Below are 72089 nucleotides of genomic sequence, written 5' to 3' on the forward strand. Positions count from 1 at the left end.
AAAAAATATTGAGTGAAGTGATAACCTATATTACATTTTAAAAAGAGAATGTATGTTTAAATTTTGAAGGTAATATTATTGAAAGAGACAAATACAAACTTCAAATATAATATTATATTAACAGTAAATTTGACAAGAAAAATATAAAAAAATCATAAAAACTTTGAGTTTTAAACCAAAAGAGGAAGGGAAATGTTAAGTTGAAATTAGAAACCTGTTGATTGTTTACCCGGGGGGGCCTCTGAGTAGGAACTATGTTTGTACTTTGCATTTCGTGTTTAAATGGTTTAAATTTTCATATAAATTACAAGAGAAATAATTTGCTTTTTTTCACAAGGTACATCCACTATCTTGTTTTTAACGTTAGTAACAATTGTGGTTGTTTTGAGACCTCATGATTAATTAAAACTAATAAGTAAAAAACCATCAATAATTGAGGTTTTTTATATGATAGAAGATATTTTTTATGCTGTTATATCATTCATAAAAGTTAATTTTTTTCTATGTTAATTTTATATGTTAACTTTGAAGTACATTTGTCCGATTCTCAATGCATTTTCTTATATATTTGCTACCCAACATCCATTCTTTGGTCACAAAATGATTAAAATATATATGATTAAAATCATAGGCTTCTTTTGATATTTTTGTCTTATATATGATTAAAATATATATGATCTAAAAGCAAGAGAGAAGGAACTTAAAGCAAAAGAGGCTGAACTGAATAAGCGTGAACAAGTAATTTGTTCTTATATGTTCGGATGCAATATGTAACTGTGTGTATGTAAGGTGATTTTGCTATTCATTTTGCTCTTAGATTAATTTTTCCTTGTAGTAACTGAATGTTAACTTTATATTTTGCAGGAGTTGAGAAGGAAAGAGGATGCAATAGCACGAGGTAGGTTCTTTTTTATTTTTTTATCTTGATGAGTCTCGAGTTTATCCATTACCAGTTTTATTTTGACATGAGTTCTTGACATGAGTCCCTTAAACATCTTTTGCTTTTTTCTTCCAAAAGTTTAACATCTTTCCATTAGTGTTTCATCGTCAAGTTTATCTCCTCTTCCTTTTGATCGACATTTTCAAGACTTTGGGTTCAAGATCCCCTATATGCTAGAGGTATAGAGTTCAAACTTTGGCATGAGCTTGTTTTTCAGCAACTATGGCATTTTGCGCTCATCTTCAATGATTAGACATTTCAAAGTGACTAAAGATAATACCAAATTTGTTTGAATGAAAAATAATTACTTTATCAATGCTATTGGACATAGAAATTAAGATTATGATAACTAAAAACCTGTGATATTTGTGAGCTTAATAAAAAAAGTGAAACATGTTATGAGTCGCATGAAATCGAGAAAGGAGATAGACATTAAACACGTGAGGTTCGTCATGATATCTCATTTAACCTTCATTTAACCCTTTTTGTCTTTTTCATATATGCTACCTATTTTCTTTTTGAGGCCTTTACAAGTCCATCAACATGAAACTAGACTTATGCCTGTCACTTATTTATAGCGACATTAGCATTTATGATTAGCCTAGCATCAGTTTTTTTTATTATGGGTTTACTTTTTACTAATTTCACTTTCATTACAGTAAATGGTATAGCTAATTTCCTTGTTTTGCTCAATCAAGTGACCGAGATTCCGTTTAACAATTTTCTTTATTGCTGGAAAAGTCTTAACCAAGATCAAGATCAAAGTACTTCACTAAGTTATATATGCAGGCATTGCAATACTTTGGCTTCATCTAAGCTTGAACCAGCCCTCTGTTGTATATTGTTTCTTCTTCTTTTCTGATCTTTTTCCTTTTATTAAAGAGAGGTGATGACGATTTGGCATTATTTTCTCACTAGGATGAATTTTGTTTTAGAAATTGTAATACTTTGTGTGCTTTTTTATGTATTAAATTACATATTGAATCAATGCTTATGTATTAAATTTAAATTCATTAATTTTTATATTTAGTTTTGAAGTATAAATTTTAATGGAAAATTTAATTTAATTAATATTTTTTATTTATCCTTAAAAATATATAGTTTAAAGTTCAAATTTCAAAAATTAAACATAATATAATATTTAACATAGAAATAAATATTATTTAATTAAAATAAAATAATTTTTTTCAAGGTCATGATTTTTAGCGGCGTTTTTGAGAAAAGAGCTGCTAAAGGTCATGATCTTTAGTGGCGTTTGTGGGAAAAGCGCCGCTAAAGGTCATGATCTTTAGCGGCGTTGGTGGGAAAGCGCCGCTAAAGGTACTGATCTTTAGCAGCATTTGTGGGAAAAGCGCCGCTAAAGGTCATGTTCTTTAGCGGCGTTTTTCAAATAAATGCCGCAAACTTTAGCGGCGTTTTTTGCAGCGCTTGCAAAAACGCCTAAAGACCTTAAAAGACACCGCTAAAAGTCAATTTTGCTGCAGTGGCTCAGATTGACCATCCATCTGCGGGTAAAAAGCAATATTGAAATGTAATTTTGTAGCTAAAGTCTCTTGCAATTTCTTCCAAAATTGCAAATCGAATCTCTATCTGATACAATAGACAATGGCACACCGTGCAATCTCATAATATCAGAAATGTATAACTCAGCTAACTTATCAAACGAGTAATCAGATCGTATCGGAATAAAATGAGCTAATTTCGTCAATCGATCAACCACAACCCAGATCGCATCTTTGTTTCTTGGAGATAGGGGCAAACCTGAAACAAAATCCATTGTCACTCTATCCCACTTTCACTCCGAAATCATAATCGGTTGTAACAAATTGGATGGCACCTGATGTTCAGCTTTAACTTGCTGACAGATTAAACATTTCAAACAAAATCAGAGATATCCCTTTTCATTCCAGACCACCAATAATGTTGTTTCAAATCACTATACATTTTCGTCCTACCTGGATGTACAGATAATCGACTGTTGTGAGCTTTGTTCAAAATCATCTGAATCAACTCTGGATTTCTCGAAACACAAATTCGATCTCAGAATCTCAGACAATCATCTTTATCAATTCGATATTTAGAATCAGAATTCAATTCACATTGAGTTTGTTTTGCTATTAACTCATTATCAACTTTCTGAACATCAATAATATGTTTTAAAAACAACAGTCTCGCTTTCAATTCGGCTAAAAACGAACCATCATCAAATAGAACCAAATGAGTATTCATCGCACGTAATGCAAAAAATGACTTTCGAATCAAAGTATCAACAACAATATTTACTTTTCCCGGATGATAATCAATAACAAGCTCGTAGTCTTTTAGCAGTTTTAGCCATCTTCTCTTTCTTAGATTCAAATCTTTCTGAGTCATCTGATATTTCAAACTCTTATAATCAGAATATACATGACATTTCTCACCAAACAAATAGTGGCACCAAATCTTCAAAGCAAAAACAATAGCCTCCAATTCCAGATCGTGTGTCGGATAATTCTTTTCATGCGGTTTTAACTGTCTCGAAGCACAGGCTATGACTTTGCCTTCTTGCATCAAAACGCAGCCCAGACCGTTCAATGAAGCACCACTATAGATCACAAATTCTTTACCCGATTCTAGTTGTACTAACACCAGAGCTTCAGTCAATAGGGCTTTCACCTGATCAAAACTTTTCTGACATTTTTCAGACCATTCAAATTTCACATATTTCTCAAGTAGTTTCGTCAACGAAGTTGCAATCATAGAAAGGCCTTTTACGAATCTTCGGTAATAACCAACAAGTCCTAGAAAACTGCGGACTTCAAAAACATTTCTTGGAGGCTTCCAATCCAAAATAGTAGAAATCTTGCTCGGATCAACTCGGATACTTGATGCTGATACTATATGACCCAGAAAACCAACTTCGCATAACCAGAACTCACATTTACTGAACTTTGCAAATAATTGCTTATCACGTAGAGTCTGTAACACTATTCTCAAATGATTAGCATGTTCAGTTTCATCACGCAAATAAATCAAAATGTCATCAATGAATACGAAAATAAATCGATCTAAATACAGTCTGAAAATTTTGTTCATCAAATCCATAAAAATAGCAGGTGTATTCGTTAATCTGAAAGGCATAACTAAAAACTCATAGTGGTCGTGCCTCGTTCGGAAAATATTTTTCAGAATGTCTGAATCTTTACTCTCAACTGATAATATCCTGATCTCAAATATATCTTTGAAAACACAATAGCTCCTTTCAACTGATCAAACAAATCATCAATTTTGGACAGAGGATATTTATTCTTAATAGTCACTTTGTTCAACTGACGATAATCAATACATATTCTCATTGTACCATCTTTCTTTTTCACAAATAGAACAGGAGCACCCCAAGGTGAGAAACTTGGTCTTGCGAATCCTCTATCTATCAACTCTTGCAACTGGGACTTTAATTCTTTTAACTCGGTCAGAGCCATTCTATACGGAGCTATCAAAATCGAAGTAGTTCCTGGTACTAAATCTATTCCAAATTCATCTTCTCGGATCGCAGGTAATCCCAGAAGTTCTTTAGGAAATACATAAGGGAATTCACAGACAACAGGCACTGATTCAACTTTCTTTTCTATCACTTTCGCGTCAATCACATAAGAAAAATAGGCTTCACAACCCTTTCTCACAAAACTCATAGCTTTCATCAAAGATATTACAGCCGGCAACCCATTTAAGTCACTAGATTCAATTCGGACTACTTCATCATTCTTGCATCTCAAATCAATAGCTTTCCATTTGCAATTCACAATAGCATCATGCAAAGTTAACCAATCCATACCCAGAATTATATCAAACTCATCAAAAAGTAATAACATCAGATTAGCCAGAAAACAAATGTCTCAAAACATTAACGGACAATTCTTGCAAACTTTGTCAACTAGGACACTTTTACCTAGGGGGTTCGATACTCTAGTCACAAATTTAGTAGACTCTATAGGCAAAGCTTACTGGATACTAAATTTATGCATATATACGAATGCGTCGATCTTGGATCTATCAATGCAATAACAGAAGTGTCATAAAGAGTAAAAGTACCCGTAATCACATCTGGAGATGAAGCTTCCTCACGAGCTAGGATGGCGTAGGCTCTGACAGGTGCGCAAGCTTCAGATCAAACAGCGGTATCTTTAGTCCCTCTTTGACTACCACTCACATTTCCTGTATTTCTAAGAAGTCTACCATGAGCTGAATTTCTACTTGGCATCGGATTCTGCACAATTTCTTGTTCAACAGACTCAAGACAATCATGAATAAAATGATCTAAAGATCCACATTTGAAACAAGCCCGATCATATAGTCTACAATTGTCGGGATGTCTTTTACCACAGTGTTTACGCTCGGGTCAGGCCGATTACACTTGCAACAGAAGTAACTGGAGTTCTAAAGCTTGAACGCGATCTAACACAATCTCTACTCGAATGGCCCACATTAGCCTTTGAACGGCTATAATCATCTCGAAATTTCTTTAACTCAAACTAAAATGATTTACTTGCGGATCTCTTTCTCACATCTCTAGCTTCTAAGTCGACTTTTCTTTTCTCTTTCCCGAGTTCTTTAGCTTTACATGCTCGTTCAGCAAACACAACAAACTCTTTTATTTCCAGAATCCTGACTAACAATTTGATGTCTTCATTTAAGCCATCCTCGAATCTCTTGCACATAATTGCTTCAGTCGAGACACATTCTCGAGCGTATTGACTCAATCTCACAAATTCTTGCTCGTATTCTGTAACACACATACGGCCTTGTTTCAATTCAAGAAACTCTTTATGTTTCTGATCGATGAATCTCTGACTGAAATATTTCTTCCAGAATTTAACTTGAAAGAAATCCCAAGTAACTCGTTCTCTCGGATTTACGAATATCAACGTCTTCCACCAATGATACCTCGTATCTCTCAAAAGTGAAATGGCACATTTTAGGCATTCGTCTAGAGTTAATAACAATTTATCAAACACTCGTATCGTATTCTCTAACCAGAATTTAGCTTTCTCGCCATCATCATTAGTAGTGGCACGGAACATTTTGACCCCATATTTTCTAATTTTATCCACGGAGGCTTATTCAACTGAATCGAATTCGCTTGTGGCATGACAGGGACTTACAGAGGATTAGGCGGGGGTGAAGGTTGTGGCACAGCAGGATTAGCTCGAATATATTAGGTGAATCAATCATTCATCATTTGGTAAAAGGCTTGTCTAACCTCTCCCTCGTGGCTACTCATAGCAGGTTTAGAATTGGATGGCACTATCCCTTGAGCGGAAGCAGGCGCATTACTCTAGACATCATCAGCTACGGCTCGTTCAGGATCCACTTGCCATATAAAAGCACACTTTCGATGTTAAGAATCATCACGCTATCGCAGTTTACAATTATGGCATGTATATCTAGACTCGTATATGCTACGTTAGTTCTAGAATCGACTAAATCGTAACTCTGATACCAACTAAATGTAACACCCCTAACGCATATCCGTCGCCGGACTAGCGTTAAGAGGCATTACCGGACATATCGAAACATTTAACATTCATTTCACAATCATCATAACATCATAGCCATACATCAATACAGAGTCTCCTACATAGGTTAACAATACCTTAAACAGTTTTAGAAAGGGGTCATGACTAAACCTAACGTATACAAAATTTTTCAAAACTTAAACATTTTTCAAAGTTATAAAGGTCACACGCCCGTGTGAACAGGCAGTGTGCCTCACACGGCATTAGACACGCTCATGTGTCTAAGCCATGGAAAAACAGGGCATACATACTGACTTGTCCACATGGCTACAAGACACGCCCGTGTGCCAAGCCGTGTGAAAATTAGGGAGGCTACTGACTTGATCACACGGCCAATCACACGCTCGTGTGTCTAACACGTGCACAAAACTGACTTGGCCACACGGCCTAGCGCATGCCCGTGTGTGTGCGACTGTATGGTCTACTCAGGCTCATTTCGAAATGATCATTAAGCAACATGGCTGAGACACACACTCGTGTCCTTCCTCGTGTGGGAAAAAATAGGCCATTTACAAGGCCAAAATGTCCCCATTAAGGGTCCTCCCTACAAGCATCAAAACCAAACATTTACAACATATTTCCAACCAATTTCAATCACAAAACATTCACCATTCATAACATATATTCGTCAACCTATTTCATCCTTATTATACAAACCAAACATACCAAATCACGAGCTAATGTCATACCTAAACATATGCTTCATAATCTCAATTCATTTTATTCAATCTCATGCCATAAACTTATCAATTCCTCAAATAAGCACATATCATAAACTTACCAAATTGACCATTACCATTGGCCATCCAAAAACACATCATATTGGCAATATTTCATCACAAAGTTATTACTCAAAAATCATACATAAACACAACCAAAACCAAGCCACAACACATGGCTAATATTCACAACTCAAAAACATATAGACATATTTCTAGCCTGTACATGCCATAATCCAATATACACATTTTCAAAAGGTACCAAAATATAGTTCAATAGTATGGTGATGATCCTCGATGACCCTCGAGCTTTCGATAGCTTCGGTATCTATAAAACAGTTGAAAACACACACAAAGTAAGCTTTCCAAAAGCTTAGTAAGCCATATACAAATAAACTCATATTTTAACACATATAAGCATCATAACTTACATTTATTCCATAGTCAAATACTATTACAAACCACATAGTTCATATACATTTCACATATTCCCAATTCATTTGCACATATAGCATATTTTCTTATACTTATATCACTTATCATCACTTGCACATATACTTACCTTTCATTCTCAATTGATGATAAATATTTCAAATGTACCTGAATCGAATACACATCCACATAGTTATTCATTTCTCGAAATGCCCGTTGAACCGTTTAGAATTACTAAGGATACTCGGATAGCTCGGAAAGCTCGTACAATGCCAAAGTCCCAGACGTGGTCTTACATGTAATCGAATATTGATGCCACTGTCCCAGACAGGGTCTTACACAAAATCAAATACGATGCCAATATCCTAGACATGGTCTTACACATAAATCATAAGTCGATGCCAACGTCCCAGACGTGGTCTTACACGAAAACACATATTAGATCCTATGTCATGACATATGTATCCTAACTATTCCTATGGTTCGTACGGGGCTTTTCGGACGTCGTCACATTATCGGAACTTTCTTGGATTTTCTCATATTCAACTTATATTGCAATTCATCAATGTTCAATAGCATATAAACATTAATATTCCAATTCAAATCACATTTATTTGTATATATACTTACCTCGTACGGATTCGAACGAACGGAGTCGACTACTCGATGACTTTCGACTTCCCCCGATCTAATTCCGTTTTCTTTTGTTCTTAATCTAAATAAATTCAAATTTGACTTATTCAAACTCACATTCATTCAAATCAATTCAAAAACACATATTTAGGTCATTTTACAAATTAACCCTCACATTTTCACATTTTGATATTTTAGTCCCTAATTCATAAAATCACAAAATATACAAAATTTCCTTTTACACATGCTTAGCCAAATTTTCATGGAGTTCATACAAGTCCATATATTTCATTTATTTCATATTTTAATCCCTCAAAATCTCATTTTTACAATTTAGCCCAAGTTACTCAAATTCATCAAAAATTCAAATACAAAAATCTATCATATATCTTTCATTTTTCATCATTTAACAACACAAATCTTACAACTTCATCAATGGCATAACTAAAATCATCAACAAAATCAGAAATTGAGACATGGGCTTGATAGAATACTAAGCAACAATCACAAAAACGTAGAAATTATCAAAAACCGATCAAAAACACATTCCTAATTGATGCTTGAACTAGCTGAACCGTAACTATCTCGTTTTCTTTTCTTTTCCTTTGATTTTTGGCAAGGATGAATGAAAATGGCCTAATTTCATGCTTTTCTTTTACTTTAATTAATAATTATTAACTAAATACCAATTTTGCCCTTAATGAAAACATTATCAAAACATTAACATTAGGCCATTTATGTCCATTAACGTTTTCAATGGGTTAATAACAACATAAGGACCTTTGCTTTAGAAAGTCATGGCAAATAGAAACCTTTACAATATGGAAAGCCACTTTTACACTTTACGCGATTAGGTCTTTTTTATCAAATAAGCACACAAACTATCAAATTTTCATATGAAATTTCCACGCATGCTTAACCACATACTAAAAACACGAAAAATAATATTAAAATATTTTTCTAACTCAGATTTGTGGTCCTGAAACCACTATTTGGACTAGGGTCTAAACCGGGCTGTTACACATGGTCATGTGCACGGGCGTGTGGTTTGGCCATGTGTCCCCTGCATCTTAAAAATCGAGAACCAGAATGCTCAGAATTAGCACACAGGTAGAGATACGGGCATGTGTCTCAGCCGGCACATGAGCGTGTGTCCTAGCCATGTAACCCCTGCACCTAATTTTCAAAAATTAAATTGTCCACATGGTCTAGCACATAGAAGTATGGCTAGCCATAGATGTACGAAACGGGCTGGAACACGGTCGTGTACCTCACATTGAATGCCCACACGGCCTAGGACACGGGCGTGTCATTGGCCGTGTAAGCCACACTGCCTGGCCACACGGGCGTGTGTCCCCTGTACCTCAGAAAAATTTTGAGATTTCACGAAAAAATTTCTATGAATCCGGTTTAGTCCCGACTCGATTCTAATTTGTATTTTGGGCCTCGAGGACCCATATGAGGGACATTATGATTGATTGTGATTGATTTTTGGAAATGAATAGTAAATGACATGAATTAACTGTAATTGAACTGCATACTCTGGTAATGCTCCATAACCCTGTTCCGGTGACGGATATGGGTTAGAGGTGTTATAGTCATAAATCTCATTCACCCCTTTACTATTCGAACTAGAGAAAAGGTCAATGAAATAACTAATAGTCGTATGCATTATAGCCATATCCTTAGTGTGTTCAATCCCCAAATCATCCTTCAAACATCTAAACCTGTTCAAACATTGACAATAAGACGTAAAATTGTGAAAAAAATTGTATTTTGATCCCCGAACTGTAACCAATTCGATCTAGCCCCTTTGACTCTAATAAATTTCCTCTTTATCAATGGCTATCCCATAATCCAATTTAGCTTCAATAATATCCATCGGTGTCGTATCTGATGGGTGAGCCAAATAAAGATCATCAACCCAGGTCATAAAGACCACAATCTGCCAAAACTTCTTGAAAATTGGCCATTTGAGTTCCATTCCTCGGATCCCCACCTTTCTTCTCCTGATTAGAGACAATCTCATTAAAATCTCCCATGACAATTCAAGGACCCTCATGAGAATTACACAAATGGGACAGTAAAGCCTAAAAATTCACTCGATCTCTGCTATTGGGATCACCATAAAAACCAATAAAACGCTAATCAACATTCACATCCTCAATAGAAATTAAAACATCGATATTTTTCTCATTGAAACTTCTTAAAGAAATGGAAATGCCATTTTTTCACCCCCAACGTCAAACCACCACGAGAGCCACTTGCCTGAAAGTCAATCCCATTTCGATAACTGAATTTCTCTCGAATTCTGCCCATTCGAACCTCATCCACTTTCGTCTCAATAAGAAAAATAATCTAGGGATTATAACCTTTCAGCAAATGCTGAATTCTACGAACGGATCGTGGGTTCCTCAGCCCACGAACGTTTCAACTTAGGATTTTCATTGCGATTGGCTAACTTGCCTCTTAGGTTCAACTGAGTTTTCAAATTGGCAAAACATGTTCTGCTTGCCGGGAGTCTCACCCAAATCCATAGAGAAAGAAACCGATGATACATTTTTCGATCTGGGTCATTTCTTACCATTATTAATCGAGATTGGCCTATTTTCCTCCAAACTTCCTTCATTCATTAATTCCAAATCAACTTGCAGTTCCTTATTGGGAAGATTTGATTTCCCAGCTAAATTCAACCCAAAAATTCCGCCAACATCAACCATAAATTAGGGGGATTAGAATCCCTAAAATTTCTCCCCTGATTAATTCCAAAAATTCCACAATTTTCACCTCAATTTCCCCATGTTCACGTAGCCAGATGCTACCGCCAGTGATCGTCCTTCGAGGGGGAGCTTTCAGTGAAATGTCCCATGCCAGCGGCAAATCCTTACTACCTTCAACCATGCGAATAGGACAATTACTTTCACTGTGTCCTAATCTTCCACATAGAAAACAAAAAGTAATGAGCATTTCATATTTAAAGGTGGCATAGCATTCCTTCATATTGGCAAAAAGAATATTTTTCCTCCATTTCAACGGTTTAAAGATGTTAATTTCCACCTGAACTCTCATAAAATTTCACAAACCCGCAACAATAGCCTTCACATCATACTCTAAGGTGCCAATGAGGTTTCCAAACTGCCTAGCCAAAGATTCCGAATACATGCCTAAACTGAGATTATGGATCTGGACCCATAAAAGGGTAGAAAGAAGAGGCACCTCCAACGGTTCCTCATTCAGTTTAACCTTTGCTAATAGGAACAAATGGTTGTTGAAAGTCTAAGGAATGCCATTAATAACTCTATCCCGATCCACTTCACAGTAGAATCTAAAAAGAAACTGTTTCTCACCAATATTTTTTATCGTCATCCCTCCTAAAGGATGCCAAAGATTAGTCATGACCGATCTCATAGACTGAAAATTAACGGTGCTTGTCGTCAAGAATAGCCTACTAGAAGGTAATAAGGCTGTTTATCTTGTACTTCAGATTCTTAGGCCACCTCCCATGCCATCGGCTCTCCCGTTTCTTCCTCATCCTCTAAGCGAATATCTAATAATGTTGATTCCATAACGCAAGAACAAACTGAAATAGAGCCAAAACCGAAGGATACCAAAAATAGAACCAAACAAATGTCATAGAAAAGCCATACTCTCAAATCTCTCCTTCATAGTTTTATTTTTTATTTTTTATGATAAATATAATCTTTGAATTACTATCAACAAACATTAGCCATTTCATTAAATTCATATCTTTTGACCGGAGGATTTTGTTTTCACATGGTTAAACAAACCAATGATGGTCACATCTTTTCTTATCTTTTTCTTTATTTAATCTAATGACACATCATAAAAAAATCAAATGATCTAGATTTATTTTTATTTATAATTTACCATCATCCTATAATCAATAATATATATTTATAAGTTATCAAATATAAATCCTAATTATAATAAATGTTCCGGTTGTACGCAATATCAAGGAAATGTCTCTATGTACAATGTCAAGCACCAACATCTATATTTTTATATAAATGTAAACTGTCAATTTATAAAATAACAACTCATGTATATATATAAAAGAAAAAAATCATTTAGTGAAATGAATTTTTTAGATTGAATTAGAATTAAATTTATAGTAATTAAAAATTTTACATTTAAAAAAATTATTGAAATAGAATAAAATTGATGAATTTTGAGGGCTAAATGTATTAAGTTTTTTTAGAATTTAATCTAAAATAATTTTTTTGTAAATATTGATGACTAAATTTGTTGAATATTTTATATTTAGAATCAAATTAATATAATATGTAAATATTTGAGTGCTATATTTATTATTAAATCAATAAAAAAGTCAATATAAGTTTTTCTACGCTCATCTAATGATAAAAAGTAACTAAAATATTTGATTTCAAAAAATTTAATGACTAAATAAAAAAATTAATAATTTAATGACTAAAATAAAATAAAAATAATAATTTAATGATATTTTTATAATTTACCCTAAAATATTCATACTTTAAATATCAGATAATATATTTATCTCGTTAAAGTTATACATTTTTGCTTCTAATATTATAAGAACAGATAAGATCAGCAGCAAGATTGACAAAGTAAAAGATCTTTTGACCCTACCAAAGCTAAAAGGGCCAATGGTGTGGCGAAAGGAGTGCCATTTGCTCATTTGATATCCCCACCCCCCCAAAAAAAAAAAAAAAAAAAGAGGGAAGCAAATTTCATGCCAATCCCAAATCTGGGTGGTTACCTTCTCAGTTGAGAAATCAGAAGCCAACCAGAAGTGGCCACCCACTTCACCATTGGAACACTTCATCCACCGCTCTGCCTTTCCCCAATTGCCCTTACCCATATGACAAAAGCCTAGGACAATAATTTCCCTTCTTTCTTATCTTCTTTCTCTCTCAAAAGCCAAATAAACTAACATAATACTTTATCCATTTCACGATCTTTCCTTTTCACTCCTGTCCCCTCATTATTACCCCTTTGCCCCCACTTCTTCATAATGCAGTTCAAAACCTCTCTCTTTATTTTTTAAAAATAATATCAGATTGATTTATTTACTTTTTAAAAATATAGTATTATATAATTTACCTAGAAGACAACACCCTCCTCAGCGTCACATCCAAACTTATTGCCACGCCATCCTCATTCTATCTTCTGAGTTGTATCATCCAAATGGTTTTCCAACACGTGTTCCTTTCACCAGAGGAGGCCCAATCTTTATTGAGATTTTCAACGGTCAGGATTTTTTTATATTTTTTTACTGAATTTTCAGATTCGTGGTAAACACGTGATTAATGAGCAAACTATGTGGTGGCCTTGTACGCAATGTGTATTAGCCGCGTTACACGAAATATTTATTACTTTTTCTTCTCACGATACACACCAAATAATTAAAAAAAGAAAAAGGTTAATTGAGGGTAAACTAAGAAAATAATGTTGATTATAACTAAAGATTACAAATATTCCTCGCATTATTAACTATTCCAGTTTTCGTTTATCGTCGTCTGTCAAAATCAAAATTATTATCTCGTACGGACAAACAAACGACCGTTCACTGTTTCGTCGAACCCAACGTGACAGCATTGCACGATGTTGACGGGATGGACCGCCGAGGGGGTCAATGGGCTGGAGCTCGCCGGGATTTGGTTCGTCGTTCGACGGTACGAACCGAACCATTTGTTTTGCATGTAACGGTTTTTCCTCCATGGAGGGAGGGTTAGTTCTTTGCTCTTCAACGATCTTTTTACCGAATCGCTCATGACCTTGACGATCATTTTCAATTCCTCGTTTCTTCCCACGAAAACCCTAGGCAAATGTTGTAACAGCCTCGAGTACTCGGTCGTCGGCCTGGCGATCTCGAACTCGGAAGCGAAATCGAGATCAATGAGGTACCGGTTTTGGCCCGTGCGTGCTGCGGATTGCACTACGTCTATGAACTCGTAGTTTCCGGCAGTTAGGCCTCCAGAGGAGCTCCATTTGGTCTTGCATATCGCCGCATTGTGGCCTACCTCGCGAAGATAAGCCATTACTTTACGCCTGAAAATTGCTTTATCTGTTTTGAAAAAAGAAAGCATCTCCATTGCTCTCAGAACGTGAGCCATAAGCAGATTCCTGTAAGCATCCGTGTTGTTAAGAGAGGTTGACTTGATGATGATCTCGAGCGAATCGGTAAAGTCAAGGTTTGAGTCGACTCGATCTGAGTCAGAGTTGTAACCCGTTTGTTCAGCTGCATCGTGGTCGTCTTCCAGAAAACTGTGAACAAGCTCCGAGAGGCAAGGCGAATCATCATCTTCAACGAAAACGGCGGCAGAATGTTCGCTTCCGCTACTGTCGTAACTGACGCCGACGAGACGAGCCTTGACTCGGTCGTCGAGCGGGTCAGTAACTCGTTTAATTCTTCTATCAGAAAGAGCCATTAGAGCATTTCTATACGACAAACTCGGGTTTGTGTTTCAACGGTATTGGGGTTGATTAGTTGAGTTAAATAGGAGAGACGGGGAAGAACATAGGGATATGTGAGGGACATAAAAAGAAAGGAAACCCAGCTTAAATTTTTTTTTTCCTGGTAAGAAAGTGAATAAATTATATTTACGGGGGAATTTTAAGTCGAATATTCCAATAAATTGCTGTGTTTGCATCATATCAGATTATGCCTTTTGATATTCGAGTTTAAATCGATAACCGAGCCTTAATATTAATTCTTTTATATATGAAAAGCAACTTTCATTTGAATTTTTAATTAATACCCTATCAATTAATTCAGTACTATATTTTTTTAATTTTTATATTCTTGTGATTGTCTTTAAATCCAGTATTATTTTAAATCGCACTAATGTTATTATACATAGTTAATATGTACTGTCCTTTTCAATTTGTTTATTTATATTTAATTGATATTTATTTTTTATCTAATTAATATTTAAGTTTAGAGTCAATTACATTTTGATATCTCTGCATTAACATCATTAGAAAATGATGATATGGCATTAACAACAATCACATGTAATTAGTGTTAGTCTCACATTATGATACATGACGAACATAAATAAAAATAATAAAAATTTTTAAAAATATATCAATTAATAAAAATATACATTATCATTGTTTAGATTCATCTAAATTTAGGCAATCATTTGTCATATATGTTCTATATTTTTATTAGTTTTATATATTTTACTTTCCTTTATAAAATTTCACTTTTATATTATTATTTTGAAGTAAAAATATGAATTAATAAAAAGTGAACATATGATGAGATTCATTCTAAATGTTTGTTTGTTTTTTTTAACAATTTTATTTATTTACTTAAAATAACATATTTTCATATTATTATTTTCAAATTAAAAAATATGTAAATTTTAATAAAATTGGAAAATATACAAATATTTTAAAAATAACGTATAAAACTTTTTTTTGCATCAAGAAATAATATGGACAAATAATTGTTCAGAGTACAATGAACATAGACGATATTTGTCTAAATTTATTCTAGGCATGTTTTTTTAGTAATATATATTTATGTTTTATAAAATATCAAGTTTTTATATTATTATTTTGAAGAATACATAAAATTTATAATTTATAATTTACAAAAAAATATAAATATATAAATCTATAAAAAAACATAAAATATATAAAATTACTATAAAACTTGTTTAGGTTGATTCTTCATACATTTATAAAAAAAATTTATTAATTTTTATATTTTAACTTTTTATATCTTTTTAATTTGAAAATAATAATAATAATACAAAACCTAATATTTTATTAAAATTTTAAAATATATAAAATTACTAAAAAGCATATTTGAAATGAATTTAAACAAAATGTTTCCTAGATTTAGATAAACATAGATAAATGGTTATTCAAGCTCATTTTGGATGTGAAAAAATTATATGTTTTTATGAATTTATATACTTTTAAATATTTTATCTTTTTTTCATATTTGCTATGTGTCATAATTAGATGTTGTCATGTGTCATGGTCTGGTTGCTTGTTAGTTCAACATTATTAATTTTTAACCACATTACTATAAAGGTATCAAAGTGTGATGAAACCCAACTTTAAGTACTAATTAGGTCTATAGAAAAATATAGATACCAACTAAGCGCAAGTAGTCAAATTCAAGAGGTAAAGTATATTTAACCCTATTATAAATTTTTAGATATTATAGGTTCGAATGAGTTAAGATGTGTAATATCATTTTCAAGTGAATAATTAATTAGGTTAATTGCACTGGACATGACTTGCTCAAAAGTGGAATTACTCGTTAAAACTCGAATGCCGATCCATGATTTGAAAGTTTAGATAAAAATATAATACTCAAAATAATTGCTTGGTATAAAAAACTGAGCTTGAGTAAAAAAAAAAACCAATATCATTTTTTAAACAAGGTTGGACCTTAGACATAAATTTTCAAGCTTGAGCATAACCTGAATGCAAATATATATTTAATATTTTATTTTCTATCTAATAATAAATAACATTATATATTTTATTCTATGTAATATAATTATAAACAAATTTATATATTTTACTTTTTGAAATAATTTTATATGTTTTATTATATGTATTATAAGTAGGGTAGTTGGTCACCAAACTTTCATAGATTTTATTTTAAGCACCGAAAATAAAAACAATTTATAAATTGGACACTATCATTAACAACTATTTTCTTTTTAATTACCCAACTTTAATAAATTTTCATTTTGATCACCTGACATAATTCAGGGTTGTTGTACACTCATTTTAATCATTCAACCTTAATAAATCTTTATTTTGGTTACTTATTTTATCTTTTTAAAAATGATTTTTTTTAAAAATGATAATTTTAGTTTTTTCCTAAAAAAAAAAGGAAAACCTAAGGTTTTATAAGGAATTTCCTAAGCTTTTTATAAGAAAAACTTGAGTGTTTATAGGGAAAAACAAATTTATCTTTTTAATTTCCTTTATTATTATTTCCTCTTTTAAAATTAGTTTTATTTTTTCTAGTAAAAGGAAAAAACATCGGATTTTATAGAGAACTATTTGGGTTTTTTTTATAGGAAAAACTATTTTTCTTTATTTTCTTTATTTTTTCCCTTTTTAGAATTAATTTTATTTTTCCCCAGTAAAAGAGAAAAACTTGGGATTTTATAGAAAATTATTCGGGTTTTTATAAGAAATTTTTTTATCTTTTTAATTCCTTTTATTTTTTTTCTAGAATTAATTTTTAGCTTTTTTCAGTAAAAAGAAAAAAGTAGTTTTTTTTGAAGAACTTGGGTTTAATAGAGAATTGAATTGTAGGGAAAACCTTGAATTTCATCTCCGTAGCTGCATAACTCAATTTCCTATAAAAACTCAATTTTTTTGGAAAAAAAATAAATTTAGTTTTTTAAAAAGATAAAATGAGTGATCAAAATGAAAATTTATTAAAGTTAGGTGACTAAAATGGAAATGGTTGTTAACAATAGTGCCCAATTTGCAAATATTTTATTTGTGGTGCCTGAAATGAAAACTTATGAAAGTTGGGTAATGTTATATTTCAGAATGAGATTACAGTATTTGGATTTTAACATTTCAACCATCTTGTAATATAGAGTGTAATCTTATTATAGCTTATTTCTTTGGTAATCTTATATTATGGGCATAATCTCAAATTTTGAATGAATTTGCCCGTTGTTTTTATTATTCTAATCAATTTAGGCTTTTTTCTTAAGACTAATAAAAATATTTACTTTAATAGTGAACTAGTAGATATTATACATTACAATTATAATCATTATTTTTATTTAATAACTTATTTATTAATATATTAATTATGGTTATAACTATAATTATGGTTGTGTTGCAATAATTTTTCATGAATTATTATAATTATAATTTATAAATTTATTTTAACATAATATATTTACCTATTAAAATATAAATTGTAATGAAATGTAATAATTCTAATTATTGGTCATAATTTTATGGAAATTGTGTAACATCTTGAATTAGGGCCTAGTCGGAACAGTGGTTTCAAGACCACAAATCCGAAGTAAAAATAATTATTTTATGATTATTAGGAGGTCTATAATATGATTGCATGCTTGTGTGGAAATTTCATGAAGAAATTTCATTGATAAAGTGTCCAATTTGACATTTAGGACTAAATTGCAAAAGTTGCAAAATGTGAGTTCTAGAAGCCTTAAGCATGAAATTGACATGGAGTATTAATTAGAGGTCCTTATACAGAAAATTACCCAATTTCTATTTTATGGACAAATGAAACACCCCCTAACCCCGAACCGTCGCCGAAACAGGGTTACGAGGCATTATCGGACAAATCAGACAACTTACGAATAATTCACAAATAAAATAACATTTATAGTATAATTTAATAAATAAGTCCCTATAATGAACTCTCGAAGTCTAAAACATGTATTAAAAGTGAAACGGGACTCGTTCAAGTACTCCGAATTTTTTTTTATATATAAATTTCGACAGCATTTCTGCTTATTTTTACACAAAACCCCCTGCAATTAAAACCGTATCCATTTCAAACATAACCAATTCAACCAACTCATTTGACATACTCATTTTGTATTCTAAATACCTTCTAATCAAACTCAATCAATATAATATCAATTTAAATTTATCAATGTATTAATTAAATTGAAATGGATAAACTTCTTTCATTATAATTCTTAGACTTGTAATACTAACATTTTTAACCATTTATATTCAAAACATAATAACTTTTATACACATCCTATGTACATGCCACATTACCAAAAGAAAATATGCATCACCAAAAGTTTGTTGAAGTCGGGTCTGGCTTTAGATGCTAGTTCAGTACTTGACTTCTACAACCTGCGCACGGAAACAACCGTACACTGAGTATGCATATTGTAACACTCTGAATTTTGGGCCTAGATGAATTAGGCTTTGGGCTATGGGTCTCATAAAATTTTTAAGTGAGCAAGAAAATGACAAATGACATGTTGGCTTTAAGGGTTTAAGGAATTTGAAGTGTCTAGGTATGTTGGAGAAGTTCTGGGTTCAAGTTTTATGGTGGAGGAATTTTAATTTAATTATTAAAAGAATCAAGGTTGGCAAGTAGGTGGGCTTTTAAATAAAAATAGGGGGAAAATAGCATCAAAAAGCCTTGTGGAGGAGTGGCTAAGTGACGCCACTTAGGATGTAGGGAGGTGGCGTTAGTAGCTAGCAAGGAGATCCAAGGTTCGAATCCTAGCTTAGTATTTTTAAAAGTTTAATTTTGGCCTTCTAGAAGGATGAAAGTGGTGTGAAGATGGACTCCAAGGGGAGTGTTCAGAAGAGAAAATTAAGGAAAAAATCAATGGGTTATCAGGAAGAAAAACAAGGAGATGAGAAGGGAGAAGTGATGAAGTCGAATTGGGAATTGGGCATGGAAAATTCAGCTATAAGGGCTATAAATAGGGGCCGAATATAGGGTTGTCAAGCTACTACCGAAATTCTTCTTCACCTTGTTGCCATAAACCCCTTTCTCCAAAAGCCGAAAACCCTTTTCTTTTCAAGATCCAAAAAGCCAAAAACCCTTTTGTTTTTCTTTCTTTTCTTCATGCAGATTTCTATTATTCTCTACACAATTTTCTTTGTTTCACTTAGTCGATTTCTTCTTCTACCCTTCTTCTTTAATCTGTACCAAATAAACCTTATTCACCATACTAAGTTTGAAAAGCTGAAAAGCCAAATCTCCCAAGGGCTGAATACTCTTTGACCGAATCTAGTGTAAGTGTTGCTCTTCCAATCTGTTTTCTTTGCTAGGTATCGATTATTGTCCTTCACTCTTTCTAATCAATTTTGGTAGGGAATTAGTATCGAATCTCGGATCTTAGCTCTCTGTCGAATTGCTCTTTAGGTGTTTGCGGTTTTGGTAAGTATTCAACTCTCATTGGCTAAAGTGGTCGAATGTTCATAGTTAAGGTAATGGGACTTGTGTTGGATACGAGTCACATATTATTCTGGTTTTAATAGTTAAGATTGGTGCAGATCTAGGAGTTGATCGTGGTTAGTGATTTAAGAAAGGGCTGATCGCGCAAGGTAAGGTTAAAGTGAGGTTTCGGTTTTAGTAAGGATATGTATTAAGCATGCGATTAATGGAAGGGTGATATCGTTTGTAGGTTGGTGACTAAAGGAATCGCAGCACGCTTGCTTACCAGGTGTGTACATACACTGCACACACAAAATGAATCAGCAAAAGCCGAAATGTCGAAAAGCCAAAAAGCCGAAAAGTCGAATTGTCAAAAAGCTAAAAGTTGGGCTACGGTAGTCACAGAGTGCACGAACACTCATGGAGAGGAAACTGATAGGTTGCCTGAGGCTCACAGGAAATTCCGTGGACTTGGGTTGAGAATTGGCCAAATGGGCCGGAATGGGCTAAATGGGCCTGATGGGCTGTTGGGCCCATAATAGGCAAAGATTGTTAAGTGATGCTATGTGTTAGGAAATTTGTATGTGAGCATGAGTATAATATGATTTGGGCCTAATAGGCCATATGTATGTGAATTAGGCCTAGTGGGCCATAAGAATATGAACTGGGCCAAATGGGCCATATGAATAAGATTGGGCCCAGTGGGCCATATGCATGTATGTAGGGGTATTGGGCCTAGTCATAGGGTTAAGGTGTGGCAACGGGTATATGCATGTCTAGGATTGGATCTAGGGAGAGCTTAGTACTTAAGCGGTCTTAATGACTCACCTCCTTTTCTCTGGAATCCTACCTGGTGCATAATAAGTTCATCTTAGCTCTCGGGATTTGTTTGCGGGCCAAGGTAAGTGAAATCCATATCTAGGGAAAATTACCGAAATGCCCTTACGGGCGAAAATGACCAAATTACTCCTAGGTGTTAAATGTAAGTTTTATAAATGTGACATGCATGTTTGCTGCATACTTATGATAGTCTGCTTAGGTTGCATAAGGGTTGGGGATTATGGAACGGAGGAAGTATATGAGGATCGCATGGTTGCTTGACAATCATGGATCCGCCGACGGCTTTTAAAGCCCAATATGTAAATGAAGGTAGTTCCGCAATCGGGCTACCATTGTGTGTGGAATGGGTGGGTTGATATTTATATCCCCACATGGTGTGACGGGGGACGGAGCTAGTGTGTAGTGGATGGATAATTTGGATAGGATTGCATTGCATGATTGATAAATGATGTTTTTTTTTCTTGAATGCTTGTTTTTGCCGAGGGTTGTACACACTGAGTTTGAAAAAACTCACCCCCTCTTTTATTTTATTTTCAGGTGATGCTCAGTAGAAGGTTTGATGTTTGGAGGGACTTTGGGTGTTCGGCTAGCAAGATAATTCGGACTTGGTTTTTTTTAAGAATTTAAGTTTTTATTTCTTTTTAAGTCTGTTCAGACCAGATTGCAATAAGGTTTTCAATTACTACTTGAATTATTATTATTATTTTCATTGTAATTACGAGAAGTTGAACATGGATTTCTTAAATTATAGTATGTTTTCTACGTTTCCGCAACTGAGTTTTTTAAAATATCAAATGATTTAAACAATGCTTTCATAACTGAAAGGTTTTTCTTTTTTAGTTAATTAGGGTTTTTTTTAAGAAGAGTTTTCAATGAAAACACGTTTTTCGCTAAAACACTTCAATGTAACACGCCAGATTCGGCCATAACGTCTGGGCCGGGTTTGGGGTGTTACACATATACTCAGTGGTATCACTATAATTCAATTTATAATTAAATACATTAAATTACACACATACTTTTACATTACAATTATCATCACTTAATGAAAAATTCAATCTTTTTATGTTATCATTTGATTATATATATATATACACCATTCTTATTTCTTTATTTCAATTCTCACCTTTCACATATGCCATATCATTCAAATTCAGTTTTATCAGTAAATTTATTTCATTTGTCCCTATTAACTTGACTCGAACTCGGCGGATACACAAATTCCAACCAACACACTAGTACGACACATTACGCCTTAACGGTACACAGTACCTAAACAGTAATCAGTAACAGTAGCAGTAACAGTAACAGTAACAATATTCAACACACAAAGTGCTGGATCTGTAACAGTAGCGGTAACAGTATTCAACACACAAAGTGTCTAATCGGTAACAGTAATGGTAAAAGTAACAGTAGTCGGCACATAAGTGCCTGATCAGTAAGCCGAAAAAAACCTGTACTCTTCCATATCTTATGGCATGCCAACTATATCCGACTAGCCCGACTAGTTAATAGGGTATTTAATTCACTTTTCAATACAATTTTCATCTCAGTTTAGTATCAAATATAATTCCTTATTTCAATCAGTTTCGCAGTATTGCTGTGATTCATTACTTCAGTAATTTCACAGTTCAATGCAATACATATAACAATATTCAGTAACTTCACAATTCAATTTAGTACTCAAAACAATATTCAGTATTCTATAATTTAGTTCAGTATCAGTCTTAATTTCAGTACCCAATCATAAATTTATCATTTTACTAAACACTTACCATAAAATACTTACCACACATAATTAGTAAATTAAACACATAATAATGATAAAGTTTGAATTATAGTGATATAAACCAGAATTCTTTTCGGATTTAATCCTCGACGATCTTTTCTTTTCATTTTTGGGCCGACGATTCAGGCTCGATATTAGCTACAAACAATTAAAATAATTTCACAATCATTAACACAACACAATTTAATTGCTGAAATTTTTATCTAACTTTTACTTTAATTCCAATTTAATCCTAACTAAAACCTATATATTTTCCTTTCTCAATTCATAACTTTTTGCTACTCAATTTCTTGCCAAACTCACATTTAACTATCTAATTTTTATCATATTTTCATAATTTTGAATTTATTTCAATTTAATCCCTAAAACTCAAAACTTATAACTTAGTTTACAATTCAATCCTTTATTCAATTCCAATCAAAATTTCTATCAAATAAACCCCCAATTCCATCATTTGTTCAACATAAACCTACTCAAAAATCTATTAACTTTCAAAATTTCAACTTAAATCCAAGAGTATTTCACTCTAGGATTCCAAAAATATCAAATTTATAAGAAAATGACTTGATTAAACTTACTAATTAAACTTCAAGCTTTAAAACCTTAATTTTCCCTTTCTTCTTTCTTTCCTTTTCCTTTCCTGCTCTGTTTTGAAATGGCATCTGTTACTTTTAGCTTTGTTTCTTTTGTTTTGTGTTTTCTTTTCTTTTTATTTCATTTACTTTATTTTATATTTAAGTTAATTAATAATTATAAAATATCTATTTTAATAACAAATATAATTAATACATTTGTTACCATATCTTAACCTTACATTTGTCTTAATCTAACTAATTTATCAAATAAAAAAATTCTTATAATATAATAATATAATTAATAAATTTTTTTACTTAAAATTTAAGAAAATATATACAATTATATTACAAATGTACAAATACATATATTACACATGTATTTTATCATATCCATACAATTGGCATATTTTGATTTATTTAATAATATAATATCATTATAATTTAATTATCATAAATTCATATAATATAAATTATATTTAAATATCATTAATTATATAATAAAAACAAATAAAATCTTAGATTTTATTCCCTTTATGCCGCTTCAACTATGCTAAATGGCTTAATTGCCATTTTAGCCCTTTTTATTTTCTTTTAATCTATAATTAGACTTTCACTATTTATTCAATTTGATCATTTGTCCTAATTACTTTATAAGCTAAATTCACTAAATAAAAATCTAATTAAACACACTATTAGACTCGTAATTACTCCTAATAATTATTTACTTACTCGATTTACTAAGATGGAGGCTTGGTAACACGCTTTTCCGGTGCCCACGGATATTGGGTCGTTACAACAAAAATGGGCATGAATAGGAAAAATTTGAAAGAAAGGTCTTAAGGGCCTTTTTTTCGTTTGGTTAATAAAAGAATAAAAAAGGGAAAAATAAGTCAAAACTATGTTCATATTCTTCATGTGTGTACCGAAAATTTGAAGAGTCATAGCTAGGGTTTTCCTTCAACTTTCAAGCTCGATTGTAAATACTCCCTAGCCCCATTTTTAATGTTCTTTATGTTTTTGAGATCTTTGAAGCATGATCTACCTATTTTTAGCCTTACTTTGAGTTAGGGCTCATGTTTAAAAAGTGACCCATATGTGACATGCATGTATTTTGATGTTTCATGGAGGAATATGAAAGTTTGATGTATGATAAACATCTTTACTAAGTGGTTTTTCATGAAAACACCTAAAAAGGACCTTTTTGTAAAAAGTCTAAAATGAGTAGTAAGATATGTGTTTTAGTGGGAAATGTGGGTTGAGATGAGTATGGGTTAAGTTCGGCTAGACTTGGGCAACAAAGAAAATGAAAACATTTCATTTTACAAGCCTAGGGACTAATTTGTAAATATGTGAAAGTTTAGGGGTAAAACTATAATTTTTCCTAAATATAGTTTTTGGACTAATTTGAATAATATGATGATTAAATGATCTGAATTTGCTATTATAGATCAAGAAAAATAGAGTCCGGACCTAGATCGGGGAAAGAATAAGATTTTAGACTATATCGAATTAATTGTCCATATTTTGTACCGAGGTAAGTTCATTTGTAAATAATGCAATGTTGTATCATGTTTTAATGCTTTATTAATGTATGAATTTCTATGTTTAATTGTTATGATGAGTGTATGAATGACATAATGGTCAATGAGAACAACTTTGTGAACGAGTTCGACAAAGATGTGACATCGAGAAAATCCCATTTGAACCTTAGGAATAATTTAGGATACAATGTGACATGTCATTAGGAACTATATGATTATGAGCTCATGAGATTATGTGTATATGTGACTATGTGAATTCGAGTGCTGGTCTTATACGTTCTACCGGTGGCTGGGTAGCCCGGCATGTGTTGCGGGTACCTGTCAGTTTGTGTGAGTAGGCCCGTGATTAGCTTGAGAGCGAGCAATGTATGAATGTGATATGAGGTAGTATGTGGCTATGTTTGAAGCACTATGTGCAAGTCTTCCGTGTATCCGATAGTATTCTGAGTGTTCAACAAGTAAACCTGTGAGTTATTCGACAAGTAAGTCAATGATGAGGAAATATGACAATGTGTTTCAAGTTGGTACAGGTATGTAAGAAAACTCATATGAATGAGCTTGGTATGTGATGAACTTTTGGTAAGATTGAAAATGTGTAAGTTATGTCTACAAATTTAAGTTATGCCTATGAATTTATGATGACACATAAGTAAACTATGTTATGATATGGTTATGTTGCTATTTATTTGCATGTGAACTTACTAAGCTTTATGCTTACTCCCCTCTCTTTTCCATTTTCTTATAGTATCGCCAAGCTAGCTTAGGGATTAAAGGATTTCGGAGACTCGATCACACTATCAACTGGACATTTGGGTATAGTTAGTCTCAACACTTTTGAGTATAGCATGTATAGAGACTTGGTCTTTTTGTTATATGTCATATTGGTCTAGCCAAATGTGTTGGCTTATGGTAATATTTGATTCATTTTTATATGACCATGTGATATGGTTCATATTGATTATTTGGGTTGTAACCTTAATTAATTATGCATGCATGCAATGTGTTATGCTTGATATGGTTGTTTGTGGATGATATGTGTGATGAATGGCGTATATGCTAAATGAATGAATCGTGGCTAATAAGTATGACCAAAGCTATGGTATAATTGAGTAAACTGGAAGTAGGTTTACTATGAAGAATACATATGAAATTGGTGTGAAATGCTATATGAAAGCATGATGGTTTGGATAGGTGATATGTTGACATTAAAAAGTCATGGATTAACCAAGATTATGAGTATTTGAGTAACTAAATATACTATGTTGCATACCATAAAAAATATATGAGTGAATGAGCATTTAAGGGTGACAGATGGCTTGGAAAATTAGCCTCAAAGTTGTCCACACGGGTAGACACATGGACGTGTGTCTAGGCCATGTGTGACACATAGTCTGCCCCATGGGCGTGTGATTCGACCGTGTGTCTCTTGTACCCTAATTAATACAAAATACAATGCCCAATAGTAAACACAAGGGCAGAGACACGAGCGTGTGTCTCTGCTATGTGAAGGGCACGACCTTAGTACATGGGCGTGTGCACAGGCCGTGTGAAGTCTGCACTTGATTTTGGAATTTAATTTTCCATACGGTCTGAGCACACGGGCGTATGACTTGGTCGTGTGACCCTAATTGTATTGATGACGTCATAAACAAAGAGTTACACGGGCTAAGGACACAGGCGTGTCCCAAGCCACACGGGTGTGTGCCACACAGCCTACCCATACGGGCATGTGACCTTGTTTCATGAAAATTTTTCTAAGTTTTTCTAAAGTTCTGAAATTAGTCTCAAACTACTCCCAATGTATGTTTTGGGCCTCGTAGGCCCATATAAGAGACAATTTGCATGTGTATGAATGGTTTTAAATTGAATGAAGTTTTATGGCCGGTTGTGTATGTTTACTGGATTTAAGTCCGGTAATGCCTTGTATCCTGTCCCGGTGTCGGACGGTAAGGGGTGTTACAAATTGAAACTAAAAAATATTAAATGAACTAAACTTGTTAAAAAAACAAATTCTATAATAAGGACAATTGAGTAAAATTTGCTTTTGAGTAATCTTACATTCCATCAACCAAACAGTTAAATCTTACATTTTAACCAAATGAACCAAATAAGATAATCTTATGGAATACTATTATGGAATACAATCTAATATTCGACGAACCAAATATTCACAAAATCGTTAGCACTAAACCCCCCAAAGTAAAATCAATAATAAAAATCCTCAAATTATTTTAAAATTATTAATTAGCTTTTATCTTTTTCTTGTGAAATGAGTTAAACACTAAGGCTCCGTTTGTTTGCTTGTAAAAGTTTTTCTGGAAAATATTTTCAACCTTTTCCATTGTTTGTTTGGTGGAAAATAAATTCCCACCGTAAAAACTTTTCCAAAACACGAGAAAATGATGCCTTCTTCTAAGAAAATGTCTTACACTTTTTTTTCGGTAAGACATTTTCTAGCCGATTTTCCCTTCACATCCCAACTCTTTACTAAATTTTCTTCCCTTTTCTCTTCCCCTTCCTCTTCCCCTTCCCCTTGGGTTGCAAATCAGTGCCATTGCTAGGTACTCCCCGTTATATTCTCTCTAGTCTACCCATTTTTATCTCTTCGATCATTCTACTTTTTGTTACCTATGTTTCTTTCTTTTTTTCAATCTCTTAACAAATTTGCGTGATCGATCCAAGAATTATTTGTCCTGTTTAAGCAGTACAACTATTGTAGTAGGAATTTGCAGATTTCCCCTACTATCACCCCTATTGATACGCACTTCTTTTGAGTTGATCTCCGTTCTTGTTTTTGTTTTAATCTTTTAATTCTTTTTCTCACTGTTATCATTTTACTATAGTTGATTTGGGTAAATATTATGGTTAGGCTTGAGTGGTGTAATCCTTACCCAAAAATCAACATTTCCTGTAGTTCTTATATAATTGAGGAGCAGAAAGGAATGAGCAAAGCATCCTTGGTTTTAGTCTTGCAGATTCTTGTTAAATGCCCATTGACACGCTACCATCCATGACCCAAAGTATGAGACCAAATAGGTCTTATTTTAGCTCTAGCAATGGGCATGAAGAAGTTCCTTTTTCACAATGCTGCTTCTATTTCAAATGGGGACGATTACGATATGTAAGCAAATAAACCTATGATATTTTCTAACCAATTGTGATTGTGTAATATTTTTATGTGTGTTTTATCGTGCACTAATTGGCTTGTAAGATTGGTTTATATGATGCAAAGTAATTTAACTTTTGTCTATTCAATTGAAGTATAATCTTTCACAGAAGTGATGTATACAATATGGCTGATTAGGTTGTGAAAAGTTATATCGACTTTGTTTACTTGTAATCTTGGTTTACAAGTTCATAAGTTAGAGAATTTGTATTATGAAACATAGGGTTTTGTGAGAAGTAATGTAATTTTGTTGCAAGCTTTATTAATATAAATGTAATGTAATTCAGATGATGCCAAAGAAGATGGTTCAAATTTGAACTAGTTTTGCATCTTCATTTTGATTCTGTTAGCAATAATAGATAGTCCTGTTTACCTCTTTTTAAATAGAATGGAAGGTTATTTGGCCCTTTTTCAACGAAATTTTTTTTGTTCTCTAATTGACATAGAATCTTTTACTGTGTGTTTTTAGAATAAAGAACAAGCAAAGCCATTACCAAAGAAGCATAGGAGATACTAAGGCCATTGAAGTTTGGATTTTAAGTATGCCATCTTTCATTGGTCACTTACAGCAAGATGATGATGCTAATGTGGGAATGCTCCTTTGCTTTTGGACACAATTTTTTCCCTTTTCCTTGTGCAAGTGCCTTATGTAACATGGTTATATTTATGTATGTATATATATACGTAAAAAAATTGTGAATTCAGTCATAATGTTGTAGTTTGGTTTACACATTTTGTTTAGTGAATTTAGCTAAACAATTAAATGAAAAAGAAAAAGTCAAATATATGTTTGTTTCATTTTAAATAGTTTTTTTTTAAAATAGTTTTTTTGAAATATTTTCAAGAAAGTGAATTTAGCTAAACAATTAAAAGACAAGAAAAATTCAAATGTATGTTTGTTTGGTTTAAAATAGCTTTTTTGAAATATTTTTAGGGAATCTACCAAACAACAGAAAATATTTTATACAGATTCAATAAACACCAGAAAATATTAAGTTTTCTAGAAAAGTCAATCATTTTTTAGAAATCATTTTCCAAAAGCCATTTTCAGTCAAATAAATGGAGCTTAATTTTTAAAAGATTGAATTTGTATCCCTTCAACTTATCCATTTTCATTAAGTCGGTGGTATTTAAACTTACATTCCATCACATATTTTAGTTTCTCTACATTAGGATCATTAGTTTATTATCAAACAATGACATGTAACAATTTCTCAATAAGACACGGGCAAAAATATTAAAAATATTTAAAATTATATGAAAATTTTAAAAAATATAAATTCTTTCAACTTCATTTTAGACACGCTTTTGTAATAATTTAATATTTCAAATTTTTATAATATATTGGGTTTTTATATTATTATTATTTTTGTTATTATTATTATTATTTTGAAGTTAAAAATATATAAAAGCTAAAAAATTTTAAAAATACATAAATTTATAAAATATTATAAATATTATTTCACATTGGAATGAACTTAGACAATTTTTTGTCTAGATTCAAATAAACCTAAACAATGATTTATTTAGATTCATTCCAAACACATTTTTTATTAGTTTTATATAATATTAGTCATAACATATTATATTTTTTTATTATTTTTAAATGAAAATTTAATAAAATCTAAAAAATCTAAAACTACCAGAAAATTAGAATTTATCTAAGTAAATAGTTGTTTAGATGCTTTTAAACATGGACAACCATTCGTTCTTGTCAAATCTAATATGAGCTAATATATATATATATTTATAAATTTTATATGTTTTAATTTCAAATATAAAACATGAAATGTTATAAAAATTTAAAATATATAAAATTATTAAAAACACATGTTAAGAATAAATTTGGATTAATGGTTATAAAAAAAAAGTGTGAGAATTTTTTTATAATTTTTAGAATTTGTATACCTTTTAAAATATTGTTTAGATTTCTTATTTCTTATTTGTTATTGTCATGTGTCATATTAATAGATTGTCACGTATCATTGTCTAATTAATTGTTAGTGTCTTGTTATTATAAATTAATGGTGTTAGTGAGTAAGTATTAAAATGAGTGATAGAATATAAATTTAAATACTAATTAAATAAAAAAAATAAATACTAACTAAATACAAACAGATAAATTCAAGGGAATATATATAATAGCCCAAAGTAAACCCTAAACGATAATGATTGAAGTGATTGAGAAGTGGCTCCGCATTGATTAAAATCAAGCCCCTTATTATTAGGTTGAAAATATCCATGAAACTAAAAATTGATTTAAATTCTGAACTTATGAAAAAAAATTGAGAACTACATCATTATAATATAAACGATAAATTTTAAAAAACTATCCCAATCTCACTGCATTCATCCTTTCATATATGTGTTCTTTCTTCCATGTACGTACATATATATATATATATATTCTAAAATACTTAGATATAAAATAAAATATAATTAATATAAAATAAAATATTTAATTAAAAATAAGTAAAATTCTTGTAAATAATAAGATTTTTTAAAATAAGTAGAAAAATTTCTACGCTTTGCTACAAACAAGTTATATGAATAATTAAAAATTATTGATTCTAATTAATTTATAACTAATCAGTAACTAAAATATATAGAAAAATAATACCCTAACCAAATGATACTAAAAAATCAAAGCTGCAACAATGCTAACTACTTTCTTGGATGGTTTTCTTGTTCGTTTTTCATTGCAATGGAAAAATATTTTTGAGTTAAAAGTATTTTTTTATAGTACAAACAATGAAAAACACTTTGCTTTTGTAGTTAAAAGTACGGCCGAAAAGTTCATTTCCACTAAAATCTAAAAATTCGGTTTAAGCGCTTTTAACCTTTTTGTTTGGAAGTGAAAATAATTAAAATACTCATATTTATTTAACTATTTAAAAAGTGTATAAAAAATTAAATTAAATTATATTTTATATATTATTATATTAAATTATTTAAATATTTTACATATCGTTATGTTAAATGACTTAAATATCATTTACCATTATATTAAATTATTTAAATCTTATTTATTATTATATTTAAATTTTTAAAAATATTTTATATATCACCAATTTTACAAATATTTTATATTAATTACTTAAAAAATATTTTAATTTTATATTTCATTTATCATTATATTAAATTATTTAAATATTATATAACTAATTTTTAACTTTCTAATATTATGCCTAAAAAATATTTTAACTTTCAATTATAATTTTTTACAAAAATAAAAAATACTAAAAACTAACAAACACACTCTTACACAACACTCTTCTGTCATACTTTTCCAAAAATATATTTTCCAACTCCAATAGCAATTAACATTAACTCTTTAACTGCCATTGATTTGAAATTTGTCATTTGTTAATTTGAGTTTCTCTTAAAATCTCAATAAAAAAAATAGTTCTTAAAAAATTTCATCTCATTTTTCCACCAAAACTCCATGGCAGCCAATAAAGGCATAGCATGTGGTATACTCTTAAAAAAAACGGATTTAATAATTTAAATATCATTTTTAATAAATACCTAACTTAAAAACAATATAATTTAGGAGTCAATTTTATATTTATACTTCTTTGCATCATATTGGTAATAGGGATTAAATGGATCACTTTTAAGGTATAAGTACTAACTTGAATTAATCTCCATAATTCAAGGACCTTTTAAGTAAACCGAACAATAACAAATTTATTTAAGAAAAAGAGAAGTTGTTGAGACATTGAAAGAAGGATATACGGTATACCCAAATTATATCCGGTTTTAAGGGTGTAAACGTGGGAGCATATCCAATGGTACCTAAAGGTTTATTCGATATAATTATTTTATTTTAATTACTATTTATTAAATGTAGGGGAAAGGTGTTTGGTTGGGATGAGGTGACACGTAGATGAAATTGAATGAATGATTATGGGGGAAGCAAGGGCAGTAGTGGGGCCCCGAGGGAGACTTTATGCTGTGGTTGCCTTTGCCCCTTCATGAATTGAAAGGGAACGCCAAAGGCTATAACAATAATAATAATATCTTACATTTTGCTTATTTTCTTTTGGATTACCATTCACGAAATGCCTCACAATTCATCACGTGCATTATGTCTTAAAAGTTCAAATATCACCCTCAAACAATAAAAACCTTTATATATATGTGGATATGTTACATCTTTATAATATTAAATTGTTTATTGAGTTTAGCGTGATAATTTAATGGAATAATAATTAAAGTATTTTTATTTTATAAAATAAATTATATTAATTTAAATATTTTTTATCATTTTTTATATAGAAAAATAAAAAATGTATATATATGATAAGATCAAGACCTAAACATTAATATTTTACCATTCAATTAAAGTCTCATTTATTAATTATATTATTTTTTATAAAAAGAAGAGATTCACTTATTAATATTTTAACAATTTAACCATTGAATTTATCAATATAATTATACTTATTATGCATATAAATTTTGAAATAACCTGATATCTTTATAATATTATACATTTTTGTACTATTAGTATTTTAACAAAAATACTATATATATTAAGATTTATGGAATGATTATAAAAATTTTTTACTTAAAGTAACCAGTTAAAAATTTTAAATTTACATTAACTTTGAGATGTTGTAACACCTTGAATTTTGGGGTTAGAAGTTTGAGATTTGTGGTTAGGGTCAGTGAGTAGGTTGTGCTATTGTGTTTAGCTGCGCGCTTAAGTAATAGAATGGGCTTGTTGGTTTGGTGGTTAGTTGTGTATTAGTGTATCTTTAGGTCACGTGTTCGAACCTGTGTATTAGTGTATCTTTAGGTCACGTGTTCAAACCTTTGAGTGTGCGTTTTGGAGAAATATTTTTATTTTGTTAAATAGTAGACTTGTTATAAGTTTTAAAATAATTATTAGTTTTATTTTTTTATTTGGTTATTGCTTTTCTTTTCACGTTCTCCTCTCCCTCTCATTGTTTTTTTTTCTTTTACTTTTTTTTCCTGTTGGGAAATAGTTTTGCTTGCGGATTTGGGAGAACTTCGCTCTTTTGTTGTCGAGTCGGTGTCTAGATGTCATTGATTGCGAATCAGGTGTGAGTTTCGAACCTTTTAAATTTTCATTAACGAATTGTGGTTTATTTTTGTGTAATTGGAAATCGTTGTGTGCTTAGGGAATCAACTAATCAAAAGGGGCGATTGTCATGGGATAGCTTAGAATTGGGTGTGATTTTGATATATTTCTATGTAATTAAGGATTGAGGAACGTTCTGACAATAAAGGCACGTTCGGTAGCCTTTTTTTGTGTCGTTTCGGGACTACACTGGTGGCCACATGGGCGTCTGCCCCCACATAGGCAATTTACATGGTCGTGTGCAATTAGGAATTAGGGTTATTGGGCAGAATTTGGTGCCACACGGCTTGGCCACACAGTCGTGTGGCTAATTTGGGGAAATTAGTCGGTTTTCACACGGCTGTGTCCCCTAGGCACATGGGCATATGCGTTTGGGAATTAGGGTTTCAGTGATTTGGTTTCGCACGGCTTGGCCACACGGCCATGTGGCTAATTTGAGGATTTAGGGATCCCACATGGGCATGTGCTTTGGACACACAGCCGTGTTTGGTGAGTACACGGGCGTGTGAGACCGTCATACGACTGTGTCTGCCTTGTACTCTATTTTAGCACAAATGGACAGATAGTCACACTGCTATGTCCCTGGCTCACACGGGCGTATGTTTTAGCCACACGGTAGTGTGCCTCTTCCCACACGGGCGTGTCTTCCCCTCACATGGGCGTGTTGACCCCCACACAGCCTAGAGATTTCCACATGGCTAGAGCACATGGCCGTATGGTCTTAAGTCACCAATTTTAGTTCTTTGTATGTTTTTTTACCTGAAAATGCATTTGTGTGTTCTAACCCTTGATTAGGCTTTAGTGACGGAAGTTAAGAATCTGATCTGAGCTTTAGTTTATGTGTTATTTATGACTGTTGTGCGAGATATCTAATTCTGAACCCGGTTAGTTGGGTGTCTACATGTTTGTTTCTGTCTAACTGTCTATCGATGTGTTCATTGTTTCTGTGAGGTTGTAAGCATACATGCACTTGCATAAAGTAATTTTTGGGTTGGTTGTGAAGAGAAGGAAGACTGATTCTAATATGATCTGACAGTTTAACTGTAAACTTAACGGTACAGCGATTTACCGTACTGTACTGCATGTTCGAAAGCTTTGCTGCATATTATTATTTGATCTGGCAGTTTAAACTGTAACATGTCTTTTACCGCAATGCACTGTACTGCATATACGCCAGCCTTGCTGTGTAATATTATCTGAGTGGCTTAGTCACATACATGGTGTGCAGGCTTGGATGGGCCTTTCGAGTTCCTATGTGGTGTGTTTGGTTGGATAAGCTTAAACAACTCTTTTGGGGTGTGATCGGGGGACGGATGCAACTTGCAATTTAATCAGGTTAGGATTTAAATTGAGCATGCACATTTTAATTATGCGTCCATTAGTCGTCGTCTGGTTAGGATCGCTCAGCTAATTTAGGTGTATTTCAATCATGTATTAATGAAATACAAACTTGATTTTAATTGAAAACATGATCGATTGAGGCACAAACATTATAAGCATGAATCTAATAAATATTATTTAATCAAAGCAATTATCTTAGCCTAAATAAAATTAAGCTAACATTGTTGTAAACAAGAAAAAAAAAACACATAGCAGACATCTTTAAATTAAATTAAAGAAAAGAAATATTAAACCTAATTCAGAGTGACTGTCACCCAAGACTTTGACTGACGATGCTCCTTTGTTCCTTTGCTTCGCTCCTTTGTTGATGGCTCTCCAAGGTGGCTGACCAAGGTTTCTTTAAGGGGCTCAAATGCTAAAATCTTTATGAAAAGATGATGATAGGCGTAGGGAGAAAAGAAGAATGCTAAGAGAATTTAGAGAGGAGAGAATGATGAATGATAAGGGATGAATAGAAATGTGTGAATGATTTCTTATTTATAGGTGAGGAGAGGGGGATAGTTTACTAAAAATAGGGGTTTTCATCTTTTGAAGCATCTTCCATGGGTGGCCGGCCATAAATTGAGGAAGTTGAGCTTATTTTTACTTAATTTGAGTGCCATAACAACTCAGGGCTGAGACTCGGTCAAGTACAAATCTTCAGGTAAATCTCTAATTTCTTCAACTCTTTAAGGACCTTGTGCAATTAAACCAAAAAGTGGTTTATGAACAGCCATGTGCAACTGAATTTTGGGTTGACTTGGTCCCCAATTTGGACGGTTTTGTAATCTAGCAAAGCTATCAGACCTGTCCAGAATAAATCAATAAGTTAGAGGACCAAAGAATAAAATTTATACAATTTAATTAATTAATTGAAAACCCAAATTATTAATGAAATATTTTAAAATGAATTATTAAATATAATTTTATATTTTATTATTTAATTTAATCATGCATGGCTCACTTTATGTCTTAAAAAATATAATTTATTCAAATTAATATAAAATAAGCCATTTATTGCATGAAAACTATATAATAAAACATAAAATCACATTTAATAATTTCTATGTCCTAATTTCATATTTTCACATATTTCATTAATTTATTAAACAATTACTTAGTTTTAACAAGAATTTTAAGTAAAAAGGCGATAGATGACATAGGAAAAATCCTATATATTTTTCTATTTACAGTATACTCTTCAGTTTTCACACGACTTGGCACATGGGCGTGTCCTCGGCCGTGTGATACAAGTCAGTATGTATGCCCTGTTTCCACACGGCCTAAGATACGAGCGTGTCTACTAGCCATGTGAGGCACATGGCCTGTTCTCACGGGCGTGTGACCCTTTTATGTTTGAAAATTTTCTAAGTTTCTAAAATTTTTATATGTTATTGGTTTGGTCCCGAACCATTTCTAAAGCATGTTTAAGGCCTCGTAGGCCCTTATAAGGGACAATGTGATTATGTTGAATGGTATTTGAATATGAACGCATAAATGTATGAATTATGTATGATAAATGACGTGTATTGATCGGTAATACCTCATAACACTATTTCGGTGATGGATACTGTAACACCCCAAACCTGGCCCAGACGTTATGGTCGAATCTAACGTACATTGAAGTGTTTTAACGAAAACCGTGTTTTCATTGAAAACCCTTCTTAAACAAAAGAAACCTTAATAAACGCACCTTTCAGTTACGAAAGCCTTGTTTTAAGCATTTGATTTAAGAAAACTTATCATTTAGAAATTAAGTTGCGGAAACGTAGAAAACATACTATAATTTAGGAAACCCATGTTCAACTTCTCGTAATTACAATGGAAATAATAATACTTCAAGTAATAATAGCATAATGAAAACCTTATTACAATCTGGTCTGAAACATACTTAATAAAATAAAACTTATAAGCTTAAAAAAAAGTCCAAATTTGTCTTGCTAACTAGCCACCCAGAGTCCCTCCAAAGATCGAACCGTCTACTGAGCATCACCTAAAAATAAAATAAAAGAGGGGGTGAGTTTTCGCGAACTCAGTGTGTACAACCCTCGATGGAAAACAAGCATTCAAAGACAAATCATCAAACATGCAATCAATCCCATCTAAATTATCCATCTGCTACACACCAGCTCCGTCCCCCATCACACCATGTGGGGATATAAATATCGACCCACCCAGCCCACACACCAATGGTAGCCTAGTTGCGGAACTACCTTCATTTATATATTGGGCTTTAAAAGCCGGCGGTGGATCTATGATTGTCAAGTAACCTGCGAATCCTCATATACTTCCTCCGTTCCATAATTCTCACCCGATATGCAACCTAAGCAGAATGTCATATGTATGCATGTCATATCCATAAAAACTTACATTCAACACCTAAGGGTATTTTGGTCATTCTTGCCCTTAGGGGCATTTCAGTAATTTTCCCTTAATTACGGTTTTCACTTACCTTGGCCCATGAACAAGTCCCGCGAGCGAAGATGAACAAATATTATGCACCATGTAGGATTTCAGAGAAAATGAGGTGGGTCATTAAGACCGCTTAAGTACCAAGCTCTTCCTAGATCAAATCATAGATATGCATATACCCGTTGCCACACCTTAACCCTATGACTTGTCCACGATCTCAATTAATTAATTAAGTTTTATGTAGTCATCATATACTAGGCCTAATACCCCTACATACATGCATATGGCCCACTAGGCCTAATTTTATTCAAATGGCCCATCTGGCCCAGTTCATATTCTTATGGCCCACTAGGCCCAATTCACATTCATATATCCCATTAGGCCTAAATCATATTATTTTCATGCTTACATAAAAATTTCCTAACACATAACATCACTTATCAATCCTTGCCTATTATGGGCCCAACAGCGCATTAGGCCCATTTAGCCCATTCCGACCCATTTGGCCAATTCTCAACCCAAGTCCACGGAATCTCTCGTGGGCCTCAGGAAACCTATCAGTTTCCTCTCCACGAGTGTTTGCACACTCGTGTGACTACTGTAGCCCAACTTTCGGCTTTTCAGCATTTTGACTTTTGTCGATTCATTGTGTGTACGTAGTGTATGTACACACCTGGTAGGCAAGCGTCCTGCAATTTCCTTAGCCGTAACCTACAATCGATATCACTCAAAGATTAATCTCACATACTTATCGAATACTTTACTAAAAGCCGGAATCTCACCTTAACCTTACCTTGCGCGATAAGTATAACAGCCCCTTCACTAACCACGATCAACTCCTAGATCTGCACCAATCGTAACTATTAAAACCAGAATAATAGGTGACTCGTATCCAACATAAGTCCCCTTACCTTACTATGGCTATTCGGCCAACCTTTGCCAATGGATGAGGAATACTTACCAAAACCACAACACCTAAGGGGCAATTCGGCAATGAGCTAAGATCCAAGATCTGATACTAATTCCCTACCACAGTTATTAGAAAGAGCGAGGGAAAATATTCGATACTTAGCAAAGAAACCGATTGGGAGAACAACACTTACACTAGATTTGACCGAAGTAGAAGAAGTAGTGATTGCACCAAGGGTATTCGGCCAAAGAGGTTCAGCCCTTTACGATTTTGTAAGGCAAAAGAGGGTTATTCGGCTCCAAGGAAAAAGAAAGAAAAGTCAGCAATGAGGTAGTGGAAGAATAGAATTCGGCACAAGGTAGGAGAAAAGGAAAAGAAAGGTAGAGGGTTTTCGGCTTTTAGAAAAAATAGTTTCTGGTAACAGGGTGAAGGAAATTCAGTCATTAGCTTCATACCCTAGCATTCGGCACCTTTTTATAAGCCTTATAGCCAAATTTTCCCATGCCCAATTCCCCATTCGGCTCCATCACTTCTCCCTTCTCATCTCCTCGTTTTTCTCCCTGATAACACCTTGATCCTTTCCTTAATTTTCTCTCTTGAACACTTCCCTTGGAGTCCACTTTCACGCCATTTCCATCCTTCTAGAAGGTCAAAATTAAAGTTCTAGAAACACTAAGCTAGGATTCAAACCTTGGACCTCCTTGCTAGCTATTAACTCCACCTCCCTACACTCTAAGTGGCGTCACCTAGCCACTCCTCTACTAGGCTCTTTGCTGCTATTTTCCCCTATCTTTATTTAAAAGCCCAACTACTTGCCAACCCTGATTCTTTTAATTATTAACTTATAATTTCTTCTACCTCTTAATTCAAACTCAAACCTTGACCAAGACCTACCTTTGCGTAATTAGCACTTAACCGGAATTATTAAGCACAAAAAAGAAAAAATTCAAGATTTTAAGATTTTTGGATTTCGGGATTTTTGGGGCGTTACAACTCTACCCCCTAAAAGAAATTTCGTTGTCAAAATTTCCAACTACTAACACAGACTACCATACCACACTTCCGCTGCGCACTCTAATTCCAACTTAGGTAAATAGCACACTATGGGTAAGTACGTACCATTATTTGCCTCTAGAGCGTCTTCATCCTCTTGAGGACGTGTTGCATAGACCAAAGCTGGCTGCCTCACCTTAGCATGATCAACACCTCTGCCTGGTGCTCCAGGCCCCAAATCGTTTCCACCCCTGGCCTGATCACAGCCTCTCGGCGGTAGCTGACCACCTCTTGGTGGTTGTACACCACCTGGGTCCACAATTGGCACCTGAGCTGACATTCTAGGGCAATTCCTGATCCTATGCTCCATAGATCTATAAGCTAGACAAGCTCCCGTCCTCTTCAAACATTCGCCTACATGACCTTTCCCACAATCAGCACCAAGTGGCACCCCTGGGTTAACAGCAGGGGGCCCTGCTCTATCTAGCCCATGAACTCTGGCCCTAGCCCTAGGCATCTGTCCTACACTAGGAGTCTCAGCCTCCCTTATTCCTACCCGTTTCTTTCTCCTGATTTAAGCGCTTAGTGCGCTTTACCTCCTTCACTATCTTTTCTTTCTCCACCAACTCCGAGAAAACTCGCTCCATTTGTGGAGCTATCAGTACCCTGAGGCTATCACTAAGTCCATCCTCAAACCTTACGTAACGCTCATACTCCGTTGCCACCATTACTCTCTCATACCTACTAAGGAGTAAAAAATCCGCCTCATACTCTGCCACCGATTTGTTCTCTTGGGTCAAATTCAGGAACTCCTTCCTTCTAGCATCCACATAGCTAGCACCCACATACTTCCCTTAGAATGCAGCTTTGAAAAACTCCCAAGTGACCCGCTCCGGTTGGGTGCCCTCTTTCACTGTCAGCCACCACTGCTAGGCTTCTTCTTTAAGTAGTGACACTGCTCCTTTCAACTTTTGCTCAGTTGAGCAATCCAGGTCCTCCATTATCCTTTCAGTGGCCTTCAACCAATATTCCGCCACATAGGAGCCACGCCAGCCAAGCCCTTAAAGATCCCAGCCCCGTTCGAACGAAGTTGCTCCGGAATGGACCCCTGATTTTCGTTGCCATTATTGGGCCCAGCGACCCTTTCCAAAATTCTCAGCATTCCCTGCGACAATGCATCTTCTCTCACGGCCCGATCATACGGTCCATTCACAGCTACAGGTGAGGCCGGAACCTCTTCTGCTCCAACATTGGGCACATGGCCCGATGCCGACGATTTAGCCTTAAAACTTTTGCGGCCTCGGCCACAGCCCCTTACACCTTTTCTAGCACTCATCGTCAATTCGCGTATTATCTGGATTAGAAATTTTATGAAGTCTTAGTTAGTTTCAATAATTAACTCGATGTTTTATGGAAGTAATTAAAGAGAAGATTATTTTTGAAAATCCTCTACAGTTTCAAGTTCTTGCGGGCTTTGGTTCCATTCTAACAAAATCATCTAGAGTAGCTCTCTAACTGTTTACTGTATAATAATTTAAACAAATTTAAGAGTAAAAGTACTTACTTGGTTCGACGTTGGAGACTCATTGTGCCGCTCAACAAGACTTCTTTTTTTCCAAAACATTATGATCCAATCAATTATATATTTTTTAAAACACAAAAAGAAACCAAGTAATAAGGCCCAATTCACTGCCCCAGTTTTGCACCCTAGGCTCTGATATCACTAAATGTAACACCCCAAACCCGACCCAAACGTTATGGCCAAATCTGACGTGTTACATTGAAGTGTTTTAGCAAAAATCATTTTTTTATTGAAAACCTTTCTTAAACAAAAGAAACCTTAAAAAACACACCTTTCAGTTACGAAAGCCTTGTTTTAAGCATTTGATTTAAGAAAACTTATCATTTAGAAATTAAGTTGCAGAAACGTAGAAAACATACTATAATTTAGGAAACCCATGTTCAACTTCTCGTAATTATAATGGAAATAATAATACTTCAAGTAATAATAGCATAATGAAAACCTTATTACAATCTGGTCTGAAACATACTTAATAAAATAAAACTTATAAGCTTAAGAAAAAAGTCCAAATTTGTCTTGCTAACTGGCCACCCAAAGTCCCTCCAAACATCAAACCGTCTACTGAGCATCAGTTGAAAATAAAATAAAAGAGGGGGTGAGTTTTCACAAAATCAGTGTGTACAACCCTCGATGGAAAACAAGTATTCAAAGACAAATCATCAAACATGCAATGCAATCCCATCCAAATTATCCATCCACTACACACCAATTCCGTCCCTCATCACACCATGTGGGAATATAAATATCGACCCACCCAGCCCACACACCAATGGTAGCCCGGTTTTGAAACTACCTTCATTTATATATTGGGCTTTAAAAGCCGGCGGTGGATCCATGATTGTCAAGCAACCATGCGAATCCTCATATACTTCCTCCGTTCCATTATTCTCATCCCTTATGCAACCTAAGCAGAACGTCATATGTATGCATGTCAAATCCATAAAACTTACATTCAACACCTAGGGGTATTCTGGTCATTCTCGCCTTTAGGGGCATTTCGGTAATTTTCCCTTAATTACGGTTTTCACTTACCTTGGCCCATGAACAAGTCCCGCGAGCTAAGATGAATGGATACTATGCACCAGGTAGGATTCTAGGAAAAAGGAGGTGGGTTATTAAGACCGCTTAAGTACCAAGCTCTCCCTAGATCCAATCATAGACATGCATATATCCGTGCCACACCTTAACCCTATGACTTGTCCAAGGTCTCAATTAATTAATTAAATTTTATGTAGTCATCATATACTAGGCCCAATAACCCTACATACATGCATATGGCCCACTAGGCCCAATCTTATTCAAATGGCCCATCTGACCCAATTCATATTCTTATGGCCCACTAGGCCCAATTCACATTCATATGGCCCATTATGCCCAAATCATATTATTTTCATGCTCACATAAAAATTTCCTAACAAATAGCATCACTTATCAATCCCTGCCTATTATGGGCCCAACAGTCCATTAGGCCCATTTAGCCCATTCCGACCCATTTGGCCAATGCTCAACCTAAGTCCACGGAATCGCCCGTGGGCCTCAGGCAACCTATCAGTTTCCTCTTCACGAGTGTTCGCGCACTCGTGTGACTACTGTAGCCCAACTTTTGGCTTTTCAGCATTTCGAATTTTTGACTTTTCGACTTTTTGACTTTTCGGTATTTCAACTTTTGCCGATTCATTGTGTGCATGCAATGTATGTACACACCTGGTTGGAAAAGCGTGCTGTGATTTCCTTAGCCAAAACCTACAATCGATATCACTCAAAGATTAATCTCACATACTTATCGAATACTTTACCAAAAGCCAGGATCTCACCTTAACCTTACCTTACGCGATAAGTGTAACAGTCTAGTTTTGACTCTAGTTAGATTAGTGGTTTCGGGACCACAAATTTGAGTTCAAAAAATATTTTAATATTATTTTCTGTGTCTGTGATATGTGAATTTATGTCTGTGAAATTTCTGTGATTAAATTTGTCTGTTTTTGTGCTTAATTATGAAAAAGGATTAAATCGCGTAAAGTGTAAAAGTTGAGTGCTAAATGTTAAAGCACCTAATTGGCTTGGCTTTTAAAATAAAGGTCCTTGCATGTCAAATTTACCATTTATATTAATAGTAGACAATGATGGACATTAGTTGGTAGAAATTTAATGGTATATGCCATGGGGAAATTGGTAAAAGTTGAAATAATGTTAATTAAAATAAAAATAAAACAAAAGGTAGACATATTATCATGAATGTTAGCCAGAAATCAGCAAAAGAAAGAAGGGTTTGAGGCTTTTGTACATTCGGCACTTTGATAGCTAAATTGAGGTATGAAATTTGTTTGGTTTTTGATAATTTCTACGTTTCGGTGATCGTTGCTTCGTGTTCTTCAAAACCCATGTCTGAATTTCTGTTTCTGTTAAATATTTCATGAAATTCCATTGTTGACATCATGAGTTTTGTAATGTTTTTGGATAAATTATAAAGGCTTGGTAGATGATTTATAAGTTTTGTCTTTGAATTTTGATGAAATAGAACTATTTGGGCTAATTTGTGAAAATAAGGTTTTGAAAGACTAAATTATGAATTAAATATGTTATTTGGGCTGGTATGCAAGCCATGTATATTCAGCCAAGCTATAGTCTTGGTGAATTTTGTATATTTGTGATTTTTTGGAAAATGGACTAAATTGTCAAAGTGTGAAAATGTAAGGGCTAAAATACAAAGTGCTCTAAATATGTGTTAATGGATTATTTTGAATGAAATGAATGATTGAATGGTTGAATTTGAATTGTAATAGATCAAGAACAAAGAAAATCTGACTTAGATCGAGGGAAGTCCAAAATAGTTGAATAGTTGACTCGTTTCATCTGAAATCCATCCAAGGTTAGTCAAATTACAATTATGTGTTAAATTTACTAATTCCCATATATATAAATTGTAATCTGTATTGGATGGCTTTGAGAGCCTGATGAGTATCTTTCGAGTAAAGTCTGATAATTTTGTTAGTATCCTAACAGCTCTGTATACTTCTAAAGGAATATTGACATCTATCTGAGATATCGTGTAAGACCGTGTCTGGGACACAGGCCTCGATTGAGATTTACGTATAAGACCATGTCTGGGACATCGGCAGCGTATCTGATTTTATATAAGACCCTGTCTAGGACAGAGGCATCAATATTGAATTACATGTAAGACCACATTCGGGACGTCGGTGTTGTACTTGTTTACGAGTATTTGTATCGTTTCTGAACCGTCTAATGATAGAGTACAAAATATAAGAATGAGCATATGAAATGTATAACTTATACAGGTACGTATGAATCGTACTAAAATTCTGAATATGAAAGACTCTGTCTCTGTGAAATATGTATGGAATTTGGAAATAAAGCATGACATAAATGCAAACAAAGAAGCACGGTTAAGCTTATGAATTATTCTATGAAATGGCTATAAATATTTATGGTTGAGTTGTACTTATATGCTTTAGTAGTTAGACCAATTGTATTTGGCTTACTAAGCTCTTTGTAGCTTACTCTGTGTGATTTCTGCTTGTTTTGCAGTTATCGTAGCTACTAAAGGCTCGGGGATAGTCAAGGATCATCACCACACTATCAAACTCATTTTGGTACTTTTTGAAAGTGTAAATATTTTAAAGTATGGCATGTATAGGCTAGAAGGTCTATGTATTAAGTTTTGATTTGTAAATATATGTTAGGCCTTGAGAGTTGGCTAGCAAATAGTATGAATGTGTTAAGTTTTGATATGGTTTTGAATGGGTTATTGAATGATGTTGACTTAGTTGTAATGAAGCATGTTTTGAGCAATAGTATTTGCTGAAAATTGTTGTATGAATGTTGTTTAACATTGTTAGTAGGAAAGACTCATATAAGGGTGACAAGTTGGCTTAAACCAAGCCTACATTGTGCCACACGGTTAAGACACAAGGGCATGTTATAAAGTTAGTAGCTAGCTAAGTATCACACGGCCATGGCACACGGCCGTGTCTATTGGCCGTGTGAAAAAGTCAGTATAGGACCTCTTTTTGGCACGGTTGGATCATATGGGCATGTCTAGTGCCCATGTGTGTCACACGACTTAGTCACACGGGCGTGTGACTTTAACAGTTTTGAAAGATTTTGTTAAGTTCTGAAAATTTTTATGTCAGGGATGTTAGAAAGAGATCTACGAATAGATCATTTCAGTCTGTGTCAAAGAAATTCCAGGATGATTATAGCCGTTCAAAGGCTGATGTAGGACATTTGAATCGAGATCGAGCTAGATCGCATTCAAATTTCAGAACTCCTGCTACTTCTGTTGCAAGTTTCGAGAATGTCTCATCTGAGAGACCTGAATGTAAACACTGTGGTAAAAGACATCCGAGAAATTGTAGATTGAATGACCGAGCCTGTTTCCGATGTGGATCTCTGGACCATTTTGTAAGAGATTGTTCCGAACCTGCTGAGCAAGAGAATGTATAGAATCCGAGATCAAGCAACACCTCAACTAGAGGTAAACCTTCTAAATATACGGGAAATGTTAGCAGTGGTCAAAGAGCTACTAGGGATACTGCTGTTAGATCTGAGTCCAGAGCACCTGCCAGAGCCTATGCTATCTGAGCTTGTGAGGAAGCCTCGTCTCTAGATGTGATTACTGGTACTTTTATTCTTTATGATACTTCAGTGATTGCACTGATAGACCCTGGGTCAACGTATTCTTATATCTGTATGAATTTAGTACATAGTAAGACTTTACTTGTAGAGTTTACTGAATTCGTAAGTAGAGTATCGAACCTCTTAGGCAAAAGTGTCTTGGTTGATAAAGTCTGCAAGAATTGCCCGTTAATGATTCGAGATGTCTGTTTTCCTGCTGATCTGATACTTTTGCCTTTTGATGAATTTGATATAATTCTGGGAATAGATTGGTTAACTCTTCACGATGCTATTGTGAATTGAAAACGAAAAGTCATTGATCTAAGGTGTAAGAATGATGAGATAATTCGAATTGAGTCTAGTGATCTGAATGGACTACTAGCTGTGATATCTGCAATGAAAGCACGAAAATATGTGAAGAAAGGCTGTGAAGCCTACTTAGCTTATGTGTTAGACTCGAAAGTGGATGATAGGAAAGTTGAATCAGTGCCCGTTGTCTGTGAATTTTCTAATGTGTTTCCTAAAGAACTACCAGGTTTGCCTCCGCTGCGAGAAGTTGAGTTTGGCATTAAATTAGTACATGGTACTACTCCGATATTGATAGCTCCATATAGAATGGCTCCGACTGAATTAAAGGAATTGAAATCTCAATTGCAAGAATTGATCGATCGAGGATTTGTTAGACCGAGTTTTTAACCATGGAGTGCTCCGGTTTTATTTTTGAAAAAGAAAGATGGCACAATGAGAATGTGTATTGATTATCATCAACTTAATAAAGTGACTGTAAAGAACAAATACCCTCTGCCTAAAATTGATGATTTATTCGATCAATTGAAAGGTGCTATTGGGTTTCCTAAGATAGATCTGAGATCGGATTACTACCAGTTGCGAGTAAAGGATTTTGATATTTCGAAAATTGCTTTTAAACGAGGTACAGGCATTATGAATTTTTAGTAATGCCTTTCGGATTGACTAATGCACCTTCTGTATTTATGGATTTAATGAATAGAATTTTTAGACCGTATCTAGATCAATTTGTTGTTGTATTCATTGATGATATATTGATTTATTCACATGATGAATCTGAGCATGCCGAGCATCTGAGAATAGTGCTACAAACTTTGCGAGATAAACAGTTGTATGCAAAGTTTAGTAAATGTGAATTCTGGTTGCGAGAAGTTGGTTTCTTGGGTCATATTGTATCAGCATCTGGTATCCTAGTTGATCCAAGCAAAATTTTAGCTATTTTGGATTGGAAGCCCTTAAGGAATGTATCTGAAGTCCACAGTTTTTTGGGACTTGCCGGTTACTATAGACGATTTGTAAAAGATTTCTCTGTGATAGCTACTCTGTTGACAAAATTACTCCAGAAAGATGTAAAATTTGAGTGGTCTGAAAAGTGTCAGAACAGCTTTGATCAATTGAAAGCTTTATTGACTGAAACTCAGGTTTTGGTACAACCTGAATCAGGTAAAGAATTCATTGTTTACAGTGATGCTTCGTTGCACGGACTCGGTTGTGTTTTAATGCAAGAAGGAAAAGTTATTGCTTATGCTTTGAGACAGTTGAAGCCGCATGAGAAGAACTATCCGACACACGACCTTGAGTTAGCTACCATTGTGTTTGTTTTGAAGATCTGGCGTCACTATCTGTCTGGTGAGAAATGTCACATGTTTTCTGATCATAAAAGTCTGAAGTATTTAATGACACAAAAAGATTTGAATCTGCGACAGAGAAGATGGTTAGAACTGCTAAAAGACTACAAACTTGTGATTGATTATCATCCAGGAAAAGCAAATGTTGTTGCTGATGTTTTGAGTCGAAAATCGTTATTTCCTTCGAGTTTGATGAATGCCCATTTAGTTCTGTCTGATGGTGATTCAGTTTTAGCTGAATTAAAAGCGAGACCTTTGTTCTTACAACAGATCTGCGAGGCTCAGAAGAAGGATAATGAGATTATTGTTAATCGAACTCAGTGTAATTCTGATTCTGATTCTGAATTTCGAATAGATGTTGATGTCTGTCTGAGATTCAGAAATAGACTTTGTGTTCCAAGAAATCCAAAGTTGATTCAAATGATTTTGAGAGAAGCTCACAGTAGTAGATTTTCTGTACATCCGGGAAGTACGAAAATGTATAATGATCTGAAGAAGCATTATTGGTGGTTCGGAATGAAAAGAGATATCTCTGATTTTGTTTCTAAATGATTAATCTGTCAGCAAGTTAAAGTTGAACATTAAGTGCCATCTGGGTTATTACAACCAATTATGATTTCGGAGTGGAAATGGGATAGAGTGACCATGGATTTTGTTTTGGGTTTACCCTAGTTGTAACACCCCTAAACCCGTATCCGATGCTGGGACAGGGTTCGAGGTGTTACCTGACTTAAACTTAACCAACTATATAAAACCAGGCTGTGAAATTTCAATCAATTTAAAACTTTTCATTTCACATACATTTTGTCCCTTAAACGGGCTAACGAGGCCTTAAACATGCGTTAGAGGCGATTTGAGACTAAACCGAGAACTTAAGAAAAACTTGAAAAATTTCATGCTTTAAGGCTCCACTCGCCCGTATGGGTATAGACAGTGTAGTCACACACGCCTGTGTGGCTTGGGACATGCTCGTGCCCTTAGCCCGTGTGCAACACTGACTTTAAAACACGGCCATGACATACACCCATTGGGGCAGACCGTGTGTGACACACGGTCTAGACACGCGCCCGTGTGTCTACCCGTGTAGACAATTACAAGGCTATTTTCCAAGCCATTTTTCACCCTCACAACATATGCACACATACTTATCTAATAACGTACAACATGGCATAATGAGCTCTTAAACATCTACAAACATGTTATGCTCATGTTAATTTCTTATGTAATAAATATCATAGAATTTATTGACATCATTACCACATACTTGTCATAATTATAATTACGTCACAAACCTCATGTCTATCACTAGGCATGCATAATCATATCCATAAACCATTCATAAGGCATTATTAACTATTTACCAATTACTTAATCTTGCATCAGTTAGTAACTCATCAATGAATCTCAATTCAATCTCTAGGCATACATGTTGTAAGCCACATCACAAGAGATAATAACATACATGCATAAGAATAATCATATAGGCCCATAACATCATTAGCCGACATAGGCCAATTTACATGACTACATACTACCTTAATAACAAGCCAATGCCTTTGGCTAAATCATAATATCACATACTCAACATTAAGACCCTATACATGTCATAGACTCGAAACACTAAGATTTACTTACACCGATAGCGTTAACTCGACAGTGTGATAAAATCTCTGACGGCCTCCAACCCGATCTAACCTGGCAACCCTAGGGAACATGGGAAAGAAAGGGGGGGTAAGCTTTACACTTAGTAAGTTCATATGACAACAGTAAGCAACTCATTAAGATGTTTTATCAATGTTTACAACATATTCTCAAGTTCACGACAAGCTGTCTTCCTGAGCAATAGTCACTAAATTATTTATATCTGGAGATACGAAACTCCAAATTAAGTTACGTTAATTTTCCTTGAAACTAGACTCATGTAAATTTATACCATAAAATTTACAGAATTTTTGGTTTATCCAATTAGTAAATTTTATTTCTAAAATTTACCCCTAATTACTGTCTGAAAGTTTAGACCCTTTTGTACTAAAGTTCAATTATCTCATAGCACAGGACTCGAATAATGTTATCGTCTATTTCTATTGAAACTATACTCATTAAAGATTCTAAGAATATAAATCATAACTCATAAACATTTTTGTAAAATTTATAATGATTTTCTCAAATCAGAACAGGGGATCTCGAAGTCATTCTGACTCTATCCCACGCAACTTCAAATATCTCATTATAGGAAATTCTTTTGCTCACTGACTTCTTTTATAAGAAACTAGACTCAATAAGCTTTATTCTCATATTTCATTCAGCTTCTAACTCATTTTCCACTATTTTTAGTGTATTTTCAAAGTTACACTACTGTAGTAACTCAAATCTGTCAAGGCTAAGTTACTCATTCATGATCATTGTTCACAAAATTAATACAAAATCATTTCATCCATCATGGTAAGAACACATATTTATGCATCATAGATCGTTCACATACCAAGACATTCTCATAGGCTTAGTGTACATACCTGCACAACTCATAACATAACTCAAGTGCATACTCACCAATGACTTACCTCATTGGGACCATCATCAACTCTTTCCTCGGATTACCCGTTGAACACTCGGAATACTAATTGGATACTCAGAAAAACCTTTGCACATAAGTGCCTAAATTGTAGCTAAAGCTACCTCATATCTCATGACATTTAAATGCTCACTCTCGAGCTAGTCATCTAGACTCATAATTCCTAGTGACATGTCACTCGTATCCTATTCTTTTCTTAAGGTTCAAACGGGATTTTTCCTCGCCTATTAAGGCTTTGCCTTATCATATTTATATTAATCACATACACTTAATATTTGTACAATTCATGTAATGATAACATTTATATACATGTATAGCATGATATTGTTTACATACGAACTTACCTCGATACCACAAAGGTGAAAAAGACATAATCGTCCATAAATCGATTTTTCCTTGTTCTAGGCCCAAATTACATTTTTCAACATCTAAAACATCACATTTAGCTAAATTAAACAATGTACTAATCAAATTAGTCCATTGACACACTTTGGAAAAATTTACAATTTTGCCCCTCTATTTTGCCAAAATTACCAAATTGCCCCTAGGCTTGAAACAAGATTTTTATTCAACTTATTTACTCCTTAAGCCTAGATAAACCATTTTCATAACTATGGAAACTCACAAAAATCATTATTACACACACTAACACCTTATCTTACAACTTAGCAAACTAGCCCTTTTTAAGGTGTTTTCATGCAATTTCTTTCACAAAAGTTGTTTATTAGACAACTAGGACTCAAAATATTCCATAAAAACACAGAAAACAACACATTTACTCTCATGGAAAAACCCTAGGCTCTTCATCATCTTGCAAACTAGACCCCTCATTTGAAAGCTTAGGCTTTAGGGATTCCAAAAATGTAAAAATCATCAAGAAACAACCAAAGATCACTTACTTGTTAGGGCTTAAAGTGGCTGAAAGTTTAAAGCTAAAAAACCCCCATTCTTTGCTACCATTTTTGGTGGAGAGAATATGAAGAATGAAAGAGAAAATGACAACTTTTTCTTTATTTATTTTATTACCCAAAAAGTCACTTTAAATTCCATAAAATATGGCTTTTTGACCAATCTTGTCTCCCTTGGCCGGCCACCTCAATAAAAAGGGTCCAATTTTCATTTAAAAGCCCCCAATTTTAGTTATCTAGCTATTAAACACCTTTAGGCACTAAAATACAACTTTTATCTTTTACGTGATTTAGTCCTTTTTTGAAATTGGACTAGAAATCGCTAAAATTAACTTACCAAAATTTACATGCACTTATAAAATTATATTATAACACATAAAATAACATCAAAATAATTTTCTCCAGCCTCAGAATAGTGGTTCCGAAACCACTGTTCTGACTAGGCCTAAAATCGAGCTATTACACCTGTCTCCGAGAAAGAAAGATTCGATTTGGGTTGTAGTTCACTGATTAACGAAGTCAGCTCATTTTATTCCAGTACGATCTGATTTCTCGCTCGATAAATTGGCTGAGTTATATATTTATGATATTGTGAGATTGCATGGTGTGCCATTGTCGATAGTGTCAGATAGAGACCCGAGATTTACATCGCGATTCTGGAAGAAATTGCATGATGCTCTGGGTACTAAATTGCAGTTTAGCACTGCTTTTCATCCGCAAGCAGATGGTCAATTTGAATGGATTATTCAGATACTCAAAGATATGTTGAGATGTTGCATTCTTGAGTTTGAAGGTGAGTGAGAACAATATCTACCTTTGATTGAATTCGCTTATAATAATAGCTTTCAATCGAGCATTAAAATGGCACCGTACGAAGCCTTATATGGTAGAAAGTGTAGGACTCCATTATACTAGACTGAACTTAGTGAGAATAAGATTTACGGTATTGATCTGATAAAAGAAACTGAACAAAAAGTCATAGTAATCCGAGATAGTCTGAAAGCTCCCTCCGATCGTCAGAAATCATATGCAAATTTAAAAAGAAAAGATATCGAATTTGAGATTGGTGATAAAGTGTTTTTGAAAGTATCTCCATGGAAGAAACTGTTCTGATTCGGTAAAAAGGGCAAGTTGAGTCCGAGGTTCATCGGATCGTATGAAATCATCAAACGAGTTGGGCCGGTTGCTTATAGATTGAGGCTACCCTTTGAGTTAGAAAAGATTCATAATGTGTTTCACGTATCAATGCTTCAACGATATAGATCTGATCCTTTGCATGTAATTTCACCGTCTGAGATTGAAATTCAGTCTGATATGACTTACGAAGAAAAGCTGATCCGTATTTTTGCTCGTCAGGTTAAAGAGTTGTGAAACAAGAAAATTCCATTGGTTAAAGTGATGTGGCATCGACACGGTGTTGAAGAGGCCACGTGGGAGTCTGAAGATACTATGAAACAACAATATCCGAATCTGGTTAATGGTAAGATTTTCGGGGATGAAAATCCCTAAGCGGGGAGAATTGTAACAGTTTAGTTTTGACCCTAGTCAAAATAGTGGTTTTGCAACCACAAATTCGAGTTCAAAAAATATTTTAATATTATTTTCTGTGTCTGTGATATGTGAATTTATGTCTGTGAAATTTCTGTGATTAAATTTATCTGTTTTTGTGCTTAATTATGAAAAAGGGTTAAATCGCGTAAAATGTAAAAGTTGAGTGCTAAATGTTAAAGCACCTAATTGGCTTGGCTTTTAAAATAAAGGTCCTTGCATGTCAAATTTACCATTTATATTAATAGTAGACAATGATGGACATTAGTTGGTAGAAATTTAATGGTATATGCCATGGGGAAATTTGTAAAAGTTGAAATAATGTTAATTAAAATAAAAATAAAACAAAAGGTAGACATATTATCATGAATGTTAGCCGGAAATCAGCAAAAGAAAGAAGGGTTTGAGGCTTTTGTACATTCGACACTTTGATAGCTAAATTGAGGTATGAAATTTGTTTGGTTTTTGATAATTTCTACGTTTCGGTGATCGTTGCTTCGTGTTCTTCAAAACCCATGTCTGAATTTATGTTTCTGTTAAAGATTTCATGAAATGCCATTGTTGACATCATGAGTTTTGTAATGTTTTTGGATAAATTATAAAGGCTTGGTAGATGATTTATAAGTTTTGTCTTTGAATTTTGATGAAATAGAACTATTTGGGCTAATTTGTGAAAATAAGGTTTTGAAGGACTAAATTATGAATTAAATATGTTATTTGGGCTGGTATGGAAGCCATGTATATTCAGCCAAGCTATAGTCTTGGTGAATTTTGCATATTTGTGATTTTTTGGAAAATGGACTAAATTGTCAAAGTGTGAAAATGTAAGGGCTAAAATACAAAGTGCTCTAAATATGTGTTAATGGATTATTTTGAATGAAATGAATGATTGAATGGTTGAATTTGAATTGTAATAGATCAAGAACAAAGAAAATCTGACTTAGATCGAGGGAAGTCCAAAATAGTTGAATAGTTGACTCGTTTCATCCGAAATCCATCCAAGGTTAGTCAAATTACAATTATGTGTTAAATTTACTAATTCCCATATATATAAATTGTAATCTATATTGGATGGCCTTGAGAGCCTGATGAGTATCTTTCGAGTAAAGTCTGATAATTTGTTAGTATCCTAACAGCTCTGTATACTTCTAAAGGAATATTGACATCTATCTGAGATATCGTGTAATACCGTGTCTGGGACACATGCCTCGATTGAGATTTACGTATAAGACCATGTCTGGGACATCGGCATTGTATCTGATTTCGTGTAAGACCCTGTCTGGGACAGAGGCATCAATATTGAATTATATGTAAGACTACGTCCGGGACGTCGGCATTGTACTTGTTTACAAGTATCTGTATCGTTTCTGAACCATCTATGATAGAGTATGAAATATAAGAATGAGCATATGAAATGTATAACTTATATAGGTACGTATGAATCGTACTAAAATTCTAAATATGAAAGACTCTATCTCTGTGAAATATGTATGGAATTTGGAAATGAAGCAAGACATAAATGCAAACAAAGGAGCACGGTTAAGCTTATGAATTATTCTATGAAATGGCTATAAATATTTATGGTTGAATTGTACTTATATTCTTTAGTAGTTAGTCCAATTGTATTTGGCTTACTAAGCTCTTTGTAGCTTACTCTGTGTGATTTCTGCCTGTTTTACAGTTATCGTAGCTACTGAAGGCTCGGGGATAGTCGAGGATCGTCACCACACTATCGAACTCATTTTTGTACTTTTTGAAAGTGTAAATATTTTAAAGTATGGCATGTATAGGCTAGAAGGTCTATGTATTAAGTTTTGATTTGTAAATATATGTTAAGCCATGAGAGTTGGCTACAAATAGTATGAATGTGTTAAGTTTTGATATGGTTTTGAATGGGTTATTGAATGATGTTTGTAATGAAGCATGTTTTGAGCATAAAATTGGCTAAAACTTGTTGTATGAATGTTGTTTAACATTGCTAGTAGGAAAGACTCATATAGGGGTGGCAAGTTGGCTTAAACCAAGCTTGCATTGTGCCACACGGTTAAGACACACGGGTATGTTATATGGCCGTGGGCTTAAGTCAGTAGCTAGCTAAGTACCACACGGCCATGGCATACGGCCGTGTCTATTGGTCGTGTGAGAAATTCAGTAAAAGACCTTTTTTTGGCACGGTTGGATCATATGGGCGTGTCTGGTGTGTAACGCCCTGATTTTCGGGATTTTTCGGGTTTCTGTGATTTTTGGTAAATTTTGAAATTTTGGTGTTTTGAATATTGGAATTGTGTTTAAATGTGTTAGTGGGACTTTAGAAGGCCCAAGCCTAAGTTAAACACGGTAAAATATCAAGGTTGGATTTTAAGTGAATAGGAGACTTGGTTAAGTGGGCTTTTAAGAAGAACTTCGTAAATTACGAGACAAATAAGGCCTTGGTAAAGTGGCAAGGTGGCGCCACTAAATTCCTAAAACAATGGCGTCTGGGAAGGAATTAAAGCTCTAGGGTTCAAGTTGCATGGTAAGCATATTGTTAATTTTTAATTTTAGGCATGTGCCGGGCATGTGATCACTTAAGTGAATTTCGGCAAGGGCCTTAGGGAGGTTGGACCGATTGTTTTAGTTGATATTAGGGTTAGGTTCTTTTCTTTTTCTGTCTTGGAGAATTAGGGTTAGCCACTTGAAAGCTTTCTCTGTCATTCATCCTTTCTGAGTTCTCACAAAAGCCGAAAACGCAAATTCCTTCTCCTTGGTGCCGATTTCTTCTTCCTTTCTTTTTCCTCTATTTTATTTCTTCCTTTTTGCTTTTTCTTCTAGCTGAAACCTTCTGATCACCTTACTCACCTCCTCTGTCAATCCCATCCTCCACAAAACCTCCATAGTTGATTGCCATAAAAGTCGAAATCCCGAAAACTCACTTCTTGTGTCGTTTTCTCCAAGCCAAAATCCTTCAGTTATTTTTGTTCTTTTTTATCAACTTTCATCTTCTCTACACCCTTAGTATCTGTTGGAAACATTACTTCAAAGTTATAGCCTCAAATCGTCATCTTCTTCATCACTTAAAAAGCTGAAATACCATAGATTTAGGGACTTATAGCTGAAACTTCAGATCTCCTAGATTCGAGTTCTACTATCATTTAGAGGTTAGATCTACATCAGATCTGTGTAGCAATCAAAGAGGAATAAGTGGTAAGTGCTCATCACCTCAGATCTAGTCTTATTTTACAATTTAGAAAAGCCGGAGTCCCTAAAATCTAGGGAGGCTATCGATTTGGGCATAGGGCTTTAAGGGTGTTTAACCGATGATTTCTTTTGGTGATTAGTGTCTTCTAGAGGTTTGATCGGAGGCTTGGATCTTTGGAACGACTAGACTTAGATCTAGTCATTGGTTTTCGGCAAAAAGGTAAGATTCTAAGGCTTTAGGGGCATGGTTCGAATACGGGTTGCTAAATATTGGGATTGGTTGTTGTGGGTTGCAATCTAAGAATTATGGTAATCAATTGTAGGACATCGTAAGGGATCTCAGTAGCAGTCGTCGCGAAACAGGTGTGTATCGAACACCCTCTCATAGTTCAATTCGGCAAAAGCCGAAATGCCGAAATTCTGGCATTTTGTGGGCTTGTGAGTGTGCGAGTGCTCACAAGACGTTTAGAAATAATTAGATCTGAAATCGCAAGTGGTAAGTTAGTCATGTGTGAAGTTTCGTGCACTTCGATAATTGGGCCTCGATAGGCTAAAACTGGGTCCAATGGGCTTACGGGCCCATGCGGGTAATTAATAAAAGTATTTATGATATAGAAAAAGGCAATAAGTATATTCTGTTAGACTATAGAATCAAAACTGCTTAAACCGGTAAACTGGTCATAAAACTTGAATTAAATGGGCTTAAATTGCTAATGGACATTGTAAGGCCCCATTAGGGGTTTTAGGGCCCAATGGCTAAAATTGGGAAATTGAGATAAATAAATTACTGCGATGACAAATGGGCTAGTAAGGATCATAACATTCATGAGAACCCTTAAAACTGATAAAATTACTGAAATACCTTTATACGTGGAAAGTTTACAGTTTTACTCCAAGGAGCAAAATTTCGTGATATACCCCCAGGGTTAAGGTTGACCTGAATGCATGTTTGACTGTTACTATTTACTGCATGCCATGTTATTATTATCTGATGCATGGGACTGGGTTATTGATGGAGGAAGTACTGAAAGTGGCTTGACCACGTACTGGAGGCTTTGCCTCAACTTATTGATATCTGAGCAGCTATGCTGCAACTGTGGAGTGTAGGGCTGGGTGGGTTGAGCTATTCCCCACATGGAGTGGAGGGCTGGTACGGGTGGAGTGTAGCGGTTGGTTATAGGTTGGGTTGGGCTTGCATACACGAATATGTCTGTTCTGTTCTGGAATGGGCCTACGAGCCATATTGTTATCTGAAAAAGGGGCTAAGGCCCAGCTTATCGTATTCTGAAAAGGGCTTCGGCCCAGTACCCGCGGTTATCTGAATAGGGCTTAGGCCCAATGGGCTTGAGCTGACTTGGGTTTTGGATGGGTTTTCCATATACACTGAGTTTTTCAAACTCACCCCCTTTCTCTTCCATCCTTGCAGGTGAGCCCTAGTTGGTGGACTTGGAGCTGGGCGGGATTCAGAGTGGCCACGAAGATTAAATTTCTGGTTTTAAATAAGTTTCAAGTAGCTTCCTTTTTAATTTTCGCATTTATTTTTGATTATTTATATTTTGGTTAAAGTTGTAATAAGGTCGCTCTATTATTTTGTTTTGGGTTTTTAAATTACTTAAATCGTTTTCGACTTGAGATTCACATCACTTAAATTGACTCCTTGAAATTGGTTAACTCTGGGTTTATCAAAAATTACTTGTTTCAAACCGACACGACAACCAAACGTCTTCGAAACGAAACTTTTCAAAGTACAACAAAAGTCACGTTTTTCTAAACCCTTAACAATCGATAATGGATTGGACTCACACTAGTGAATCGGAACATTACTCTTAAAACTTCATTAATGGTTTTTTCAAAGCTCACCCAAACTTTAGTAAACTAGGAACTTGGTTAGGGGTAGGTAATGTGACACAATGAATTCGGCCGTAACGTCTAGGCCGGGTTTGTGGTGTTACATGGTGCCCGTGTATGTCACACGGCTTAGTCACACGGGCATGTGAGTTTAACAGTTTTGAAAGATTTGGTTAAGTTCTGAAAATTCTGAATGTGTTCGTTTTAGTCCAGACCTTTCTTAAAAGTACATTTTAGGCCTCGTAGACCATCTTAAGAGATGATTTCTTATGAAATGATGTTATATGATATCTGTGATTCTGAATTGGTTTGAAATATTCTGTTTGGCTGGTAATGCCCGTTACCTATTCTGGTGATGGATACAGGATAGGGGTGTTACAATAAGTATAATAGCCCCTTCACTAACCACGATCAACTCCTAGATCTGCACCAATCGTAACTATTAAAACTAGAATAACAGGTGACTCATATCCAACACAAGTCCCCTTACCTTACCATGGCTATTCAGCCAACCTTAGCTAATGGATGAGGAATACTTACCAAAACCGCAACACCTAACGGGCAATTCAACAATGAGCTAAGATCCGAGATCCGATACTAATTCCCTACGATAGTTGATTAGAAAGAGTGAGAGACAATATTCGATACTTAGCAAAGAAACTGATTGGGAGAACAACACTTACACTAGATTTGACCAAAGTAGGAGTAGTGATTACACCAAGGGTATTCGGCCAAAGAGGTTCGGCCCTTTACGATTTTGTATGGAAAAAGAGGGTTATTCGGCTCCAAGGAAAAAGAAATAAAAGTCATCAATGAGGTAGAGGAATAATAGAATTCGACATATGGAAGGAGAAAAATAAATGAAAGGCAGAGGGTTTTCGGCTTTTAGAGAAAAGAGTTTCTGGTAACAGGGTGAAGGAAATTCAGTCATTAGCTTCATACCTTAGCATTCAACACCTTTTTATAAGCCTTATAGCCGAATTTTCCCATGCCCAATTCCCCATTCGGCTGCATCACTTCTCCCTTATCATCTCCTTGTTTTTCTCCCTGATAACCCGTTGATCATTTCCTTAAGTTTCTCTCCTGAACACTTCCCTTGGAGTCCACTTTCACGCCACTTCCATCCTTCTAGAAGGTCAAAATCAAACTTCTAAAAACACTAAGCTAGGATTCGAACCTTGGACCTCCTTGCTAGCTATTAATGCCACCTCCCTACACTCTAAGTGGCGTCACTTAGCCACTTCTCTACTAGGCTCTTTGCTGCTATTTTCCCCTATCTTTATTTAAAAGCCCAACTACTTGCCAACCCTGATTCTTTTAATAATTAACTTATAATTTCTTCTACCCCTTAATTCGAACTCAAACCTTGACCAAGACCTACCTTTGCGTAATTAGCACTTAACTAGAATTATTAAGAACAAAAAGAAAAATTCAAGATTTTGAGATTTTTGGATTTCGGGATTTTTGGGGCGTTACAGATACAGGTTAAGGGTGTTACAAGTTAAGTCCCTATACATGCCATAACTCAAAATACTTGAATTCATTAATACCCAAAATGATAGCTTGATAGTGTGATAGAATCTTTAGCGATGTCCAACCTGAGCTAGCTTGACTGCACTATAAAATATGAGAAAGGAAGGGGGTAAGTTATATAGCTTAGTAAGTCCGTATGAAAATAACAAGCAACTCTTACCAATCATTTACCAAGTTTAATAATATAAACACAAGGTAATATAAATTGCTACAATCCTCACGATTATAACTTATTCAATCACATAGTTTACTTTATCAATTTACAAACATAGTTTAACATGTTTTTAACATTAGCCTAACAGTTGTAATCTCTCCATTAACACAGATATCCATAATCAACCAATCATTTCAAAACCTATAATAAACATGAGCATTACTCATTAGTATTCATCTTTCAAGCATATATTTTAACATCTTTCAATGTTTAAAACTTATATCTCCTCATTCTTCTATAATCACTTTAATAGGCATTTATGCCAATCTTTTCTTTTTCTCATATCCGATAAATCACATATTGTGCGAATAAAACATACTATGTCATAACTTAATTTTGGCCCAAAAGCCAATTACACAATTGCCAACCGAATTTACCATGAACTCACAATATCGTGAAATCAAATCTTATAAACTTATGTACATACTTGTACAAATTCGTAACATAGTCACATACTTTGTCATCTTTGACATACTCTTCGGATTACCCGTTGAACACTTAGAATACTATCGGATACACGGAAGGTCTTGCACATAAGTGCCACATATGTAGCCAATGCTACCTCATATCTCATAACACATAGGGCTCACACACGAGCTAATCACGGGCCTGCTCACACAAGCTGTCAGTCAAGATGTAACTACACGGGTTGCTCACTCAAGCTGTCAAGTATCCGCAACACATGCTGGACTACACAGCCACCGGTACGACGTACATGACTAGCACTCGGATTCATATAGATCACATAACACATGGTTTCCTACTTGTATCCTAAACTATTCCTAAGGTTCAACCGAGATTTTTCACCGTACTGAATCTCTATCGGTCATTTTTGTAGTACCGTACTCAATAATATTCACATTTCATTTCAATAATATAGCATTTATAACAAATATAACAATTAAGCATTAATACATATATATAATTTAATGCTTATTAAACGTACGAACTTACCTCGACATAAAAATGGCGAAAAAGACCTAATCGTCAAATACTCGTTTTTTCCCCCATTCTAGTTCCAAACCACGTTTTTCTTGATATATAATATCACATTTAACTTATTTAATCATTATACTATTCAAATCATCCAAAAATCACATTATGGAAAAAATTACATTTTTGCCCCTAAAGTTTCACATTTTTACATTTTAGTCCCTAGGCTCGTAAAATGAAATGTACTCAATTTCTTCAATACCATGCCTAACCAAACCTTATACATGCTGATAGCGGCCCACATTTTCATTTTATTCACACATTTACACACATTTTCATAACTTTTACAAACAAGTCCTTTTTGACATTTTTATCGAAAATCACTTAGCAAAAGTTGTTTATCTAACATCTAACATGCATTTTCTACCATTAAACATAAAAATACACAAATATCCATCATGGGTAAAAATTTAAACTTTGATTATATCTAAAATTAGTGGTAGAAATTGATAGATTAGGTTACGAGGATCTAAAAAAATGTAAAAATCATTAAAAATGGGACTAGAACGGACTTACAATCGAGCTTGAAAGCTTGAAAAACCCTAGACATGGTTTCTTCAAGGTAATTTCTACCATAGCTTGAAGATGGACAAAAATTGGCTTTTAATTCATTTAATAACCAAATTACTAAAATGCCCTTCACTTAAAACTTTAAAATTTTATCTCACTATGAATGGTCTAATTTCCATCTAAGGACCTCCAATTTAAAATTTCATAATAATTAGACACCTCTAGCATGTAAAACTCAACTTTTTCACTTTTTACAATTTAGTCCTTTTGACCAAACTGAGTGCCCAATCGTTAAAATTTTTGAACGAAATTTTCACAAAATCATTTTGTAAAATTGTAGACCATAAAAATATAATAAAAATGATTTTTTTCGCATTGGATTTGTGGTCCCAAAACCACTATTCCGACTAGACCCAAAATCGGGCTGTTACAGTTCTGTTTTGGATTTTTCTCGTAAATCTTACTTTGTTCATAAATTAAACTTAAATTTAATTTTTCTAGTTGAAATATAAATGATTAAATGTTTTGGTTCTTAAAGAGAAAAAGGTGTTTGTAATGGATTTGAGATAATTTGTTTTGTAAAATTTTCCTACGATCATTTCAGTGATCAATGTAACCTTCAGAATTCGGTCTAAGCTTCTAGGTCGGGTCTTGGGGCATTGCACATGCATAATCTATAAAAGGAATGTAAACAAATCTCTCTCCTTTTATAAATATATTTATTTATTAATTATGTTAATTTTTTAATAAATATATTTATTATATAGTTTTGTACCTTGTAGATGTGTGATTATCACATGCATATCAATTTCAATGCCACAAAAGAAGAAGAGACGAATTTAATGAACCTTTTTTTTTGTTTTAACTCATTTCAACCAAGAAATTTTTAGCACAATAATGAGCCGACGCATTGATAAGGAAGTAACTCGCTTGCTACGTTTACTAACTTTTATTGTTTTTGGCCAGTGTTGGTGGATAATTGCATTTCATCTTAAGTTAGTTTTATGAGGATACTAGAGCTGGTAAAACAGGTTAGAGTTCAAAAATTCGTTTATGTCGATCTAAATTTGAAAAATTTCGAGTTTGAGAAAATCTGAGCTCGAGAAACTTCAAGCCTAAGAAAATTCAAGTCTGTAATAAACTTGATTCTTAGACTAATTTGACTCGAGCCCAAGATAAATCCAACTCAAAGCCTGACTTTATAATTGAGGAACCATAACAGACATTAATAATTAAATAATTCTATGATATTACTTAAAATATAAATAAATGACAATTCTTTATTTTTCTGAAAAATATATTCATAAGTATTACATATTTATATTATAATTTTATTAATAAGAAAACTAATTAATAATATTTTTTATGTTAAATTATAAAGTGGAATAATTTTTTAAATATTAATTTAATATAAATATTTTTAATACTATAATTATATATGTATAATAAATATATAAAAATAATAATTATTAAAATGTATAAAATTAAACTTTAATGATAATATAATAATATATTGTATAACTATTATCAAAACTAAAATTGATTACTTAACTTAACCTTAAATCGATTTACTAAATTAGTATATTACTAATACATAAAATAAGATTATAATATATAACTATTACTAAAAATATTAATACATATATAAATATTATTATCATATAGATTATAATAAAAGATATAATATTATATGATATTATAATGTTTAATTATCGATGCATATATATAAACTATTAATATATTATATTATATGATATAACATTATATAATATAATAGGAGGGTTAACTTTTAAATGCATGAAAAGTATAGGGACTTAGAGCATATTTCGACTAGTACAATAATAAACAATAAACTGTAATAAGTAATATATAATGTACTACTAGTATATATAACTATTATTGTAAAACCCTAAATTCGACCGAGGCGGATTGTCCCAAATCTGGTGTGCTACATTAGCCAGCACACGAGTAACTCTTTGTTTAACTCCCAACAAAACCTCCATCACACCACAAAATTTCAACATAAAGCATGAGTTAAATCATTTTAGTGCAGCGGAATAACATACCCATAAACATAGAACCTAAGACAAGTGAACACACGATATTTTCTACATAAGGGAAAAGGGTTTTCACGTTATAGTAACATAGTATGAAGTCAAACAAGAGATTTTCAGAGTTCGCATAATCAGATAGATGTACACAAATACATTGAATTTTACTTCCAAGGTTCACATATATTATAAGGTTCACAGGCATGTCAAAGTTTGCAAACAAATGGTGTAACACCCCTCGCCCGTATTCAATGCCGGAATAGGGTTACGGAGCATTACCAAACTTATTATACTATTAAACATACATTTTACATACATTCACAAATTTCAAATAAACATCATTTAAAATCATTCACATTGTCCTTAATACGAGCCTATGGGGCTCTAAACATGCATTCAGGGTGGTTCGGGACTAAACCGATAACTTATGAAATTTCTGGAAAACTTAGAAAATTTTACAAAGTTACAGGGGACACACGCCTGTATGGCCTGGCCGTGTGTCTCACACGGCCAAAGAAGCGCCCGTGTCACAAGCCGTGTGGACATTCAAAATGGGATCACATAGCCGTGTCCTAGCCCATGTCCGACCCCATGTAACTCTCTGACTTGGGTCACACAGCCAACCACATGCCTGTGTGCCCTTCGAAATGACCACACACACCCATGTGCCAGGCCGAGTGATAGGTCGTGACAAACCTATAGGGTATACTGACTTATGCCACACGACTAAGTCACTGCCCGTGTGCTAGGCCATGTGGAGCATACTGACTTGATTTTTAATTCAACACTAGGGGACACACAACCGTGTAACCTGACCGTGTGTCACATATGGTTGAGATATACGCCCGTGTCTCTGCCTGTATGGACAAAAATAGGCTATTTACCAAGCCATCTTGCCACCCAATTTTGTACACACCTACACCAAACCAAATGGCACCAAACATGACATAAATAGACATTCATCCAACCTCAACCAATCATAAATCATACCATTTCAATACCAGCATATACAAGGTACACAACTACCACAATATGCCATTCAATTTTATACCTAACTTCACATTTATAATTCACCTAATGGTCACTTTCAAACATGTATTAGTTTGCCTAAATTCACTAGCATATCAATATTCAAAACTCAACCATTTGATATCCATAATGCCTATTCAAAAAAAGCATCTTCTATCACTAATCAACCACACTTCACATGATCAATTACACATATATATACATGAGCAAAACATGCCAAATACAAGACAAATCACATGGCTAAAATCATAATACATCCATCATCATTTACAAGACAACACAAAAAGTTAAATCCATTACTAAAATAAATCAAAAAGACCAACCTCCTATACATGCCATATAACCATAAACACAGATTCAAAAGTACCAAAGTGATAGCTTGTTAGTGTGATGAGATCTCCGACGATTCCTGAATCCGAGCTAGCTTTGATTTCACTATAGAACACAGAAAAATACTCATGTAAGCTATAAAGCTTAGTATGCTCGTATGAAAATAATAAGTAAAGCTCACCATTCAATTACCATTCATAATATGAACATAACATACAATAAACATTTAACCACAATGTTAACATATATTCAATCACATAATTAACCATAAACTCATAACTTCCATGGATTCGATGCTTAAGTAGTTTCCATACATACTTTTACTAATACTTGTCTATTTCTCACCATTTCATATCTTCGATATACCCGTTGAACCATTCGAAATACTATCGGATACCTGGGAAACTCACACCCTAAGTGCCACACATATAGCCGAAGCTATCTCAATCTCATATCACATATGATGCTCACTCTCGAGCTATCAATAGGTTTGCTCACACTGACGGTCATGACGAAGCTACATGGTGTTGCTCACACAAGTTGACGAGTATCCACAACACATGCCGGATAACTCAACCACCGGTAGGAAGTACGGACCAGCACCCAAATCACATAATCCCTAATGACATGTCATTCGCATCCTAATCGATTCCTAAGGTTCAACCGAGATTTCATATTTGTCAAATTGTCGTCGAATGCATCTGCAGGGTCGTACTCAAAATTTTTGCAATATCAAAGCATTTAAAACATAATTATAATACTGCTTATTACATACGAACTTACCTAGATTACAAAAATTGCAAATAAGTCGATTAGTCCGATACTTTGTTTTTCCCCCGATCTAAATCTGAATTTTATTTTTCTTGATCTAAATGTAATCAAAATTAACTTTTTTAATTATCATTCTATCCAATTTAATCCAAAATACACAATAAGACAACTTTACACTTTTGCCTCTAATATTTCAAAATTTTTACAATTTAGTTCTTATCACATAAAAATACACATTCATGAAATTTAACTTATACCAATGCTAGTCGAATTTCAATTAAGTCCCTAGCAGCCCATATTTTTTTATTTCACAATTTAACCACAGTTTTAACATTTCTCAATTTAATCCCTAAATGACAATTTTGTCAAAAATCACTTTACAAATGTTATTTATCTAACAACAAGCATACATTTTCTACCGTTAAACATCAAAACACATGCTATTTCATGAACATCAAAACCCTAAACCTTTAACAGTTTTGCAAATTAGTCCCTACGCTAGCTAGATTAAGCTGCAACGATCTCAAAAGCATAGATATCATTAAAAATGGGACAAAAATGAACTTACAATTAAACCATGAAGTGGCTGAACCCTAGAAAACTTCCATGGAGGTTTTTCTCTTGTATTTTCGGTGGAGAAATATGAGTTTAAAGATGAACAAAATGTTTTCTTTATTTTTACTTATCATATTTCATAAATTACTAAATTAACCTTAGTAATAAACCATTAAAATCACTTAATTTGTAACAGTCCAATTTCAGTAAAATCAGAACAGTGGTCTCAAGACCACAAATTCGAGCCGAAAATAAAATTTATTTTTATTTATTACATGGTCCGTAATATGATTGAAATGTCATGTGAAAATTTTGATAAGAAAATTTTACCGATTTTGTGTTTAATTACGAGAAGGACCAAATCGCATAAAAAGAAAAAGTTGGATTCTAGTAGCTAGAAGGATCAAATAGCTATGGAATTAAAAAATTAAGGTCCTTATATGGTAATTAGACAATTAATAAAAAGTATGTAGATATTTTTGGATGACTCGTCCATGGAAAATAAGAAAAAGTCTAAAGACTAAATTGGAAATCAAAATTATTAAAAGATGATAAACTATTAAATAGAAATAAAAATTATTTTTATCATCTTCTTCCCCAAAATATTCCATGAAACCCTAGGTGAGAGAGAAGAAACTTTCATGGCCAAATTGGATCCGGATAGACCAAATTCGGAGCTAGAACGAGGAAAGAGGAAAATGTTGGATCAGTAGATTTTATGTACACAAACATTGTCGAGGTAAGTTCTGTAACTAAATTGTGTTTTTTTACATGTTTGCATTGATTGTGTTTATGTAAATTGTATAAATGTCATAAATATGTGAAAATATTACATATCTAATCAAGCCCGATAAATGAAAATGTTTAAATTAAATGATAATGCTTGCAAAGGATTTAGCCTGGACTGGTAATCTTGTTGTATACATGTGTGGCTCGAGTGTGTACTCTCTGATATAGTACCTTATGGGTACCATTGGATATGATTTGACGGGTTTTGATTCATACACCTCGAGTGCATTACCTGCGTATCTATTGATATTCCAAATAAATTCAACGGTGACAATTCCAGACATGAGAAGATATGAATGATAAAATGAGTTATTAGACGTATCCGTCTGAAATACAAGAAAATGATGATACATGACAAATGATATATGAAAACATGTGACGCTGATATTTGTACATGGATTTTATCTGATGAATATATGTTCATTCTTGATTATGGACTTGTAGACCTTGAGTGTACTAATCATGACCTTGATATTCCAAGTAATATGGGTAAAGTTTTGATATGAAATAATCTAAACCCGAGATGAACTATTATGAAATTATACTTGTAATATAAAGAGATGATTTATACATGTTAAATGAATATATGATGTGGAAAGCATATGTGTATGGAAACTTGATTATTGTTGAGCCATATATGTTTTGATGTTATTATGGAATATATAACTCACAAGGGCAAAGGATGTGTGTAGGGCTTGAGGTCAAGTTGATTGAATACGCCTTACATAGTTACCTCAAAATAGAATGAATGGTAAGTTAAGTACCATGTTATACGAACTTACTAAGCATTTTATGCTTACTTAGTTTTATTTCCTTGTTTTATAGTAAATCGAAAGTTCGTTGGATTGGAAGCTTGGCGAAGATCACTCACACTATTCATCGGCCAATGTCGGTACAATATGGTAAATCAATTATGGTTGTAATAGCATGTATAGGATATATTGTCCATATTGGCATGTAAATGTAAATGGTGCTTGTAATCTAGCCATTGGAATGGCTAGTAATGGTTTGTTTTAATATACTTGTAATGCCAAACTATGGTAGCTACACATATGTTAAGAAGTTGACCAAACAATGTCTAACTTGAAGACTTAACTAAGGTAAGATTATAGACATGTATGCATGAAATGATATGCCATGATGAATGATGAAATTGACTTGATTTGAATGCTTGAAATCGTTGGTATTTGGATGTGTGATTCAAGTGCAGGTCATGGGTGTGATTTTAGGTGAGAAATGAAGCTAAGAATGGCTTTATTTTGTTTACACAGGCAGGCACATGGGCACCTGTACCTAATTTCGAATTGAATTATTTAACCACACGGCTTATCACACAGGCGTGTGGAATGATCGTGTGCACAAGTCAGAGAGTTACACAGGGTTGAACACAGCCTCTAGCACGGGCGTGTCCTAGGGTCACACGGGCGTGTGAGCCCTATAACTTAGAAAATTTTTTGAAAATTCATGAAAAATTCTTAGAGGTTCCGAGTAAGTCCCGACTCAATTCTGATGCTCGTAATGGAATTCGAGGGTCCAATTAAAGGATGTTTTAAATGATCTTGGTCAATAAATAGTAACTTACAGGAATTATCTAAAAAATATTTTGAAAATTCTGGTAACGCTCCGCAACCCTGTTCCGAAGACGAATATGGGTGAGGGGTATTACATAATTAATAGCCATATTTGTCCACTCATAATAACAATGGGCTAGTTGCAACATAAATCCCTTAACTATTTAATTTCATAGCCATTTAATACCTTAAGCTATTAGAACATCACTTTTGTACTTTACGCGATTTAGTCCTTTTTATTAAATTAAGCATGAAACAATAAAATTTCTTAACGTAATTTTCACACAATCATATTATCATGCTGTAAATATTAAAATAATAAAATAATTTTTTTGACCTCAGATTTGTGGTTCCAAAACCACTTTTTTGATTTGACTAAAAATGAGTTGTTACATATAGGGTCCTACTTACATGGATTCACATACTTATTTGGGTTCCTCATACAAGGGTTTATAAACTTATCATGGTTCACAAACACATATAGGGGGTCATACATACAAGTATTTTGCCAGAATTTCAGCTAACTCGGTTTAATTTCATCAGAATAGTACAATACAAACCTTTTGGGTTTAATGTTTAAATCAGGTAAGATTCTAAATACATAAAGATGAGCCCACATATAAGGGAGAATGATATTGCATGGTATTTTATTCATATTGAAAGGAAATTAACAAAATCAATCAAGCTTTAATTTTCATAGCTTTACTAGTTCGCAAAATATAAATTATAAACATGAGGAAAATTAAGTCTTATAACAATGGCGAAGTCATCCATTATAATATCACTAAGCCCACACAAATTCCCATATTGCCTTTTTATCCAAGGTTTGCTAGTCCCTTTCTAGACTTTATGCTTTGCTTGGATCACTCGTGTAACAGACCGTCTGGCGAAGTCCTAATACTCGATTACTATTTATTAAGATGTGATGCTTAGAGTGAATCAAAAGGGAGTAAGGTATTAGATATGGCCAAGTATAAGATTCTGTGAATGTGCTAATCGATGAATTTTGCATTTTGGTGAGTCAATGGTTTGGCGAACTCTTTTGTGGAGCATATGCCATGCCACTGAGGTAGACATTTTTGTTAAAGTTCGTAGTTTAGTAGAACTAGTACCATTTTGGTAAGACTATTTAGTTAGTTGAACGAGATCTGGTTAGAATGGAACTAAGTTACTGTAGTTGATAAGATTATAATTTATTATGAAAGTACTTATTACGGGAAACGAGGAAAGGTTAGTGGGATGATTTGACTTTTCCATTAAAACTAGTTTCCGTGTTAAGATGTATAAGCAAGTAGTGACTTCTTGAACAATCGTCACATTTTCTTAGCATTCATCTTCTTTCAAAATTTTCTTTGCACTTATTCTTTTTGAAAACCTAAGATCAAAAATCTACTTGAGTTGGGGTCACTGAACTTAGCCAATGTCTTCGCTTGTTTTAGCTCATTGGTAATTATGGATAAACCCTAGGTTATTTTCATGGTTATTTACGTGATATTAGCGCTGAGTGTAAGGAAGGAAACTTTCTAGTTCTGGGTTTTATGATAATGTTTCTTAGAAACATGTTTAGTTTCTGGAATGGTGGTCTGATAAATTTAACCATCCATATTTTAGCTCAAGGCAATCTTGAAGGTCTCTGTGATAAGGGCAAAGATCCTGCTGTTTAGACTTGTTACATTTTTTGGTGAGTTCTTTCTTACTTCCACGTGTGTGTGTAATAGCTTTGTTTATACCTTGTGTGAGGTAAGTATTCATATTCTAAAGGGATGAAATGTCTGTACCTGAAATGGTCATTTAAAGTCATAAGTCTGGTGATGGTAGGTCGATATTAAAGCGTAAGAACCCTTATTCATGCTTAAGCCACTACCCGCTGCTTCTGACAAGGAAAAAAATGGAAATAAAATCATGGTGATGCTTTCAATGGAATAAGTATTGAACTGGCAGATCGTGATACGTGAAAATTGTCATGTAGCCTATGGTAGGGCAAGAGTATGCTGCAAACTAGATTGAAAAATCATGACAAAGAAATATGAATGAAGTAAATGAAATGACTATGAAAAAGGACCTGGGTATGTGGCTAACATGAAGAGGGTGGTCTGTAGGTCAAATGGGCATAATGTATAGGCCAAAGGAATAGTAAACTAGTGTACAGATTATCTGTGATTGATACTCACCAACTGGCGAATTGTGTGATTGTGTTTGAGTTCAAAGAAATTGCTTAAATTGTTAATGACTATTGGAATGTTTTCTTCTGGAACTCACTAAGTTCTTTTTAACTTACCTAGTTACCTTTCCTTCTCAAGCTTACTGTTGAAGTAAAGGAAGTGCTTGGACTATGCTAGAGGACAATTTTTGTCGTGAGATTTCTAGTGTTTTGTATTATGCATGACACGGGGGTTGATGTCAGGATGTTTAATTTTCAAGGATAAAATTGTATTCAAATTTATGATACGAAACTATGAATTTAATGAAATTACAGTTAAGTATTTATGATTTTAAAAGCGTAATATTTTATTTAGTCTTGAATGACAAATGATTTAATTTTGTTTGCTCAAAAAATAATCTAAAGTTAATGATTTAATGTAGTGACATGCCATTCTTGGATCCTCCATGTATCAGCCTGGTTTTAGCTAAATCGGAACAGTGGTTTCGGGACCACAAATCCAAGTTCAAAAAATCATTTTAATATTATTTTATGTGTTTATAGCATGATTGTATGCATGTCTGAAAATTTCATGAGCTAATTTTATCGTTTAATAGCTCAATTTGAGAAAAAGGACTAAATCGTGTAAAATGCTTAAGTGTTGTTCTATTAGCTAAAGGTGTTTAATAGCTATAGAACCTTAAAGTTTAGGTCCTTATGTGGTAAATAGCCCAATAATGAGTTAGTGGATGATATTTGGTTTGGCATTATTGAAATATTGAATTAATATTAAGGTTAACTTTGTAATTAGTATATTAAGGTTAATTATAATAAAAAAAATTCATAAATGGTATTCATCTTCTCCAAATAGAAAACCAAAATTGATTCTATTGAAGAAACTAGGGCTATGATTTGGCACCTCCATTTTCTAGCAATTAGGTATGTTTTGAGCTCGATTGTTAATGATTTCTATGTTTTTGAGATTGTTGCAGCTAGTACTAGCTAGCCCAGGGACTAATTTGCAAAATTGTTGAAGATTTTGAATGTTGCCATTGATGAATATGTATAGGTTAGAGTTATTATGGTATATTTTGAGTTGTGGATTTAGCCATGAGAGTTGGCTTGAAAATAATGTTGATGATGGAATGGTATTTGGCTTATAGTATGAATTGCAATATGGTATGTGATGTATATATGTGCCTTGTGAACTTGGTAATCTTGGTATGGTTTTGAGATGCACAAATGACTAGTTATTGATGGTGTATAATGACCTAATTGGAAATTATAACAGCCTAGTTTTAGCTAAATCGGAATAGTGGTTTCAAGACCGCAAATCCAATGTCATAAAATTATTTTAATATTATTTTTGGTGTTTACAGCATGTGAATTTATATGTGTGAAAATTTCGTGAGCTAATTTTATCATTTAATAGCTCAATTTGGGAAAAATGACTAAATCGCATAAAATACAAAAGTGGCATTCTATATGCTAAATGTGCTCAATTGACATGGTTGATTAAAATGAAGGTCCTTATGATGTAATTGGACCATTGATAGTGGAAATTGACATGAATGGCCTTATATTCGATGATTAAATAGTTTAATGACTAAGGGTAAAATGGTAAACTTTGTATTAATGTATATTTAATGAAACAAAACATAAAAATTAGTGTGAATGTTCATCTTTCTCACCGAAAATCAAAATAACAAAGACTATTTGAAGAATTTTAGGGTTCAGCCCTTTGTATTCTTGATTGAGGTATGTTTTAAGCTTGGTTTTTGATGATTTCTATGTTTTTATGATCCTTGCTTCGTGTTCTAGCTAGCCCATGTCCTAATTTTTGAAATTATTAATGATTTCATGAAGTGCCATTGATGATAGCTTGATGTTTTAGAATTTTGATGATTGAAAATGAATAATTGTTGATAGATTTCCATGTTTTGTAAAGTGATTTTTGATGAAAACGCTTAAACAGGATTACATTGTGAAATTTGTAAATTTAGGGTTGAAATGTGAAATAAATGCGAAATATGGACAGTTAGGGGCACTATGGTAATTTGGCTAAGCATGGATCTTATTCAATTTTATGAATTTTGTGTATTTGTGAAATAGGGGCTAAATTGAATAAATGTGAAACTTTAGGGGCTAAAGAGAAAAAATGACCAAATATGTGTTTGTGGACTAAATTGAATGTGTTGATGAATAAAAGAGTTAATTTTGAATGTATATAGATCAAGAACGAAAGAAATTGGATTTAGATCGAGGAAAATTAAAAATTGACGAATAGTTGATCCAGTTTGTTTATCCCTAGTACGAGGTAAGTTCGTACGTGATAGACATTGTTACAATTATGCTTTTAATGCTTTAATATTGCATAAATTATATAAATGAAATGATAGTTGTGTACGGCGATGAATCAATTATGTTTGGCACTTACTGTGCGTTTTTGAGATAGCTTCGGCTATAAATAGCAATTAGCGTGCGAATTAGAATAGCTTCGGCTATATCTGGCACTAAGTGTGCGATATTGAGATAACTTCGGTTTAATGTGATGGCACTAAGTGTGCGATATCGTTATAACTTAGGCTAATCATTTTGGCACTAAGTGTACGAGTTCTTTGAGTATTGAAAGATTTTCGAATGGATAGGTGAAAATGTATTAAAATAAATTCGAGAAAGTACAAGTACGTACGATACCTAGTGGTAGTTGATACTATATGTATGAATCTTGATGGATTTGTATATTTATGATAAATGGTCATGGATTAGAATCGGATGATGATATGAGAC

General features: G+C 33.7%; 1 protein-coding gene across 1 annotated transcript; it reads right to left on the minus strand.

Moving 5' to 3' along the window:
• Nucleotides 1-13816: 13816 nt before the first annotated feature.
• LOC107887449 (uncharacterized) lies at nt 13817-14710 on the minus strand. Its single transcript, XM_016811712.2, has one exon. It carries the CDS (start codon nt 14708-14710, stop codon nt 13817-13819), a length of 894 nt encoding a protein of 297 aa, XP_016667201.1.
• Between the last annotated feature and the right edge of the window lie 57379 nt (nt 14711-72089).

Source organism: Gossypium hirsutum, chromosome A07 (genome assembly GCF_007990345.1).
Source record: "Gossypium hirsutum isolate 1008001.06 chromosome A07, Gossypium_hirsutum_v2.1, whole genome shotgun sequence".
Lineage (NCBI taxonomy): Eukaryota > Viridiplantae > Streptophyta > Magnoliopsida > Malvales > Malvaceae > Gossypium > Gossypium hirsutum.

Bases quoted from the DNA above. Each gene is read 5' to 3' on its own strand.
- LOC107887449 (XM_016811712.2), bottom strand. From the start codon at position 14,710: ATGGCTCTTTCTGATAGAAGAATTAAACGAGTTACTGACCCGCTCGAC.